At 35.4% G+C, this 72,089-nt stretch overlaps 4 protein-coding genes across 6 annotated transcripts; 2 read left to right on the top strand and 2 right to left on the bottom strand.

The window, feature by feature from the left end:
- The first annotated feature begins 22,227 nt into the window (after positions 1–22,227).
- On the top strand, positions 22,228–30,781 carry LOC121738804 (uncharacterized protein DDB_G0272720). Its single transcript, XM_042131053.1, has 4 exons — positions 22,228–22,290; positions 22,405–22,466; positions 29,810–30,113; positions 30,716–30,781. The coding sequence occupies exons 1-3, from the start codon at positions 22,273–22,275 to the stop codon at positions 30,084–30,086; spliced, it is 357 nt and encodes a 118-aa protein (XP_041986987.1). The 5' UTR covers positions 22,228–22,272; the 3' UTR covers positions 30,087–30,113; positions 30,716–30,781.
- A 952-nt stretch (positions 30,782–31,733) lies between these two features.
- Positions 31,734–45,193, bottom strand: LOC121738805 (mitochondrial thiamine pyrophosphate carrier-like). The gene is made up of 5 exons (XM_042131054.1): positions 44,964–45,193; positions 39,347–39,438; positions 36,626–36,821; positions 35,034–35,258; positions 31,734–32,084 (listed from the first exon to the last, which is right to left on the bottom strand). Exons 1-5 carry the CDS (start codon positions 45,189–45,191, stop codon positions 31,857–31,859), a joined length of 969 nt encoding a protein of 322 aa, XP_041986988.1. The 5' UTR covers positions 45,192–45,193; the 3' UTR covers positions 31,734–31,856.
- On the top strand, positions 41,789–61,801 carry LOC121738801 (probable 3',5'-cyclic phosphodiesterase pde-5). Of its 3 annotated transcripts, XM_042131049.1 has the most exons (15): positions 46,768–46,805; positions 49,059–49,134; positions 54,811–54,895; positions 55,252–55,380; positions 55,912–56,054; positions 56,399–56,464; positions 56,775–56,936; positions 57,191–57,355; positions 57,775–57,995; positions 58,155–58,439; positions 58,750–59,311; positions 60,102–60,260; positions 60,602–60,783; positions 60,932–61,124; positions 61,206–61,801. In XM_042131049.1, exons 2-15 carry the CDS (start codon positions 49,060–49,062, stop codon positions 61,734–61,736), a joined length of 2,958 nt encoding a protein of 985 aa, XP_041986983.1. In that variant the 5' UTR covers positions 46,768–46,805; position 49,059; the 3' UTR covers positions 61,737–61,801. The 3 variants fall into 3 exon arrangements, with proteins under 3 accessions (XP_041986985.1, XP_041986983.1, XP_041986984.1); XM_042131050.1 differs by lacking the exon at positions 55,252–55,380; XM_042131051.1 differs by lacking the exons at positions 46,768–46,805; positions 49,059–49,134; positions 54,811–54,895 and adding an exon at positions 41,789–41,794 and having other exon boundaries at positions 55,257–55,380.
- On the bottom strand, positions 61,715–63,368 carry LOC121738803 (macrophage migration inhibitory factor-like). Its single transcript, XM_042131052.1, has 3 exons — positions 63,171–63,368; positions 62,575–62,750; positions 61,715–61,899 (listed from the first exon to the last, which is right to left on the bottom strand). The coding sequence occupies exons 1-3, from the start codon at positions 63,276–63,278 to the stop codon at positions 61,827–61,829; spliced, it is 357 nt and encodes a 118-aa protein (XP_041986986.1). The 5' UTR covers positions 63,279–63,368; the 3' UTR covers positions 61,715–61,826.
- Positions 63,369–72,089: the final 8,721 nt, after the last annotated feature.

The following is a 72,089-nucleotide window of genomic DNA, read 5'->3' as shown; positions in this document are numbered from 1 at the left end:
TAATCTATATATATAAAAATCAATTGCTGTTCGTTAGTCTCGCTAAAACTCGAGAACGGCTGAACGGATTTATCTTATCTTGGTCTTGAATTATTCGTGGAGGTCTAGGGAAGGTTTAAAAGGTGAGAAAAATTCGAATAATTGCCGGGAAAATCCTCAAAACAGCATTTTTCTATTTCCCATACAAACGTTTTCTAAATAAAATGGAGAGTCAATTTGTAATTTATTACCGCTGCATAAAGCTCAAATTCGCGTGCGCGTTGGAGGACCTAATATCGCGTTCTGAAACTCAACAAAAGTGAAAGTGAATCGCGAACGCGACAAAATTGCATAGTCTTCGCGATTATCGTTAAGGTTAAGCAAGTAAATAATAATAAAAAAATATTTAATCATTTGCCTGCTTTGTATAATAATTGATCTTATAAATAAAATTCTCATGTCACAATGTTCTTTTTTTTATCAAATAAGGGGGCAAACGAGCAAACGGGTCACCTGATGGAAAGCAACTTCCGTCGCCCATGGACACTCGCAGCATCAGAAGAGCTGCAGGTGCGTTGCCGGCCTTTTAAGAGGGAATAGGGTAATAGGGGAGAGTAGGGAAGGGAATAGGGTAGGGGATTGGGCCTCCGGTAAACTCACTCGCTCGGCGAAATACAGCGTAAGCGCTGTTTCACGCCGGTTTTCTGTGCGAACGTGGTATTTCTCCGGTCGAGCCGGCCCATTCGTGCCGAAGCATGGCTCTCGAACGTATAAACGTTCGTTTTCGTACTCCTCCGAAACGGCTTGACCGATTCTCATGAAATTTTGTGAGCATATTGAGTAGGTCTGAGAATCGGCCAACATCTATTTTTTATACCCCTAAGTAATAAGGGTTGTTCACCCTTAAATTTTTTTTTTTAATTTTTGGACGAAATTTTTTGTTTTTATTTTTTTATAATGAGGCATTAAAAATACATACAACCCTAAATTTTGACTTTTTATCACCAACCCCTATAATTATTAATACTCGAGACAGACGGCGAACATTGTTTGTGCGACGGGATAGCCACGATGGTCGTTGCCATGGTGACATATTTAGTCACTTCAATAAAATAATAATATGGGCGAAATACTTTATAAAGCAAAACAACGTTTGCCGGGACAACTAGTAATATAATAAAAGGCTATGAAAAGTACCAATAATGGGGTCAAAATGGTTTATGGTAGTGATGATGATGATTATCTATTATGATATAATTTGCATACACTCCTTACTTATGGTACCCTTCATCAGGTCACCACTTTTATAAATATGGTACCAAATTCGGATGATAACCTAAAAACCAAAAGAAAAAATTTGAAAATCGGTTCACAAACATTCTACTTAGTTTTAGTTTAACTAATAACAATAGTCTGCCATTTTCGTAATCTCATTAATTGTACATGCAGCCTTATAACACTTTTACGTTACTTTTACGTTACGGTAACGTAAAAGTATTAACGTTACCATTCTGTTACTTTTATGTTACTAGTGATAACATTTTGGCTTTACCCTGATACAAAAATGGATTATAACAAATTTTAGAGGTCCCCATAGGTACAATCAGAGAAGTTGATTCCTAGGCAGATGGAGGACCTACGTAGTTTAGTCGCGTTACGGCAAACCCAGGCGACAGATCACAATTAATATTGAATTGACATGATCCGACCAAATGACGTTGGTCTGTCAACTGCCTAGGAATCAATTTCCTCGATGGACTCCAGGGTGGTCGTTCTTATTACCAAGTACCTACTGTTTAATAAACTTTTAACAGAGTTGCGGGTACGATAGAATACTATCGTACCCGCAACTCTTGTGGAAGAGCCATGCTTCAGCACGAATGGGCCGGCTTGACGGGAGAAATACCATGGGCTCACAGAAAACTGGCGTGAAACAGCGCTTGCGCTGTTTCGCTGAGTGAGTGAGTGTACGGGAGGCCCAATCTCCTACCCTATTACCCTGTTCCCTCTTAAAAGGCCAGCAACGCACCTGCAAGCTGGCAGCTCTCCTTATGTTGCTATAGTGTCCATGGGCGATGGAAGTTGCTTTCCATCAGAAGTAACCCTTTGCTCGTTTGCCCCCTTATTTAAAAAAAAATGTATCACCATGGGGTTTTAGTGGGTAGACTGACGCCAAATCACCAATCCGGTGCCAATCCGCGGGTTTTTTTTAACGGGCAAAAGGCCCACCACATATTCTCACCACTGCGACATACTGCGACTCCTGTGTCGCCACTCGCCAGGATCAACAGTGGTAACCAACCACGAAACCCTTTGATATTATGATCTACAATCCCCGAGATCCGTGAAACATAAAAGTATCCCCATGTTATAAAAACCGGCCAAATGCTAGTTGGACTTGCCCATGAAGGATTCCGCATCAGCAATAAGGTTTATTTTTATAAAATTAAAAGGTTTTTGATTTATTTTTATATTTCAGTTGATACTCTCCCAGATACATACTGCCTTCGGTCGTACATATTTTACCATTTCTACCTATGTGCTCGACCGATGCTAGTAACTTAGATCCGTAAAGTTTGACTTTAAAATTTCCATGGCTGGTAACGAATTGAGATACGCAGTGGTCAATATCCATCCAGGGTTTGGATAAGCGTTTACGAATATTAGGAAAAGTTTTAAAGATCGACCTTTGCTAGAATTGGTAATCACTTTGGTTGTCGTTGTAAATTTCGAGGAGTTTCTTCAATTCCATTACTTATCAAGTCACCGTTTTTAGGGTTCTGTACCCAAAGGGTAAAAATGGGACCCTATTACTATAAGACTTCGTTGTCTGTCCTTCTGTCTATCTCCAAGCTGTATCTCAAGAACCGTTATAGCTAGAGTTCTGAATTTTTTACAGATTGTGTATATCTGTTGCCGCTATAATAACAAATACTTAAAACAAAATAAAATCAAATATTTAAGGGGGGCTCCCATACAACAAACCTGATTTTTTTGGCCTTTTTTGCTCGATACCAATAATTACAACAGGCAGGCAGTTGAAAATTTCACAGAATCCTTAAATATATGTGTTATTTAATAATTATAATAAAATTGGAATATAATTAAAATTTAAGGGGGGCTCCCATACAAAAACACAACTTTTGGCCTATTTTTTCTCTATAACGGTACGGAACCCTTCGTACGTGAGTCCGACTCGCACTTGGCCGATTTTATTGTAAACATGGTATCAAAATCGGGCAATCTATACAACAAAAAAATAATTTTTAAAATCTGACCACAAACAGCAAAGTAAACATTAACTCCTCCTTTTTTGAAAGTCGGTTAAAAAAAGTATCTAAGATGTTGATCAGGGATGTAAGGTATCATCATCCCAAATTTCATTGAAATCGGTGCAGCGGATTCAGAGTTTAGCCTGTACAAACAGACAAACAGACAGAGAAACAAAAATTTCAAAAACAGTTAAAATGTATTCTACTACTCTTCTAATATGCCCCTGAGTCGTTTTTTCAAGTTTATTTTCAATGTACAAACATTTTACCTCTACGATTTTATTATAAGTATAATAGATAATAGATAATCGATAATAGATGATTGTATATTTTATGCACTCATACTAAAATACATTTATGATAATTTGATTATGAACACTAAAATTTAATTTTTAATAAGATATAGTGACCTGTGCAGATTGACGTCGTAACCATATTCTGACTAACCAGAAACATAGGAAATCTCACCAAATTGCAAGAAATAATTAAAAAATTAGTAAAAATTACATAATATTTAACCAGTGTTGAGCATTTAATTAATCAATAAATAAACTATTTTGTAGTTTTCACAATGAAAACTTGGCGCCATCATTGCCGGTTGTCTAATTTCCTCGCCAGGCTTTTGATGTTAATTTTGAAATGGAAAATTGTGATCTAAGTTGGCTACTGTAACTAAATAAGCGGTCAAGAGTAATACAAGTGACAAATATTAACCAGTTTTTTAAACCCTAGTCTAGGAGTCACACTTGTATGAAAATGAGCTAATCCGGTGATTTCTGAAGTTTAGGGTCGTTTATTCTTAGAAAAAAAAAAACAAAATATAAAAATAATTGACTTTATAAATAGAGGAAATAACTTTTAAGTATTTTATGTAGTATTTTTTAAGAATCCAACACGATTTAGCCCCACCAATAAAAAGTATGGGGCAATGTCAACATTGTCAACGCTGCATGTTAGCCCAAATTTGATCGCCAAGAAAGTGGTGATAGATTTGTCATTTCTGGTTTATTCTGACCTGTAAGTAGTTGAATCTCGAATACCATAAGACGAACAACAGTCTAACTTATTTTAGTTTCACGTAAGGAATTGTGAATAAAACACATGTTTGATTTCATCAATACGATTTTTGTCACATTTTCATAGAAATTTAATTTTTTTTAGATTTTTCAGTAATTTAATAGTTAATTAAATAGTTTTTGATTATAAAAGAAAGTTTAATAATTTATTTTTTATTTTATTTGTCATTTTAATAAAATAATTATTATTATAAAAACAATTAAGACTTTTAGATGGCCTACCATGGTAGGCCACGCGAGTACTCGTGTAAAAAAAGGGGCGCGTGTACTGCAGTGTTAATGTAAGTTAAGAGGATACACCAGGGGCTAGAGAAATGAAAAAAAAGTACGTGTAATATCTATAGCTGTCTCCCTTGCCTCAAGCCTATACCGCAGAAAACGATAGAGACAACTGCAGAAAACGATTCGTTGTCCCCTGATTCCTTCTCCAAAACTTAACCGATGTAAGTACTTTTTTCACTAAAGATTAAAGAAAGGCTTGAGCTGTGTTCCTATGTTTTGCTTTTTGTATAATCTAGCCAAATCTGTTTTCTGGACGTTTGAACACAGCGGAAAATCTGGCCATTTTTTTGGGTTTTTGAACGTTCATATCTTATATTTTAATAATTAAATTATGAAAAAAAAAGAAAACATAGGGACATTGTATTAGTGGCCGTAGATATTCAGGAAAAAAATTATAACTTTACTAGCATTATCCAGGGAGGAAACAGGGGACAGCGTTTGTTTCGAAAAAAGGGCGGTGTGGACTCCTCTTAAACCGCAACTTTATTTTATACGCACAGGTACCACTTGGTAAGTACAACCACTTCAAAACAAATCTCTTTTTCAATCTCAAAACAAGGTCTCAATTATGTAACCATATCTCATTTCGAGCAACCGAGTCGACATGATACACATAATATTATATTTCTTGTAATGGTGGTACATACGCGAACGGTTGCGACTTGCGCAAAATATTTCACTGCAACTCAGTCGAGTGCGACCGGAGGGCGGAGATACGGCTCAAATATTATGATAGTAACGAGATCGTATACGGTGTCGCCATACTGTCACACTCACACACATTGCTCATTAGGGTAGGCATTCACGAGCGATCCAGATGGCTCCCGCGCCGTTGGCTCGATACTCGATGTCGCGCCGAGCCAAATTCATGCCATTCACGAACACGCCAGCGATCCGTTCCATTATCCATATTTTGATCATTTTGAGTGTAGGCGTTGACAGCACCGGACGTGTTCTAAACGCAACCATTCACAAGCGCGCCGCGCCGATTGGCTCGGCGCAGTTGGAATTCCATCGCGTCGAGCCGATAGATTTGGACCGACAGTGTTTTCACATTCATGGACGAATTTTGGATCGACAACGTGCCAAGTAGATCGATGGACCGCTCGCGAATGCCGGTCTAAAATACTGTCATGATAACACGCTGAACCACCGTCGTAGTAGAGTTGAGGAGGTGCAGTTGAGGGGTATCTTTGATAAAGGGCCTATTTTGTTTTTTTTTTTCAGAAATTGTACCGATTTGAAGGCTGGCATCGCATCTGAAACTCTTCTGATGTTCCAAATGTCCTTGACCGACGGTAGTATAATTGCTTTCCATCAGGTGACCCGCTTAGTCGTTTACGCCCCTAAAAAAATAATATAATCCGTAAATAGGCAGATTTTGTGCATTTTCTTTTTTTTCATTAAATTATTATTACGTTTTCCTTAAATTATTAAAATCGAATTTGAAGATGAAACAAATATTAAGGAATAAGGGCAGATAAGGGCACATAAACCCCCAAAATCTTTTTTATTAGGTTATTCATTGTTTTGTAACTTTTTCATATATTTTTTTTGACATAATAATATTATGCCCCTTAATACTTTTTTTACGTCCGTGCCCCTTAAAGCTGGTTTCAGACTACGCTATAATATAATAGCATAGATGTGGTAGTATATAGCTCATATCGCGCACCATACTTTGTTATAAGTTATAACTTATAATATAGAACAGTACAGTGTGAAAGTGTCTATAAGGTGTCCATATTGTCCATAACAATGCATGGTGCTATATAGCTATATTATACCATAATAGACATAACTACCAGTAGTTTGACTGCAAAGAAACGGACAGGTTTCAATATCTGTCAAATTCGTCGGGTTTCACTAGGATTATGAATGGATTGTGCCTCGCGCTGGCTGATATAATTTATTTTTAAATATTTAAAATAAAGATTTCAAAATTGGATTCTGACAATTTTAATCGCATGTGCCAAAACACAAACAACAAAACGACCAAAGAGGAACACGTCCATCGAATATGTCATATTTTTAAATTCGTAGGTAACAAGCTAACAACCCTAGCGACGATTTTCGTCATAATACGTCAAATTTAAAAATTTCAACATCAGTTCTAAGTCGACATACTCTATATTTCTGTCTACTCTGATTATACTATATGTCATTATATTATAGCGTAGTCTGAAACCAGCTTTATAGATATTAATACTCTCCCTTAAGCCCGGCCGCACATTGTCCGAAATTTCTGATCAGAAACAGTTGAACGTCCGCGCTGTCTCTTACATTTTGTACTGAGCCGAGTGAGCTCGAACTCGCCGGAAGGATATTTCGGATAGTGTGCGGGGTGGCGGTCCGGCGAAATTCAACTGTTTCTGATCAGAATTCGGAAACGTGCGGCCGGGGCCCGGGCTAACCCGTCACCCTCCAAGTTCCTACGTTCTTACTACGTTAAAATTAATGAATAAGTATATTAAAATGTATGGGAGCTCTAGCTATATCATATTGTTAAGAGTTACTTAATATCTTACTCGTAGGTCTTTACCTACTGGCCTACTGCAGCACCTTTACCTTTTTACGAAACTAAATAATATCAAAATATACCAAAAGAATATTACAGAGTCCCGTAATCTTTGCATGATGAATGGAAAAATTTGGACTATAGTTGCTGAATAAAGACCTTGATAATGTTATCCATACTTACTAATATTATAAAGCGGAAGAGTTTGTTAGTTTGTTTGTTTGTTTGAACGCGCTAATCTCAGGAACCACTGGTTCGATTTAAAAAATTCTTTCAGTGTTAGATAGCCCATTTATCGAGGAAGGCTATATGTTATATTTTATTATGCTAAGACCAACAGGAGCGAAGAAATAGACAAAAATGTGGAAACAACGGGGGAAATAATAATTTCCCCCGTTGTTTCCACATTTTCCTGGAAGGGCTTATCTCACGAACTTCTGCAGCAATTTTTCTGTTATTTGGCACAGGTAAGAAATAGACCACGTAAAGGATCATAGGCTATTTTTTGGGGACTAATTTGTCTGTGAAATATCGAATTTACGCGGGCGAAGCCGCGCGGAACGTTAGTTACTTAATATTTTAAAATATCTAACACTCTATGGATTATTATTATGGTATTAAATAATATTTTGAAATTTTAACTATGCCGTTTTAAAAACACGTTGCTAAATAATATGATTGGCATGTGCAAAGCAGTTATAACTTAGGAAATATAATATTTATGTTTACACAACATAATATTAACCTTTTAATAAACAGTAGACCATTTTCAAACTAGACCGTCCGAATCGGGGCCACGTAAACATTAGTGTCAACTGTCAAGTGTGATTTAGAGGGGTAATTTGAAATAGGTTTAAGAAATAAATGAAAAAAATCTGAAAGTTTCCAAGAGTGAGCGTGCTGATGGTAGTGAATTATGGCTAGAAGTCGATCATGCAGCTTCCAAACAAAGAAAATTAGACCAAAATCGGTGCACCCGTTTAGATGTTACGATATCACGGACATATGCACAGACAGACAGATAGATATATTAACAGACAGGCAGACAGAATGACAGATATGTGAAACTAATAACACCCCTGTGGTTAATGCAGTACCACCTAGGACCTGGATCCAGCCTGGGGGGGAGGTCATGACCTCCATGACCCCCCCGCTGGATCCGCCCTTGCACGTAGCAGATAAACTCGGCAGAGGCAGTGTTAAGACTTGAGCGAGCTTGATTTCAAGGACACGGCTGTTGTTCTACTGTAGTATGTATGATATTATATAATGTTATGTATACTGTGATGTTTATGTGTTGAACCAGATACACCTTCACTTGTTTTGCCTAATATTTTTTTCGTAATAACAACATTGAGGAAAAAAATAGCAATTAATTTATGTAACGCCGTTGTAGCTTTAAAAATTAGTATATTAATTGGTGATATTATTGCATGCAATTACTATTTATTACTAGATGTCATAATTAAACCAAAATACTTTTACTTTTATAAAAATATTTACCATTTTTAGGCTTCCGTAGCCAAATGGCAAAAAACGGAACCCTTATAGATTCGTCATGTCTGCCTGTCTGTCCGTTCGTGTGTCACAGCCACTTTCTCCAAAACTATAAGAGCTATACTGTTGAAACTTGCTAAATAGATGTAATCTGTGAACCGCATTGATAAATGTAAAAAAAAAATATAATATGATGTATAATACTATAAAAACTACCAACAAAAATTGGTTTGAACGAGATCTAGCAAGGTTTTTTATACGTCATAAACTACCAGGTCATAAATAGTAAAACTTAAAAATAAATCAAAAACCTTTTAATTCCAAAAAAGATGAACCTTTTATTATTACTGCTGCGGAACCCTCCATGGACGAGTCCAACTCGCACTTGACCGGTTTTATTTTTAATGTTACGTAAACTGTTTACCTGTCTAATCCTAAGTTAAGTAATTAACGCTTCAAAACATAAGCTATAATATCGGATCAATACTCAAAATATTATGCACTTATCTACTTCATACAGTGTGTAAAAAAATAAGTGATAATACTTTAGGGTGTGTACGTGTTCCTTGTAGAGAGTTCACTGTGAAAGTAGCAGCGCTGAAAGACAAAAATTTTTATTCACTTTTGTATGGGGAAACTCGTGACGCTCGGGTTTGCCCATACAAAAGTGAAAAAAAAATTTGGTCTTTCAGCGCTGCTACTTTCACAGTGAACTCTCTACAATGAACACGTACACACCCTAAAATATTATCACTTATTTTTGTTACACCCTGTAAAATATTTAAACGTTATAACAAAAGGACACCATTTTTTTGGAGCTATCATGAGATCGAAACTAATATGGTAGGGTAGCGGTACTCAAACTTCTTCTACTACTTAATTGACACCCAAAAATATTTTTTGTCTTTAAAATTTAAATTAATTGTCTCCATGCTGGTGTCTGATGAAGTGATGACATTTCTAAAAAATAATTGCGAAGCCCCAGGGCTTTGAGTATAGCTGCTGTAGAGTGTTGACCGAGAGCAAAAATTATTATTAGAAGATTAAGGGCCACTGTCATTACCAGTTCCTGATAAATGCCGGATAAGTTATCCACAACTTAACTTGACAGATAGAGTCACAGAAGCTGCAGGTTTGATCCTGGCTGGAGGCGTGTACCAAATTGCAATGAGACATTTCCAGATCCCAAGTTTATTTGGACGCTCGTACGCAGGGCCCCCGCTACCATATTATGTGTAATGTGTGCAATTCACACGGGCGCCATCCTCTAGGGGCGCCAAATCGCCATCTTTAAGGGCGCCAAAACCAAGGACCCAAAAAAATTTGCCTAAAGGGGCGCCAAAATCTCTTTTTTGCACACAGGCCCTGCCCGTACGGTGTCAAATGTCAATATGGTCGTGCGAGAATTCCGTATATTATGTGCTTAGGCAACCATACAGACATTTAAAATCTTGTCCCAGACACTACAATATTTTTGCAGAGTGAATACTTCGCTCTGAAAATCCATACTATAATATATTATAAATGTGTGACTGTCTCTCTGTTCTCACCGCTCACGTCCTCTGCTCGCCCAAACCGCTGAACTTTGAGTCTTGGGAAAGGACATAGGATACTTTTCACTCCGGAAAGATGTACGGTTCCTGCGCAAAAAAACAAATGTTGCCACAACGCAGTCGCGGGCGTCAACTAGTAGACCTACAGCTGTAGAAATCATCCACAAGTCACAACGAATGCAAAGGCAACCTGATTGTGTGACAAGACATGAATGTTATGAAATAATCTAATACGCGTCTGATATAAAAATACGGTCCTACCTGCCTACTAGGTGAGATATTTCGATGTTTGATGGTTCTCTTCATCTCTATTGACCCTAGCATGACAAACATTTTTTCTCGCGTAGATCTATAATCGAAATAATACATTTTATAGAGTTATGTCGAGATTTTGACATTATGAGACGAGTAAGTAGTTTTTAATCATCTCGAGAGTGAGATATCTCGTTGGTGTATGCTAGGCAGGCTGGGCACAGACATACACTTGCGTGCAAAATAATCGACCCACCTCTCTCCTTATGATTCAAACGGTAATAACTCAAGAAATATAATTAGTATAAAATAAATGTTGGTATCGTTTTAAAGGTAGTACAATAAGGATTTAATTAATGCTATAGTTATTGTAACTGTAAATCGTTTACTAATTCTACAGCCTTAAAACAAAAACCGGTCAGTTTGGCATAACATTTCAGTAGGCGATTAATGACATCTTTCTTGTAAAAAACACTAACAAATTGATTTCAATAGCTCGTAGTGCCACCCATTACCCTAATTTAGGTTTCTATCCGGGTTTTCCTTGACCTTATCAAAGTTATGATGAACTCCTGAGTGATACTATGCCGATCTTCTTGTACAGCCACCCGGAGGTCCTAAAGGGTATCTGCGGCAAGAGTCCGGGCCCTGACCCTCCTTTTGAGTTCTCCCCATGGCTGCTCAATAGGATTAAGGTTAGGACTCCTTACTGGCCAGTCCAAACCCGAAATTTCGACGTCGGAGAGAATATATTGACGAACTTTCGCAGCAACGTGCGGTCGAGCATTGTTCTACATCAATATGAAACCTTCATCAACAAAACCAGCACATGGCACCGCATGTTGTCCCAGTACGCCCTGAATGTAGCGATAGGTACTCAAAGTGCCAAGGCGCGGTCCGGTTACGAACTCAAGATTGGTTTATGCATCAAAAGAAATCTCGCCCCATACAGTCGCCGAACACCTACCAAATGGAAGCCTTTTGTCAATGCACGCCTGCGCAAATCATTCTCCTTATCTACGGTATGCTTTTCTGCGACCATCGTTATCATAAAGACTGATTTAGCTTTCATCAGAAAAGAGCACGACCCGCCGTTGCTCCAATGAAAAATCAACATGAGAACGTGCGAAACTAAGCTGGGCTTGACTGTGTGCTGGGGCTAATTTTGGACCGTTAGCGAGTTTTTGTGAAGTCAAACAGCTGCCTGCAAGTCTTCGTCGTACAGTCTACTCAATTACTGTAACTCATCGGACTTCTCTTGGCCGTCGTTACACTTGAACTGAAATGAGATGTCGATTCCGCAAGGACGTTGACACCTTAAAACGGTCATCACGTTCAAATGTAGCCCAATGTCTTCCTGAACATGGTCGCAGTCTCTAGAATACTTCGGTATACTCTTGTAAACGAAGTTCGACTTAAATTAAGACTTCTAGCTACAACTCGTTGTCTAAATTCAGCTCTTAGCAAAGCTCCTGCTTGAGAGGCTTTATTCGGAGTAATATCCATTTTGCCACAAAGAAATTACGTTTAAAATGAAGTTAAATGAACAATTTATTGTTCATTAATAAAAATCGAAACAAAACAAAAACAATAAGATTTGACCGATTTTTCATACAGAACAAAACCGTTCAATTAACGATTAAAAAACTGAGTGATGGGGGTGCTTAGTGATTTGTGTCGTTTGTAGTCAAGCATGTTGGTTTTAGAAAATGTAGAGTAAACGTACGTATGTTTCGCCAAACAGCTTACCCGTCCCACTGGGTAACGCAAGCAAAGGAAGATTTTTGACACAAAAAAGACTCATGGCTTTATTGCAATTAAACCGCGATCAGCAAAACTTCCAAACTTGTATAGGAGCTATAATTATTATTTCTACCAGAGTAGCATGACTTAGACTATGAGTTGAATTAATTTTTTAACCGATTTAAGCCACCGCCTCCTGGCTAGCCTGCGACTAGCATTAACCTACTAGAAAACAGGAAAACATTCCGATAAAGAAAAAATGCACCTATTACACACAGCTGCACCCAATACAAACGAATAACGATAGGAGACAACACCCTTTCACTTTTACTATTACCCTATGGCGTTTTATACAGACTAATCAGTTGCGCCTTGAGAGAACCTAATCCCTTCTTGAGAATCGCCAATCAAAATGTATGAAGATGACGTCATAAGCGTTTGATAAAAATATGAAGTCGACATTCGACTTATGATAATTAGCTTTGTCCACACTGTGCCTTTTTCTGTTCGTCAAAGGCATGCGTTATAACTTATAGCGCAGTCAACATCGAATGTGAGGCATGCCCGCGACGCATGCTCTCTGACTGTATCCAAAACTTTCGCTTTGTTATTAAAAATGACAGTTGGCGTTGCGTTGATGCATTCAATTATTGAATGTACCAAAACGAAAGTTGAATGAAAGAAGATGACGAAAATTGAAGACGAAAGCGCATAGTGTGGACATATCTATATGTCAATCCGTAGATCAATCATCAATCCCATAAATTTAGATCGGAAAACGTCTTACGGCGGTTCCCAATATTTGATCTATCTCTGGTTTTGCCCTACTAGAGATAGGAATAGCTCACAATTGACATAAAATATATGTCTCTAATGTCTAATGTGAGTTATTCCTATCTCTAGTAGGGCAAAACCAGAGATAGATCAAATATTGGGAACGGGCGTTAGCCGGCCCCTAGACGACCAATGTTACTGTCAATATCACGATTCAATTTTATTGAACAGTTTATTTGACAATTAGATTGAAGGCACGCGATGTTCAATATCAACCCTAGATGGTAAATAATATTAAGCAAATCGTGATATTGACATTAAAATTGCCCGTCTAGGGGTCGGCAGCTAGGACGTGCTCACTGCTAATAGGCTATCTATCTGAAAGTATAAGGACTATATTATCACTATCTCGTTCAAAGCTGGATTTTCCGCGAACGGGACCAACCTATAAAAAATCCAAGGGTACCAAACCCAAGGGTACCACCCTTAGTACCACACTTTATCCATACACAATCGTTGAGTTTCTTTAGTATACTGGCCTTACACAAATTGCTGAACCTGAGCGCCAGTCCACAACAATGCGTTGCGGCGCATCCTAAAAATCTACGACGTCGGAGAACGCAACGTGGAAATTTGCAATGCGTCAGCGACATTTCCGATGAAATTTTTGCGTTGTAACAATGCATCGCATTTCTGTGCGATGTTGTTTTTGCGATACGACGCCGCAGCCCCAACTCAGTCATGTTGTGGCCTGGCCCTAAGCTACGTACCACCAACATACCAAAGAAAACCAAAGATTTGAAAATAACAACTTGTAATAATCAACTTGCGATGGAATGCTCAAAGTCGAATCTATAATGTTACATTACACGCGAATAATAATAATTAATATATAATAATAATAATATCTATGGACGCTTCACACCACGTCAGTGTGGCCCCGTGGTAAGTACCAAGGCCTTGTGTTTTGGGTAGGTACCAGACAACGGAAATATATTTTAATACTTTTATACTACACATAAGGTTTTTATTATATGATACACATATTTAATAATTAATACACATCCATGACCCAGGATCTTTTTTTTTCCGTCGGAGGGAATCGACCCGCGACCTCCGGCTTGAGCTACCAACAGCCCACCAACTGAGCCACAGAGGTCGTCATCCGAATCAGTCCGAATGCACTCCCGGTAAATGTCAAACTCTTCAACGTTCCGTTACGAATATTATTATTAAAAGTCTCTGAGTGCCATTGTAGGAGTTTATTGATGCCGATATTCGCAATGCCAGAAGCTTCGCGATTGCGTTGAAAGAAATAAACCCATTTGTTGAAGGCCGCCAAATTGTATCATCGTCTAGCCCACATAACATAGCTGACTATTTCGTAAACTACACTCCAAAGCCTCCATGGTCCGGTGGCTTGGCTATCTTAGCCATTGGTTCGATTCCGCGTTAAAAAAATGTTAGAGTTCGGCTCATAAAGTTAATATACCTAGCGGAATAGAGAAACAAAGGCCTGAGCAAGAGAGATGTCACTATCAGTAACACTGCGTGGTAAAAAGAGACGTGTGATACATGACAGCAGCACTCTGTTTTTGACGTCCAGTCGGCACGTGCCGCACGTTGACAATTTAATCTCATAGAATTCATGTTCGATCATGCTTGTGTAAGTGTATACGTATACATATTGATGAAAACCAATTTTGGTTTCGTTTGACAGCTCGAGATTGTTGCTCTATTCCGCTAGGTCTGTATATTAACTTTATGGTTCGGCTACTTGTCTGACAAGTGGACGTAGTTAAGCTGAAAGGACTCAACCCACACAAAGTCACTTTTGAGATATTGGCGTTTGAAGTTTCAGCTTGAATTTCTTTATCAAAAAGTTACATTAACAAAAAAAGTAATTGCTTAATTTAAAGAATGGTTCACACTTTATTGGTCTGTCAATTATTTTTTGTATATTTTGCAATAAATTTCAAGATATTAAGTGAAATGTGGGTTGAGTCCTTACTAATATTCTCAACTTTGTAGGGACAGGTATTTTTTATTTATTTCTCAGAAAGGACTCATAAGTACCCTTCGACTGAAAAATAAGTGATAAAAGAAAATAAAAAAAGTTAAATTAATAAAAAGTTATGTATTTATCAACCTTGATAATTAAACTTTTAAACACACACAAAAGAAACCTTATTAAAATTAAAAACATTAAAAACCACGCAAGAATTCAAGGCGTGAGTGAAAGAATAAGGTAACATGAAAAAACTTCCCGTTTTTTTGCTTAAATGAAGGCATTAGGGCCGGAAAAATTATTTGAAATAGAAAAACTATGAAGATATGTGTAGCCAGATATATTAGCTAGGATATGAAGTAGATAAGTTACAAGTTTTATTAAAATAATTAGGGAAAAAATGAGGTATTGTCCGTATGTTACGAAATGTTACTTGTTCGATTTTTCCACTCACGTCTTCAATTTATTGCACGCAAATTAATTATTTGCGTCATCGTCTAAGTCAAAATCGAGGGTGGGTCCATAACCATCAACATCCTCTTTGATATTGGTGTGTCCCTTGAGATTACTATAGAATGCATGGCTATCTTCAGGTATTAAACTGAACATTGATTGGAGGTCGTCAAGTTTTGCCTGAGGAATTAGTTTACCATGGGGCCAAAGAATTTCAAAATCTTCTTCGGCAAAGTGCATTATAGCACCCTTGTTTTTTTTCGTCAAATCTAGCTTTTGACTATCTCCAGTTTCTGATATCATTGTTATTAAAAATAGGTCTTCTTTTTTTAATAAAATATTTTTAGTTTTAAGCCAATTCACTTTATCTTTGTTTGTACATATTTTGCGGTTCACTATTTTTTTTTCTATTTTCTTTGTACTCAAAAAATCTTGAGTCGTCATTCTCGTAACGTGAAACGGTTTTTCTTTTTAGCGATTTTCATGAGTTTAATATACTTTTCTACATTCGCTCGTGATGCTTACGTACACATTTAATTTTACTAAAATCAGTGTCATTTGGCAAAAAAGAATGACCGGACTCTAAATATTTGAAAGTAATTGTTTTGAGATTTGGGTGGCTGTTAAGTATTGAACCTGTTTGAGTCGTTTTAGTTATTTGATAGAATGACATTTCCAATCGAATCTAAATATTTAGAAATGATCCAAACGGTTTGAGTCCATTCTGATTAATCAACTTTAAGGCAATACTCCTAGAAATACCATTACACAGAAACAACTCAAGTGGACTGAGTTCGTTCAGCTAATTTATTTAGAGTTCTCTTCATACTGTGGGTTGAGTCGGGGGGGTAAAAAAAGTAGTTTCCGTGTATATTTTAAAAATGGGGTTTTCACTACATGATAGATTCGACCCTCAGCAGTACGATGGCATACTTAACTCAATTTTGCCCATTTTGTGGGTTGAGTCCTTTCTGCTTAACTACGTCCAAGTTTAGTATGATGTATACTAAACTTGGACGTAGTTAATATACCTAGCGGAATAGAGAAACAAAGGCCTGAGCAAGAGAGATGTCACTATCAGTAACACTGCGTGGTAAAAAGAGACGTGTGATACATGACAGCAGCACTCTGTTTTTGACGTCCAGTCGGCACGTGCCGCACGTTGACAATTTAATCTCATAGAATTCATGTTCGATCATGCTTGTGTAAGTGTATACGTATACATATTGATGAAAACCAATTTTGGTTTCGTTTGACAGCTCGAGATTGTTGCTCTATTCCGCTAGGTCTGTATATTAACTTTATGGTTCGGCTACTTGTCTGACAAGACAGTTTAGTATGATGTTTTAGATTAGATTCAATAAGATCCGTCGAAATCAAAAATATTGTTGAGTTCTTTTTACAATGACATTGAAATCAACAATATTCTTTTAGCTAAGCGTGACATAATATTGTGATTCGGGTGTCGTTTTTAAAAGCTTTTATTTAACTTGCTCTGTATGTATGTAAGTATGTATGTTCGGGTGAAATCTTGGAATTCAATTTTGAAGTAAATATATTTAACCGATCGAGCTGAAATTTTGCAGGCACGTTTAGTTTGGATGACAATACATGATATTGTATGTGACATCACTCTAAATCCAATATGGCCGACCATCCAAGATGGCGAAATAGTTATTTTCTATGCAGTTCTACAATATGGATATTAAATGAAAGGGCTTTCTGAGAGTTACTCGAAAACGAATGTAATGTCATACTACATCCAATATGGCGTCTCATTCAAGGTAGGGGGATATAGTTATTTTTAATGCACTTCTGCAACATGGGTATCAAATGAAAGGGCTCATTGAGAATAACTCGGAAACGAATGTAATATCATTCTACATCCAATATGGCGGCTCATCTAAGATAGGGGAATATAGTTATTTTTAAAGCACTTCTGCAATATGGGTATCAAACAAAAAGGCTCATTGAGAGTAAATTGAAAAGTCATATCGTGTCCTGCCGTGCCGTGTCGTGTCGTATCGTGTCGTATCGTAACATGATACGTCATGTTTTGATATTACACGACACTACATGACACGACGTGTCGTGTCATGTAGTGTCGTGTCGTGTCGTGTCGTGTCGTGTCGTGTCGTGTCGTGTCGTGTCGTGTCGTGTCGTGTCGTGTCGTGTCGTGTCGTGTCGTGTCGTGTCGTGTCGTGTCGTGTCGTGACGTGTCGTGACGTGTCGTGACGTGTCGTGACGTGTCGTGACGTGTCGTGTCGTGTCGTGTCGTGACGTGTCGTGACGTGTCGTGTCGTGTCGTGTCGTGTCGTGTCGTGTCGTGTCGTGTCAAGTCAAATCCGGTCATTTTTGTTAAGTGATATTTAATTTTTTAGTCGTAACATTAAGTACGATTTCTTAAAGACTTAAATTATTAAATTATATCAATCAGATTTTAACAAATTCTTGAAACACAACAAACTGCAATCAAGCAGACCTAAGAAATTTAGTCAGAGATTTAACTAAAAAACAAAAAATAAATTATAAGCAAAAAACTTTTTGAAAAAAAGCTTTTATTTAAATACTTACTTTAAAAAGAAGAAAATAAAATATTTCCCCTTAAAAATTCTAACTATTAAGTTATAACCTCAATATATCATACAATTTGCATTATTATAAAAGCTTGTCGCTTTGTTAATAATAAACTAGTAAGTGCCAACTTAACTGAGTAAACTGATATTAAGTATTTTTATTTTATTAAAGTAATTAAATGTTGACAGATTGTTAAGTCTCATCATCATCATCATCATCACTACCATAATATTATACCATACATCGTCCCATGGTTATGACTTATGAGCCTAAAATGACCCTGTTATTGGTACTTTTCATAGTCTTTTAGATCGAGACTCGAGTTTCTCAAGCGATAATTGAAAAAAAAAATATACTTAATATTATAAACCTGAAGAGTATGTTTGCTCGAACGCGCTAATCTCAGGAACTACTGGTCCGATTTAAAAACTTATTTCAGTGTTAGATAGCTAATTTATCGAGTAAGACTATAGGCTATATATTATCACGCTAAGACTTATACGACCGAAGAAACTCAGGAAAATGTGGGAAAAACGGGGGAAATATTAGAACATTTTTTTGGCAATATTTGGCACAGATATAGAGTAAACCAAGTGAAGGGAGCAGGGACATAAGAGCTATATTTTATAGGAAAATGTACGGTTACCGTAAAATTCCTAATTTACACGGGCGAAGCCGTATGTGACATCACTCTAAATCCAATATGGCCGACCATCCAAGATGGCGAAAAAGTTATTTTCTACCACAGAATATATTAATATTATACTAAGTAGTAGAAAATACCAATTTCTACGCAGTTCCACAATATAGATATTAAATGAAAGAGCTTTTTGAGAGTAACTTGAAGGTGAATGTAATGTCATTCTACATCCAATATGGCGGCTCATCCAAGATAGGGTAATAGTTATTTTTGTTGCGCTTCTGCAATTTGGGTATCAATATGAAAGGGCTCATTGAGAGTAACTCAAAAAAGAATGTAATGTCATTCTACATCCAATATGGCGGATCATCCAGGATTTATACGTGGGAGAGCCATGCTTCGGCACGAATGGGCCGGCTCGACAGGAGAAATACCACGTTCTCACAGAAAACCGGCGTGAAACAGCGCTTACGCCGAGTGAGTGAGTTTACCGGAGGCCCAATTCCCTTCTCTATCCTTCCCTATTCCCTTCCCTTCCCATCCCTGCCCTCCCCTATTACCCTATTTCCTCTTAAAAAGCCGGCAACGCACCTGCAGCTCTTCTGATGCTGCGAGTGTCCATGGGCGACGGAAGTTGCTTTCCATCAGGTGACCCGTTTGCTCTTTTGTCCCCTTATTGCATAAAAAAAATACGGGAATAGTTATTTTTAGAGCACTTCTGCAATGTGGATATCAAATAAAAGGGCTCATTAACCCTAGAAAGATAACCTACGTCGCAGAGGCGCCCGCGCGGAAAACAAAGTGCTGTCTTTTTTTAATTAGCGGGTGAATCTGTGTGTGCGTTCCGGCCAACTAAGTCGCCAGTCTATCCTTTCGCGGGACGGCTGTTTCATAAAGGTAAGTACCGTGGTCTATTAGTAATTATAAGTTAGACGTGCGCTCGCGAGGCGTATGGTTATCTTTTGAGTAACTTTTGACGATTTATTTTCTTCCTCTATTTTTGATGTATAAAGCGTATTATTGTTTTGTTTTAGGTAAAATATAAAGGGAACATCATGACTATAAACGACGAAATAATATGTCGAATATTGGACCGAGAAGAGGAAAATGAAGACGAATACTGCTACTAATGCTGAGAAAGTGATAGCGAGGCGGAGGATCACCTGTCGGAAGATGTGGTACAGAAAAGAGGGCTTTATCGAAGAACCTCCATCTAAAAAAGGCGTTTCTGCAACTTCTGCACGTATAAAAAAAAATGATGTCCAAAATATCTTGCGCGAAATGCAAAAGTGAAATTTCTGGCGAACACAAAGTTTACTTTTGCTACAAATGTATTTTAATTTTGTTAATTATTTTTTATTGTGCTTTTTAAGACTGATTATACTATTACCTACTTAATTGTAAAAAAAAAAACATGTATTTTTGTGATAATTTGTAAGATTTGTTCCTTTAAACAGAAGACCGTTAGTTTTCTGAGATCTTAATTGAGAATTTTATGATTTCAGTTTAATAATATTAAAAATATTCATAAGTATAAAAACAATGCATTTTATTTATACACATATCATATACTTTTTAAATATCTAAATCAATTATAGATATTTTTACTGTAAAGTATTCAAAATTGCATTGTAAATTTCTGCTCTTCTTAGGCGTATGGTTATCTTTTATGTAAGGTAAAATATGGTTATCTTTCTAGGGTTAAGAGTAACTCGAAAACGAATGTAATGTCATTCTACATCCAATATGGCGGCTCATCCAGAATAGGGGAATAGTTATTTTTAAAGCACACAAGTGCTTTAAAAATAACTTGTTTGTAATAAAATAATATGCTTACCTATACGGGCTATATATAATGCAAAAATAATATGCTTCTGCAATATACAGAATGCAATTAAACCTTCCTGCCAAATTTTTTCCAGGGCTTAGGTATCATTAGGAGAGTCCATTTAACCAACAAAAATTGGGTGTTATTTTTTTATGACGTAATATTTTATCCCATTTAAAATCGTTGCAAAACCGTCACTAGCGGCGCGGGGGAATGATCGGGAGTGACGCGGGGGAATACGCGCGCGCGGGGGCACGTCACGCGCGGCCGACGCATCGTGTCCATTAATTAATGTGTTTTTTAGAATAACTTTCGGCAGCTATTTCTTAACATTTTAGTACGCAGTGATTATAAAAGAAAAAATACATGCATTTTAATTTTTAACTAGGATCAATATATCAAAATTTTGCAGGAAGGTTTAATTGCACCCTGTATAAAATTATATATATATATATATATTGCAGAAGCAAAATATATACTTTTTAAATAATTTTAATTTTTTGATACCCATATCTAACTCGTATCAATCACTACAATAAACGATCATGCGTGCATTACAGCACGTAATGCATGTAATGCTGAATTACCATCTAGGGAGTGCTTAAGTCTCGCGACGAGCTTTTATTATCACGCAAATTGTATAATTATATTATTATATCGAGGTTATAATATAACTTGATAGTTTTTATAAAGGGGACAAATTTTCTCTTTTTCGAGTAAGTATTTATTAAAAGTTTTTGCTTAAGTATAAGTACTTAATTTATTACAATTTCTTTTTTTTTTTATAAAATTTTATACAATTTCTTATTTTTGACTTCGATCATGATGTATTCGAAAACAGAGAGCACAAAGAAATAGAGTCGATAAATTCACGGTACTATCAGAGAAATTGATTCATAGGCAGATGGCGGACCTACGCGAATTGGTCGCATTATGTCAAACTCACCGGACAGATCACGATTAATATTGAGTTTTAAAAATAAGTACATGAAAACAACGACCAAATAACGTAGGTACTACCATCTGCCTATGAAATCACTTCGATGGTACATAATGCCTAGCCAAAAAAAAACAAATCACAGCAAAATTAAATCCAAAATTTTGCACAAACTGGCGCACAGCTATCATAATCGCACAGCTCTTGATGATGAGAAAATTATCTAGGAATTAAACGCCTCAATATAGAAACATAGACAATTTATTGGTTAGTAGTTATGTAATTGCTAACCTACTTACTCATGTGAGCCTTAATAATGATGGTAAAGATTAAAACCGTCGCGTATACGCAATACTAAACTTCATTTTGTAAACCATTTTGAAATTAATTGTAAAACATTTCTAAACGGTCAAGTTAGTTAAAAATTAACATAAAACAGCAAAGCGAATATAAGACCACAAGATACCAATTATAAAAATTACGAAATTATGAAGATGATACCAAAATAACAATTACAAAATAAGAACTTAATACCAGATACGGATTACAAAAATTGCGAAATTTTTGTAAAAATCACATCGCAATCCCATCCGTGTTGGGCACTTGAATTGTTGTAAGTTTAAGCTTATCGTTTCTAGAACCGTTCACCCCACTCGTGGCTACCCCACCGAGTTCAGAATACGCCTCTCTCCTTGGTTTCTAGTGGCTGGTGCGACCATCGCAACTCGGTCGGCCTGCACCGCAAGTAGGGATGAACCAAGGGGCAAGTTATGCAAGTGTTGGGCCCGCAACGCCGTATATAAGCTAGAGGAAGGATCGACTTAAGCAGAAAGCAACCAAGTCTTCAAGTGTAACTATATCAGTCCAGCAAAACTCTTAAAAAATGTACACGAAACTCGCTGTAAGTTTCATAGTAATTTGGTGATTTTGTGAATTAAAGGATTACGTAGATTATGAGGATTCTAAGTAGGAAACACTGAGTGAAGGATTTTAAGGCAAAATATTTTTTTTTCAGGTTGTGTCCCTGATGGTTGCCGCAGTTCTTGCAGTGCCTACTCCAGGAGGCGGCGGCGGACAGTAAGTTTTTCTTGTTGTACGTTTATTCGATCTTGGGCCCCATGCCAAATTTCATCAAAATCCATTCAGTAAGTAATGTTGCTTGAAACAGTAACAAACATCTAAACGTATTTAGTAGACGAACTTAATATGAAAAAATAATATTATAGTATTTAATATTTGGAACAGGAATATAATAATAATAACTATTTCCATCATAATATTACAAACATTTTAATACATAAGTGACAGATGATCGGTGATAATGATAACAAATAATGTTTCATCATCATTCATAAATTAATTATTAAAACATTTAATTAAAGCATCAAACACCTCTTATTGAAGCTAGCATAAACATTTAAACTTTAACTTTTATCTCCTTATGATTGCTATTTCCATCAACTCCTCAGGAAGTAAGAACCGTACCAATTTTCCGGGACCAAATCAATGAAGCCTGACATATAATAGATTCCGCAAAAACTTTTTAAGGAAGAATCTATAATATTAAAAAATTATATAACGCTCATTAAAAAAATTAAGTGATTTCGATATAGACTATAAAATTGTAAATTAACCATCACCTCTCATACGTCCTTGTGATCGTGTTGTTCCGAAATCGGTTACATAAACGCGTCCAAACAAACATCAAAACAGGTGATCTGGTTCGACCAACTTAATGTTTGCAGAAGACTACACATACAGTAGTCCATACTGCCGTAAGGACAGGCCCATCGTGCCCTCTGTAGATAGCAACATAATTAAAACTACACGGCTGTTCTGTCTTCTTTTATTAGTAAGGGACCTAATCTTTATTATTTTTTCTAGACGTACTAACTATAACAGTATTATTAATACAAAAATAATATCTTTGTTAAAGCCACATAGTTATACCATGTTTTACATTATACTTAAGCCTCTGAACAGAAATATAGTCATTATTTAATATGTATTTACTTACATTGTTTTTTTTTATGATTCAACTATATCTATGCAGTTTTAATTTTGCAAGACTGACTGCTGCACTCATTACTTAAATGTACTTAATTAAGTAATTCAAAATTTTGTCATAAGCCCTATACACACCCTAATAATGTCAGTTTACTTTTATGTTAGAAGAGGTTTTTATGTTCTTAGGGACTCATCCTTAACTCTCGGAGTCGTTACAAGTAGGCCAAGAAATTGTGGGTGATTGCTCTTAAATGACACATTACGTTACGGAGGCATATGTCGGAGCGGCAATTTTCAATCACCTTTCTCTCAGTGGTTGAGTAACAACTTTGTTGATACATCGTTCCTAAATAATTAAAGTGTTTACGGTTTGATTTAACGATGAGTGTGTGTGTGTGTTCAATCCGTTGTCATATTTGTTTATTTAGATCGAATAAGCCTGAAAATATTATGTAACACATTTTAATGATATTATCTTACAATTTTATCACAGTCATAGTCCTCAGACAGGGATAAAATTGTAAGATTCATAGTCCTAGTCATAGTCCTGAAGTTATCTATATTGTAGACAACTTTCTGTCTGATTTCATTGTACGTCTGATTAATTTTTTATTATCACATCAACATAATAATATGAGCCTGGCCATAAAACATTTCTATGATATCGAACAGTAGTTGATATTGCGGATTTGAAATCAAGAAACCCGCCAAGTGCGTGTCGGGCCGCGCGCAATGTAGGGAATAGGGTTCCGTAGTACCGCTAGTTTTTGATAATTTTTGTATATCTACTCAATAAATATACATTTATAGCGTGTTTTACACTACTAACAACATTATCTCAGTTATGTTCAAAGGAATTTGACAAAAAGTTCCTCTAAACTTCGCCGAATACATTTTTTTAGTTGATCGACTATCACTCAATAATTTATGAAGTCTTCTTAGCCATGATAATTTTCCTTTTAAATTCTGCATAATATTTGCTACTCCCGTGTTTTTTTTTTACATTTACAGAAACAACTGTAGAAGGGGTCCCCCACCCTTCTACCAGTTGTTTCTGGAAATGGATTCATAGGACTCTAACGATTTTTCCACTTTAAAACTTCGTATTTCATAAATGGATCCCTGAATCGGAAAATTATCTAAGATTACTCGTAATATGTATATTTTAAAAACCTATATACAATGGGGTGGATGATACTCCACACAATGATGGTGGCGATGGATACTCCACACAATGGGGTTGACGCGAAAATTAAAAGCATCCCCGTTTCATGTGTAGGGTAGGTACCATATTTTTTTTAAAGATTTTATGTACCATTTTGTTGGCATTTTCATGCCGATTTGTAAATCGCTGTAGCTGTAGCTTAGTAGGTCTTATTCTCTATATCTATTAGTGAGCAAAACCGCGGACAGATAGACGGACAGACAGACAGACGGACGGACAGACGGACGGACAGACCGACACTATAAGGGTTCCTTTTTCACTACGGAAAATAAAATTGTGATTTCACATTTGGTATAAAAGAATTTCCAAATCTAGATTGCATAAAATTGGCAATTTTTATATAAATACTTACCATTTACCAAAACATAACTATTATCGGTAAATTGTACATGGTTTCGCAACATACAAGCTATTATAATGGCTTATGGATATAATGGTCTTATTTTTTTAAATAATAATTTGAGTAACAATCACGGAGGTATATATTAAAGACTTGATTTTTATATAAAACTTCATTTCTAATTATTGTAATAATAATAATTATTGGAGTAACATTAATTATACAAAATTAAAAACAATATAACTAGCTAATTCTGTTACAACGAGCATTTTGATCCGATGAAAAGCAACTGAAAACATACTGATTTTTTTTAAATCGGTCCAGTATTCGAAAACTATTCGATGCAAAATTATAATAGCCTGAGATGTATTCAAATATGTAAAGCGGAGACTAGTACTGATTAGTTATTACCTAAGGTTCCCTGATAATGTGATAAATAGGGCAAAGATGTTAATTATTGTTAACGTTTAGTGAAAGGCGCTTTCAAAGGCTAAGTTATTAATGCTATTCAACTCCTTGTAATATTACGTAAGGCAGAGTAAACGCTAGCCGTATTGCATACTGATGCATTGCACGTTTATAAGGATTTTTTATTGCCTTCATGTGTTAATCTAGATCAAATAAAGCTTAAGTACTAGAGTTCGCCCAATGGTCGAAATTTGACCTTAGTTTTAACGACATTAGGACTACTATATTTTGTAAAAAATATTAACTTTTATCTTTAAAATATTGAATTATTGATTTTTTTCAACTCTTGTCTCTGGGACTCAGCTATTCTCAGACTGGCCGTGTTACATGCATTGTCTAATAGTAGCTAAGATTCATTAAAAAAACTATAATTCATTTTCAATTTGTCACCTTGTTGTCAACAGACTTCAACCTTAAATAAAAGAGTATAATTCGTACGTATAGGCTAGTCACTCAAAAATCTGTCATTTTTCCTAGTGTGTGTGTTGTAGTGTGTGTAATGTTTTATTTGTTAAAAATATATGAGTAAAGGCTTAATTTCAAAATAATATTAGCTCGATGCACTCCTTCACCATGTAAACTACTCGTATAACTGTGCAACATTTCATTCACCTACGTTTCCCCTTTTTTCGTCAAAAGGGATACAATGTTTTTGGCTCACGTATTAATATATAGATACTAAGTTATGTAGTTTACGGATAATGCATAGGTCCACAGTAGACATGCTAGAGAATATAGAAACTTTTGGGAAGAAAATACGTTTTCTATGCATTCTGTCCTACACAGGTGTATTCTTCTGTAGAAAGAATATTTTTCTATACTCTAGATCAGTGGCTCTTAAACTTTTAGTCATGTTACCAGATGGTTTACCTAAACTGAGGTTGTTTGATAAAGAAAACAAGCGCCACTTTTATAATTATCACTCATTTTTTTTATTTGGCAAACATCTAAAAGTCTACAGATTTTAATTTAATGTGATTTTTGTGACTGCATACTCTTTACTCACTTCTAAATTCTCACATAAATTATTATTAGAATAGCTTCGCGGACCACTTGGAATGCCTTCAGGGACCTCCAGTGGTCCGCGGACCACCAGTTAAGTATCATGACTGCTCTAGATATTATAATTTTCTTTTACTTCTTGCATGCTAAGACCGTTAAACCAGTTGTGGTATTTAATGTAGAGATCCTTTGAGTCCCGAAAAAGGACATAGGACATTTTCTAGGATAGTTTCTATCCCAGAAAATGTACGGTTCCCCGTAATATGCGAATTTCGGTGCACCGTATTAACGGGCAACTAATGACTTAATATTGATATTCGTTTCTGGGTCAGCTTCTTAAAATACCTATTGTACGCTTGTACGATAACAATGGAAGGCTTTCTCTGCATAGGAAAACCCATGATTTCCTCTATCTTATGGCAGTTGTCATGTTTTAATGACGATGTGAGCTTCATTTCTAAAATTTCTGTTTCATTACATAATGCACAATTTACAACAAAAACATTTTTGTCATATTCAAATTAACTGAAACCATTTTTAAGACACCTGATGATGATTTATTTAGAAACCGGTCGTGGTTTTAGTTAAATTAATGAATATTATGGAAAAAGTGCAGGTAATAATTGTGTTTTATTTGTGTTTAAAATGAATTTCCACCATAAAGTTAATATACCTAGAATATACCTAGCGGAATAGAGAAACAATGTCACCATCAGTAACACTGCGTGGTAAAGGTAAAAGAGACGTGTGATACATGACAGCAGCACTCTTTTTTTGACGTCCAGTCGGCACGTGCCGCACGTTGACAATTTAATCTCATAAAAATCATGTTCAATCATGCTTGTGTAAGTGTATACGTTTATTACGTACACATATTTTTACACACAAATGAAACCAATTTCGGTTTCGTTTGACAGCTCGAGATTGTTGCTCAATAGAGCAACAATCTCGAGCTGTAAAGTAAATATACCTAGCGGAATACCGCTAGGTATATTTACTTTATGATTTCCACCAAGAACTGACAGTAAAATCAATTACTTACATCAAAACAAGTTTATAGATATTTGTTTAACTACTAGCTGTTGTCCGCGACTTCGTCCGCGTTAGTATAGTAGATCACGTCCCAAGTATTATTTATTGTACAAAAATATTCAATGTATGTACAGCATTGGCTTTCCTACGATTTTATTATATTATATAGATGTTCCGCGCGGCTTCGCTTGCGTAATTTAGGAATTTCACGCGACCGTACATTTTTCCGCAAAAAATAGCCTACGTCCCTTAACGTGGTCTATTCTTCATGTTTGCCAAATAACATAAAAATTGCTCCAGTAGTTCTTAAGAATCTTAAGATAATAAGCAATTTCATATAATTTCCCCAGTTTTTTCCACATTTACCTCTATTTCTTCGCTCCTATTAGTTGTAGGATAATAAAATATTACCTATGGCCTTTCTCAATAAATAGGCTATCTAACACTGAAAGAATTTTTCAAAATGGACCTGTAGTTCCTGAGATTAGCGCGTTCAAATAAGCCCTTTCAAATAATTTCCCCCCGTTTTTCCCACACTTCCCTCTATTTCTTCGCTCTTATTAGTCTGAGCGTGATAAAATATAGCCTATAGCCTTCCTCGATAAATGGGCTATCTAACACTGAAAAATTTTTTCAAATCGGACCAGTAGTTCCTGAGATTAGCGCGTTCAAACAAACAAACAAACTAACTAACTAACAAACATATATTCGTAGGTAATGGTAAATAGAATAATAAGGTAATGGTAAGACTATATGGCGACTGAAATAATTCTATGCCACTCGGCATAGAATTATTTCAGTCGCCATATAGTCTTACTTAAAATTTAAAATTGAAATGAACAGTTAATTATCTATTAAATAATCCGATCAATACAAATCGTAACAATATTTGGTAACTAATAATCTTTTATGAGCATGTAACCAATTAAATTTAATCCATCGTTATTTAGACAGTAAAAATAATTCGATATAATGCTATGATTTCGTGCTGACCGAGATACAAAAACTAGTTATTAAGTTCTTCCGTAGACATAATAATTATTATTGTAACACTAATGTTCTCTTACATAAAATTCATAAAACATACATGATACAGTAATGTCTTCCAAGAATAAGCAGTCCTACAAGGCTCTGGACGAAAGTATTTAAAAGTATAACTAACGCCATCTTGTAAAGTGTCACATTCAGGGCTGAACGAGGCAGCTTTTTTATATTATCCTTGGCGTAAGCGCCAATTTGCAATGTGGCCGAATTATTAATTACTAGATACGTGGGAAGCCATGCTTCGGCACGAATGGGCCGGCTCGACCGGAGAAATACCACGTTCTCACAGAAAACCGGCCTGAAACAGCGCTTGCGCTGTGTTTCGCCGAGTGAGTGAGTATACCGGAGGCCCAATCCCCTACCCTATTCCCTACCCTATTCCCTTCCCTACTCTCCCCTATTCCCTTCCCTTCCCATCCCTACCCTCCCCTATTACCCTATTCCCCCTTAAAAGGCCGGCAACGCACCTGCAGCTCTGCTGTTGCTGCGAGTGTCCATGGGCGACGGAAGTTGCTTTCCATCAGGTGACCCGTTTGCTCGTTTGCCCCCTTATTTCATAAAAAAAAAAAAAAAGATGACACCCGCAAATCCGTTCTGCCAAAATTCGTTCATCGTGCGGGAACCGTACATTTTTCCGGGACAAAAAGGTCCCGCGGGATTCGAAGATAGATTGTAATATCTACCGGAGGTAAAATAAAATTTTAATGCACAATCACTATACGTTGTTTTCCTTATAATCATCTCATTTTTAATAAAAATACACATTAAACTTGTTTTAGTATTACTTGTAGATGTTAAATAAAATTACTTAAACGAAACAGTGAAAGGATTCGAAAGTTTATTATTATAAGGTACGCACAGTCGCTGATCGAACCTGACGCAAATAATGCCCTCGATGGATTTAAAATCAATCGCATAATGATTTACCTTTGAGTATAAATATTATGCCATCGCGAAATATCCAGTTATGATGAAACTTATATTGGTTGTAGATGAGAATCTATGGCACAAAAGGCGATACACGAAAATTCATAAGAAAATATGTCAACATTTGTAATTTTCATCATCAACCATAATACATTTCCAGCACTAAAAATGTCATGCCCGTACTCTACGAATAATAAATAGTTTTTGTTATTCGTAGCCCGTACTCCATAATCTATAATATTCTATAATTGATCTACAATTTCAAGAAATCTGTCCAGTTATTACAGAGTTAAGCTTTTTCAAACTTTATCTAATAATAACTTAGTATAGACGAACTCATCACTCACTCATAACCTCCTTTCTTTTTTTTTCCAGCAAACACGTGACCATCCACGTTCCGTACAAGGTACACACCATCCATCACCACCACGTGAGCAAGGTACCATACCCCGTGCACCATACCGTCGTGAAGGAGGTACCAATCTACAAGGAGGTACCAGTTATCAAGCACGTCCCCGTGCCCGTGGTCCAGCACGTACCTTACCCCGTCATCAAGAAGGTGGAAGTGGAGAAGCAGGTCTTCGTACCAGTCCACCATCATGAGGAGCACCATGGATGGGAAAGCGAGTCGTTGTCACATGGCTGGAACTGATTTTAGTCAAGTTGTAAATATTTTAAGGTCAGTATCTTCAAAAGCAATGTAATGATTGTGTTTGATATTCTATTTGCCACCAGGTGCCGCTATGGAGCCTTACGGTCTATCGTGTCAAATAGGCATATTATCCTGACAGAATATGATAGCTATATCGTGACATATGACAGTAGTTTGACACGATAGAAGACCCTAACCTAAGGCTACATAGCACCTGGTGGCAAATAGAATAGCAAACATCGTCATTGTACTGACGTACACAATCTCACCTTAGTTCGACTCTGCAGTCGTTGCTGTCAAATATTAAAACTTTATCGATATTTTAAAAGTCTACTACTATAAATATATTCGTTATTCGAATGCTACATGATACTTTATGGAGTAGATAGAGAACCTGCTTAAATCGACAAAAAAATCAGATGAATAATATTATATTCATAAAAGTGATTGGAATAATAATTTAAATGCATAGCAGTACACAATTTAAAAATGAAACTACTCTCGATTATTATAATTCAACGTAATGATATAACAAAGGAATGTTAAAAACGAAAGCAGAGCAGGTTAATGACAATACAAAAAATATTGTATAATATACTCGAAAATAATACAAACATTTTTCTTTACAGGTTTAATGTTACCAGTAGCAGATTATCATCACAGGAACCATGTCTCTGATTTGACAACTTTATTACATACCTTGATGTACAAATAGACTTAGAAGGGTACCTAAAGGTGGGTGCAGATAGATGACTGTGTCCGGACACCGAACCCTGTGATAGTTTGTGTGTGACATGATATTAATTGTGACTGACACACAATTCTAAAATTGTGTCACAGTCACGGTCCTGACAAATCTGCATCACCTTTAGTCAGTTAAAATCTACTACAACAGATCGATCTGTTGTAAATACTCCCAGCTCTTGATATGACGAAAAGCTATATTTCTTTGAACTTAAGGGTTGGTCACACCAGAACTAGACGAAACGTGATAAATGACAAAACGACGTCACGCTCATTGTAAAACGTTGAATTGTAAAATTGTATCATCTTATTGTGTAGCAAATACAGTCCAATTATGAACAATTAAAGCATTTGTCTCATGTCGGTGTGAGCTGACTCTTAGTAACTACCTGACGTCAAACTTTTATCCCCACGTCATACACAAACTACGTCAGAATCACAATATACGTCATACTTCTATCATTTTCGATCTGTGGTTATGTGATAACATTCATCTTTAATAATATTATAATAAAGTTGTCAAATCATACGGCGTAATTGTACAGTTACAGTGTGTTGCGTATCCCTTTTGTATTATTTTTAAGTTACCAAAGAGATTAAAGAGGCTTTTTTTGAGTATTTGCTTGTTTCCTTAAAACACTTATGCCTAAAATTTAACATTTATTATAAAACACACTATGTGTGTTTATTGAATATAAATGAAGGGATCATACCTAATTTAATATTCATTATAATATATTATCTAAGTTGTTTGTGATAAATCTATAGTGTTCCCAGTAAAATGATAACAGCAATAATATTATCTATAAATTCTGATACAATATTATATTGTATCTACAATCTAATACGAAATATTTAAACATGTTTACATTGATGAATTTTAAAAACTACTTTACTGACTTTGATAAAAGTTACAAAAATAGTAGGAGGATAGACAGCAGCAAAATGTAGAGTTCTCGTAGTTCGGGAACCTATACTCAATGTTTTTAGAATTTCAAAAGTTACACCTGAATTTAAGTACCTATGTCACGCATTTTTCCCAAAGTCTGTCATAAGGTAACATACCAGTTCATACGTGGTAAAAGTAAACACCGTGGTCACTTGGGCTTTTAAGAGAGTGACGCTTAGACCTTGGTACAGTCCCTTAATACCATTTGACCTGTAGCATTCGACGATACATCCTAGCAGCTTCTTACATTGGACGACACGTTTTGATGAGGTTGGAGTGAAGTATTGGTCGTTGGCTTTGTGAGTCTGAAAAATAAAATTGGTATTAAAATATATTTGATAGAGATTTGATGACGCTCGTAAGACCGTTGCATTAAAATTCATGCTAAAACCATGTTTTTTTCTGCAACAAAAACTATCATGTTTCCTTTTACATCTCTTAAATTATCTCCATACCAAATTTTAAACGGTTCAGCCATTGCGTGACGGGGTCATAGACAGAAAGACAGATAAACAGACGTTCAGACTGCAGACACTTTCTCATTAATGAAATCATTAGGATAAGGATTTGGTAACTGATCCTACTGGGCACTGTAATGGTCGATTTACACGGGTGACTAACGGGTCGATTTTAGTCACCCGGCAAGTCACCAGTCGACAGTAGTATTCGCAGCAAGCGACCGCTTGCGACTGAGCGTTTGCACGGTCGATTTTAGTTACCAGCCGCATGCGGCCATTGGCCGCACTACTTTGGGACTTGCGACTTTAGCCGCATGCGGCGTAGTCGAATGGCCATTTTTCGCCGTGCGGCGTAAATCGTGCGGCTTTAGTCACCCGTGTAAATCGGCCATAACTATACGGCTATACGTTACAAATTACGATACGCAACGCGATGCATATTAGTTTTAAAATTGCAATGTCAAACGTTCAAATTACGTCTCACTTTTATGCACCGTCACGTTGGGTTTCGTACGTGGGTGTGAACAGACCCTTAGTATTATGTAGAACACGGACTGCTTTGTAAATTGCAATATGATCATTATGATGGTATGTAATTATCCGTTGAGCAACATTTTTTGATTTTGCGGCAGTACAAATAGAGCATAAAGTATGACAAGGCTTTAAATCAGCCTTTCCAAAAGTGGACGATAACGCCCCCTTGTGGGCGCTGAATGTATGAAGGGGGGCCCAGAAAAAAAATGGGGGCGTTGTGTAGAGGCTTGGGGGGGTGATTTATTTCATCAAGATGCATTTTAAATTGAAACAATGGGGGCGCTAAAATGTAATTTGTTCTTAAAGTGGGCGGTAAACAAAATAAGTTTGGGAATCTCTGCTTTATATGAACGAGGGCGGGGGCGCTGCTGGTAAAGGAGAACTGTCAAAAATGACGTTTTTGTATGATAGTAACGTTAGTTCCTTTTTTCGCCACGTTCATTTAAAGCCATGTCGAGCTCCAAGTGTAAACTCTAAACTCAAGAACAGTTTTGCGGCAGGAGTGATACAATCTTTGATTTCCCAACCTTCCCGGACGGGTTGTTCTAAAAGATTTATATCAGTTGCGAAACCCCCACATTCTTGCTACGGTTGCGTTCGGTAGCAAAATGTCAAGAAAACAGAACGCTTCCTAGTTACGTAAGCTAATGGTAATTTACAAATAACAACATGTTCTTGTAAACAATACGACCCACGCTTGTGAACTCCATAATATAATGGCTTCCATTACCTTATTGTTCGAAGCTATGTATGCCTTAATATGATAATATGTAATGTACTAACAAATGTAGCAATTTCGACGGTAAAACGACGCAACTTGAAAATAATATGCAATATTGAATATTGTCAGCAACTTTCACAGTAAAATACTTTTATTTCGAAGAGACCAAACATTTTGACGCAATAAAACCATCCTATGGGCCAGGGCCCAGGCCACAACACTGCGTTACGGCGTCGCATCGCAAAAACAACCTTAGAAAAGCAATGTAGTTTTTTACAATGCGACGTCACAAATCACAACGCAGTGTTGTGGCGTGACCTTAAGCCCCTACTGGGTATTCAAAGTATTTTATACCAAGTCTTATTAAAATAATTTGTTCTGTGATTTAAAATAGGCTAACATTTAATTAGGTAAAGTTCTTTATAGTTCTAAATTTAAATATTATAGTGTTCGTACCCCCCGAGAAATACTCCAAGTATTATTATCAGATTAAGATTACAAATCGTATTTTTAGATTAAGTACAATAGTTATAGTGATTGTGATAAATCATAATAATTTTATTTCAAAAGGGCTTAAAGGTCACAATTCTATGCTCTGTAGCCTGTAGTCTGTTCTAAGTACTGTTTAATAAGACTGGTGCTTTGTGGCCTTTTCGATAAAATCAAATTTCTTTAACTGAGAAAATAATAATATAGTATTTACTTGTTAAATAGTATTCACCATATATTTTATCACACTAACGTCAACGTCTATACGTTACATTATTACATATCCTGTCATACCACAAAATGGTTTTTCCAAAACCATTTTGTGGTATGACAGGAATATACCTAGTGGCATAAAATTTAAAATAGTAAAGTCGGGGTCGGGGGTGCAGACTACAGAGAAAAGGATCACTGGCATAATAAGTGTTTTTTTTTTCAGTTGAACAAAAAAGATTATTACTTGAAGATAAAATCTAAATTACTTTGTAATTACAAAGAAGTAATCATTATCAACTGGAATGTAGGTACGGTCTAGGAAATTATTAGTAATTAAACTATTACCTCCTGTGACTTAGAAAGTTTAAAATTGACTAAGATTGACTTTAATCAGTATAATACGTAAGTAATACACTTCCTCTATCTATAGCTAGGTTTAAGTACATGCATCACACCACATCCTAAATGTGTGATGTAGAGTCATCAATAAATATCAATAATTCGAATATCTTCCTACTACCGTAAGGTAATTGTCGTTTCTAAGCCGAATAAAAAAATAGTAGGCGGTTATAATTTTTTTGACCAGTTCAATTTTTTTTCATAAACCTCTCATTCTTTTATAATTCTCTTATCTTTAACTATACAAAAATTTTAAATTGCTATCGAGAGCCAGAGATTAGTAGGATCCTGATGGTGAAACTGTACGACAGTAAGTTATACAGTTTATATTATATTAAAATAACAAAATGGATACTGGATAAATTAAAATATCTATTGTAACAAATCATTCACAAAGCTGGACCCACTACAATATCAGTCGATACTAATTATCACTTTACCGCGATTTGCAGCCTTCTCCTCGCCAGGTCCAAAGGATACGTGACGATTTTGGACACCAGACCCGCCGCGCCTGCTGCAACGAACGTAGCAACGACCAGGTGTTGACCATTATGGGCTTCTGACTCGTGCCGACAGGCGCCAGACTTCCACCTGCAGAAGTTCCTCAACAGGATAGGCTGTACGTGGCTGAACAGCGCAAACGTTATGCCCATTTGAGGGCCTGTCTGAAAAAAAAGTCAATTATTATTTTTAAAATGAGAACGTCGATTTTGAAAAGCCCAAACATTATAGTACTCGAGTTAAAATTTAACTTTTTTGTAGTTTAAGAAATATCAATATTATTACGAATCATATTTTAAATGTCAGCCTTTGTCTAAATAGCTTTACATACTTATAATATAAATTCGAAAGTATGTTTGTCTGTCTGTCCCTCTGTCTGTCTGTGTATTACCTCTTCCACCCAAACTGGTATGGAGATACTTTGATCCCGGCAAAGTATATAGGAACAGGGCTGTAGCTAAAGTCAGATTTGAAGTAGGGCAGCATTGGTTACAGGTAGGGCGGAAGTAAAAAAAATCATAATTGATTGATTTTCTTGGGTTTTTTGGTATTTTTAAGGTAGGGCATTATGATTTTAAGGTAGGGCATTGCCCCACGATGCCCCCCCCTAGCTACGGCCGTGTATAGGAATTTTATCCCGGAAATTCATTCGGTTCTTGCGTGATAAATTAATTTTGGCGCAACCCACTTGCGGGCGTCGTCTAGTCTTATGATAATTATGTATCGTTTACAGTTGAATTAATTCTCCACGACGCGACGTTATCAACATGATAGTACGTCACGGAGGGAACAATCAAATGGCTGCCGCTCAAACATGGCAGGCGCATCTGATTTCTCCATTTCGGTCACAATGGCTGGTTATCTGTACTTATCAATGCGTACACGCACGTCACACAATCAGTGTTAAAGTGAACAATGATATTAACTATGCAATAAACTTAGTTTGTACATACATAATAATTAGCGTCTGTCTGTTAGTGAGGCGCCAAACTTATAGAGTTGTTACTTGCTAACCAAGGTTGTAATATAATAACATTATTACATAGTAGGTACTTACATACATAATATTACACTAGCTATTTGACCGAGCTTTGCTCGGTATTCAATAAAAAACGAATAAAATGATATTTTATAAAAATGATTTATAGCTAGATCGATTTATCGCCCCGAAACCCCGGGCTATATACTTAATTTCATGAAAATCATTGGAGCCGATTCCGAGATTCCAATTATATTTATACAAGAATTGCTCGTTTAAAGATATAAGATTTAAAGATATAAGATAACCAGCTATATTAGGTATTTGTTGAAATTGTTGAATGTCCCTAAAATCGTCAAATTCTTTATGTATCCGGTAAATAATCCCAGATTGCTTTAAATGTTGTCGAGTTTACCACTACAGTCTATTGCAAAATAATAAATATGTTCTTGCTCAGAAATCTCAAAAAATGTTCAGGATTTACATTGTTCCTAGTCTATGACTTTTCAACACAATCTACATACCTTAACAGGCGATAGAATGATGACTTGCCATTAAAATTCCAGTAAACCAGCCTTCGTAGAAAGCCAGCAAGCCTCCCGATCTGTAGACCGCTTTGGCGCCATTGTAGAACCCCCTGTACTGCTCTTTGATAAGGATCTGACGGACGCGGATAACGTCCAACGGTGTCACGAAAGTGGCGACACAGCACCCAGACCAAATCCCACATAGGAACTCGCCGAGAAATCTGTAATTTTAGCTGAGGTACAGGCTACAGCTTATGGATGGGGCGCACAAAACTTTAAGATTGATGGGAAAAATGGAAGAATAAGGCTGGCCGCATACACATGTTTTCCGTGTTCAGAAATCCAAATCCATGTAATCAGTAGAAAATACAAAAAAAAAATGCACAGCCGAACAATAAACCTACTCGTTTTTTGGAAGTCGGTTAAAAAACTGGCGCAACGTTCACTTTTTTCCGAACGGAAAGAAATCCAGACGTACATTCCAAGTGCAAATTCGCGCGTGAAATAATAATCTAACGTTTGCGCTAGTCACACGGAATTCCAAATCATAATTCCACATTAGGAAATCGAATACGGAATACGTCTGTACGCGACCAGCATAATGCGCAGCGTTGTGATTTATTATTAAAATGATTTGGGATCCTTACTAAAACTTACCTAACGTAATGCAAGGTGCAAACTACGGAACCCTAAAAAGTGCCCTCTAACGTCTTGCGTCGTATGCGCTGCGAAAACTATTGATGATAGAGCAAAAGTATTTATTCAGTATGTTAAACAATATTATTAAAAGTATTTTTTTTAAATAAACTATTAAAATAATATTATCCTAATTTAAAAAAAAATATTTTCACCCGAGCAATACCGGGACAGAGGGGGAGGGGCGCTATTATTAAATAATATAAAATAATGGGCTATGGCAAAATAGTATGCACATATTTTTATGAGAATTATTATTTGTTATATAACTTCTCCTCTTCAAAAATAAATTAATGTAATAATAAATTATTACGTTAATTTATTTTTGAAGAGGAGAAGTTAGTCCTCTTCAAAAATAAATTAACGTAATAATAAATTATTACGTTAATTTATTTTTGAAGAGGAGAAGTTATATCCTCAAAAGTCAAACAGGTACCTACACCAATATAATTAATTATTTTTTATTGTTAAGTATAATATCAGCTGTTCTCAAAAATTATTGAAATGTTACTTTGAACATTTTACGACTTTTTTATTTCTTGCAATAACACAAAAACATTAATTATCCGTGCTCGGGGTACCTAAAAAGGTAAATTTAAAAAATCTGCCAAGTGCGAGTCGGACTCATGCACGTAGGGTGCCGTACTGTTATAGAGCAAAAATAGGCAAAAAATTGTGTTTTTGTATGGGAGGCCCCCTCAAATAATTATTTTATTCTAATTTTATAAATAATTTTATTAAAGTACGCATATTATTATAATTGAGAATCTTGTGAAAATTTCAGGTGTCTATTAGTTACCATTATTGATATCAAGCAAAAAGGCCAAAAAATCACGTTTGTTGTATGCTTAAATCTTAATTTTATTTTTAGTATTATTTTGTTATTAAAGCGGCAATAGAAATACACAATCTTTGAAAATTTCAGATGTCTAGCTATTACTGTTCTTGAGTTACAGCCTGGTGACAGACAGACGGACAGACGGACAGACAACGAAGTCTCAGTAATAGGGTCCCGTTTTACGCTTTGGATACGGAACCCTGCACAGAGCAATACGACGGATGTGGAAAATGGAAAATTGTTGAGACCATGGCCTCAGGGAGGTATTTTTGTAATGTAATGCTCAAAAACGAATATATAATATTACATTACATGTGAATGCTCGCCGCGAAGGAGCACCTTCAAATATACAAATTAAACAATGTTTAATCATACCACTTGATATGTTGGTATTATGTCATAATACCAACATATCAAGTGGTATGATTAATGAAAATTGGCGTATAAACCTTGTTTCCATGTTTTTGTAATTATATTATGACATATTTTGTTGATTGGCCAAAACACGTGAAACATCGAACATAATTTATGATAAGTGAGGAATTTAAGTACAACAGTTTTATGTAGGCAGTTACATTAATTAAAAATTTATTGGTTCATAACATTATTTTTGATCTTAACATTTATAAGGAAATATTCAATGCATTTTTAAGGAGCAGACTAAAATGTTCACAATTAGGGCCTGTTTCACCACTCCCTGATAAGTGCTGGATACTCTATCCACAACTTAGCTTGACAGATAGAGTATGGAGAATATGTCTGTCTATATCTGTCAGATAAGTTGTGAATAGCCTATCCGGCTCTTATCAGGAAGTGGTGAAACAGATCTTTATACATATATGATAGGTATAATGTTAAGTTTTATTATGATAATAGAAACATATCAAACGTCGTTATCATCTCTATTCATCAACATTGTACCTAGTTCTTTAAAAATAAAAAATAAGTAAGTATACCAAAACAAATAATTTCATTGCGAACCCGCACCAGCCACCACTTTTAATATAGTTACCATTTATAGAAGATATTTTTGTATCAGCTCAGACAAGGGAGATATTATAAAATCAAAAACATAGACGGAACCCTACCTTTTTAATCGAATTAAGTATGAATATTTCGGATAATTTACGATTATTAACCCAAACACAATTGGGACACGGTCAATGTGGAACCGAGAATCGCACGCATAAACTTTACTTGGCCTTTACTTACTTATTATATTTGTAATCGAAGAATTTGAAGGCATATCTCGTAGACACTTCGTACACGTAAAACTGACTGGATGTCGATATGATAGAGTATACCTAAAAAAAAATACCAAAAACATAGTAAGTATGTAGGTATAGTTCTTGCAATCTACGAGCGCGCGTAGCCTTTATATTTTGTAGTTGGAAATAAGAATAGACATTTTCGTTAGTGTGCGTACCTAACGGAGCAGTCAGTAGCGAGCGAGCCATGTACGCGTGTATAGATATGGTCACCAACACAACTAAGGGCGCCGCGTACTCATAGATTGCAAGAACTATACTAATACTGATATAAGAATTGTCTGTCTATCTGTCACCTCTTCATGCTCAAACCGTTTAACTGATATTGTTGAAATTTGGTATGGAGATACTTTGAGTCCTGTAAAGGACACATGATACTTTTTATTCCGGAAAAATGGACGGTTCCCGCGCCATAAACGAATTTTCGCGCAACGGAGTTGCGGGCGTCATCTATTACCTAGTCCTACTATTAAATAAATATAATAATATTGGACAGTATGTGTGTCGGACTACCTGTTATTGTTCGTTGAATCTGAACTGTTTTGGATGTCCGTTAGAATATTGACTGCGAGTGACGGTAAAAGAATGACGTGAGAGGGAAACTCATGAATTTCCTCTTTAACAAAGACTATCAATGTTATGCCAAACGGTGCGGTGCGGTATATTTTTATATGCAGGACGCCGCCGCCGCACCGCATCCGTGTGGCTTCTCCCTAAGATTTGGCTGAATCCCTTCCCTTCCCTCTAAGACACAACACATTTATTATAAGCAATTTAGGATAAACTGTTATGCTTCTGCACAAGTTTATGGAAAACTATTTTTCAGAATTCCAGAAAAAAAGTATCAAATAATAATAATCGAAGTCGTGAGTAAATGACCTAACTGGCCACACTGCAAACATCTAAACAGAATGGGTATTTGTAGCATAACGATTTGCAGATTCTGTAAGGAGGAGGATGAAACACCTATTCACCTTCTCCTCGACTGTCCTGCTCTACTACAGAGCAGGAACAGGCACCTTGGTCGCCACGAATACTCGTCCACAGAGGAAATTCGTGGCACCAACCCCAACCATATCGTTCAATTTATGAGCAGTATTGGGTTAGGGATAATATTCTAACGTTAACGTTTTAACTCCAATTGAAAGTGTGTTGGTTCGACTGCAATGTTCGTAGGTGAGCTAATGCTTTTTACCCGAATACTAAGTAAATACTCAAAGTAGATAGTAGAAACATACTTTGTAGATATATGCAGGAATTTATCGTGAGGAAACCTGTACATCTGCATGTTTGAGTGGACTTAAATAGTTAAGGCACGTCAAATTTTTAATCCGTAGTGGCGTAATCATAGCGTAATCCCCGTCGCTTATGTCCATAAAGTTAATATACCTAGCGGAATAGAGAAACAAAATCCTGAGCGAGCGAGATGTCACTATCAGTAACACTGCGAGGTAAAAAGAGACGTGTGATACATGACAGCAGCACTCTTTTTTGACGTCCAGTCGGCACGTGCCGCACGTTGTCAATTTAATCTCATAGAAATCATGTTAAATCATGCTTGTGTAAGTGTATACGTACACATATTTTTTACACAGATGAAAACCAATTTTGGTTTCCTTTGACAGCTCGAGATTGTTGCTCTATTCCGCTAGGTATATTAAATTTATGCTTATGTCAGAGCTAGAGATGAAAAATCATACTTTTATGGAGGAAAGGCTAGAAGAAAGTCTAATTTCCTAAATAGTATTACTCTCAGACTCCTACTCATCCAAGTAATCGGGTCAAAGGAGTGGGGGAGAAATACTCCGTACCTAAGAAATAACTTTGCTAAGTGCTCAAAGCTCATAGTATTTTCATTTTAACTTTTGAATCCCGCTGACATGGACAGGGCAAACTTATTTTTTAATGTTCCAGAGTCATCGATTTGTATTAGGCTCAACTTACACCGCCGCGGAATGGAACGGAATGAATGCGTCAATTTCGCCTAACCAACTAATATAATATATTCTGTGGCCTAACCTTCAAGGTTATGCAAACCAGAAAGAGGATTCCACACCGCCCTTTTTTCCATACAAACGTTGTCCCCTGTTTCCTCCCTGGATAATGCTAGTAGAGTTATAATTTTTTTTCCTGAATATCTACGGCCACTAATACAATGTCCCTATGTTTTCTTTTTTTTCATAATTTAATTATTAAATAAGATATGAACGTTCAAAAACCCAAAAAAATGGCCAGATTTTCCACTGTGTTCAAACGTCCAGAAAACAGATTTGGCTAGATTATACAAAAAAAGCAAAACATAGGAACACAGCTCAAGCCTTTTTTTAATCTTTTATGAAAAAAGTACTTAAATCGGTTAAGTTTTGGAGAAGGAATCAGGGGACAACGAATCGTTGATTTTCTGGATTTTCTGCAGTTGTCTCTATCGCGTTCTGCGGTATAGGCTTGAGGTAAGGGAGACAGCTATAGATATTACACGTACTTTTTTTTCATTTCTCTAGCCCCTGTTGTATCCTCTTAAGTGTCTAAATATTTTTAAACTATGTTTAGTACAAAAGAAGACACATTGAATTGATATACCTACATACTTGCCGCTTGCGGTGTTGAACTGCTTATTCCATTTGAATGGCTCATGTAAAAATGCATCGCATCGTCTCATCACGTTGCTATGCTAAATTGCCCTTAGTACAAAGGCATTATCCTCATCTAATGCGTAAGCGCAACATTTTTTTGGGGAAATATTAACAAGAAAAAATCGACCAAATGCGAGTCGAAAAAATTAGGCAAAAAAATGGTATTTTGAGTATTTGATATTTAATAATATGGGATATTTTTATATTTAATAACTTAATTATTTTATTTTTATTATTAAAGTACAAAGTACTATTAAATATTTTATAAATATTTCAAGTTGGGCACTTGTAGCCATCATTGTACTACATCTAAAAGTGAGAACAATAAATATTTTTTCATTTTTCATTCATTTCATCATTAAAATATATAAAGCAAAAAACTCCAAACATATCTATTAAGTTATGTTGTTGACATTAGATAGATATTTTAAGTTGACATTAGATAGATATTTTCTATCATTTTACTTTACACGACTTATAGCAAGTACTATTAAATATAGATAACAAAAATATAACTTCCGACAATGATGTTGCGACTGCTTTTGAGAAATTTTTCGCTGACATTCCAGTTTCAATTACAAGTAACCTAAAGGACTTTCCTGATGATGCTATATTGTTACTTAAAGAAAATGTAAATAAATGTGATATCGACTTCAGATTTAAAGAAGTAGGTCCTGAAAACATAATAAAAACTTTCAATTTACTAAATATTAAGAACACTACTGACTTGTGGGGCCTATCAATGAAAGTTATTAAATCTATAATCGATGTTATCGCGCCCTACTTAGCGACTATATTTAATGATTGTATAAAAAGTGGCGTATTTCCTGATCTAATGAAACACAGTAAAGTTTTACCTCTTTTTAAATCTGGTAGTAAGTTGGACCCGTCTTATTTCCGACCTATATCTATTTTACCGACATTGAGTAAAATTTATGAAAAGATAATACTGAATCAATTACTAACGCACTTTAATATAAATAATATTTTACATAACAAACAATTTGGATTTACAAAGGGACGGTCTACTACAGACGCAGGCGTTGAATTGATCAGTAGTATTTTTAATGCCTGGGAGACGTCGCAGGATGCTCTAGGAGTTTTTTGCGATCTCTCAAAGGCCTTTGATTGTATGCAACACAAAACATTGGTCAGGAAACTCTGTCACTATGGCATAAAAGGCACAGCACCCGCCCTCCTAAAATCGTACTTGTCAAATAGAACTCAGAGGGTTGAGATAAATGGTAAAAAATCTGCTGGTGCAAAAATTGAAATGGGGGTCCCACAGGGGTCTATATTAGGACCCTTCCTGTTTCTTATTTATATAAATGGCTTGCCATTCTTAATTATTGATAAACATGGGATAGTATTATTTGCTGATGATACATCTCTTATATTCAATATCAAACGGCTTAATGCATGTTATAACGAAGTAAATAATGCTCTCTCAATGATTGTACATTGGTTTAGCGTTAATAATCTTTTACTTAATAGTAAAAAAACGAAATGTATTAAATTCAAATTGCCCAATGTAAGGCAAACGGAAACCAATGTGCTTTTAAGTGGTGATGTTATGGAGCTAGTGGATACAGCTGTATTTTTAGGTATTACACTAGACTCCAAGCTTCAGTGGGGCCCTCATATTGCTTTTTTTTTTTCGTTGGCCGACAGACTCAGTTCAGCAGCATATGCAGTAAGTAAGATTAGACAATTTTCGGATGAAACAACAGCACGTCTAGTGTATTTTAGTTACTTTCATAGTATTATGTCCTACGGCATTTCGCTGTGGGGCAATGCTGCAGATATAAATACAATTTTTGTGCTGCAGAAGCGAGCTGTGCGGGCAATCTACAAGTTGGCCCGTAATACTTCACTTAGAGAAAAATTAAAGGAAACTGGAATCTTAACTGTTGCTTCTCAATATGTCCTATCAAATGTATTATATGTTAAAAAGAATATATATCAATTCACGAAAATTTGTGATACCCATGGGATTTCTCCCATGGGTATACTCGTAATAAACATAAGCTTGAAATTCCGGTGACTAGACTTACTAAAGTCAAAAATTCTTTTAAAGGTCAATGTATACGCCTTTATAATAAGATCCCAGAAATCGTTCAAAATCTCTCAATTAATAGATTTAAAAAAGTTGTAAAAGAACGTTTGTGTACCAAAGCGTACTATAAAGTTACTGATTTCATGAATGATAGTATGGGAATAAGGTCGCCCCCTGCAGAGCTATTTCTATATAATATTATGTATAATAATTGTACACTCGTTGTATTTTATTTAGTCACACTGTTATTTTATAATATATTTTTTGTAACTTTCCATGTTTTAAGAAAAAGATGGCCCCGTGCGAGTTTCTTACGCCGGTTCTTCTAGCCGGGTTAGTTCCCGAACCGGTGGTAGGCATCTGTGTAGCCCCGACGTTCAGAGAATATTTGAAAAAAATTATTTTGAATAAAAAATTTTGAGTTTGAGTTTATCACGTTTGTTGTATCGCAGCCCTTAAATATTTGATTTATTTTGATTTTTGTATATTTAGTTGTTATAGCGGCGGCATCTGTGAAAATGTGAACGCTCCAGCTCTCACAGTTCTTGAGTTACAGCCTGAAGACAGCAAACGGACAGACAGACATCGAAGTCTTAGTAATAGGGTCCCGTTTTTACCCTTTAGGTACGGAACCCTAAAAACTACCCTAAGTTATTTACTTAGCAAAATCAAAAATCAAAATCTTTTATTTGTGAATAAATTTAAAAGTAAAATTATTTTCGCCCTATATGATGCCTACCACCGGTTCGGGAACTAACCCGGCGAGAAGAACCGGCGTAAGAAACTCACACGGGACCCACTTTTTTACCAAAAAAAGTGAGAAAAAAGCACTTTGTCAACCCATTAAAACAAACTCTTTACTCGTTAGTTACCTGCCCAACATTATGACCGTGCCAGAAGGCGGTGATGCCCTCTTCTAAATAAATCGACTTGGAAATTCCAAATAGCGTAAGTGACTTGTTCCTCTTGTTCTGCAGCTGCGATTTTATCTTCAGAACGTCCAGAGGCTGGGTAACGAAGCGTGTCACGACACCAGATAGTGCACCAGCTATCAGTTTCTGGTTGGCTGGAGTCTGTTCATCCGGCTTGTAACCAACCATTATATTCCAAATAGCTCTTTTCCATAATATCCCTACAGCAAAATAACTTTCTCGTAGATTGATTTGAATTGGAACATCATTGTCAAACGTGACAGATTTTTTTTATTATTATAAGGATAAAGAATGTATATAGTAGTCTGCGTACTCGTCATATCTCTACTTCTAATTTTTCACAACGATATAATGTAAATAAACAAAATATTTTCTGGATTTTCTTTATCAATAATTTTCCCACCAGAAACAAAATGCAGACATATTAATTAAAAACAAATTTATAACATATCAGACAGGGACAAAATATTAGCTAGAGCTTGGGTCTTTTAACTCACGTTCGAAGATAATAATACAGAATTATTAATACTCGGAATCGCACAGTTAAATATAATTAATACCTAGTTATCTCGTGTTTGCCTAGACATGTAAACGCTAATTAGGTCTAAATGATATTGTTAGGTAAATATCTGTTATTATGTTTTTGTTATTGCAGTTATAATCCGTCAAGAAGAAATTAAAAACAGCATCGTAGCTTCATCCCTTTTTTCTTAGATTGATTTGAAAGGTACTACGATGTTGCCACTTTTTAATTTCTTCACTTTCTTGACAGACTATAAATTGCAACATTCAATGAAGTAAACTTGAATGCGTGTAACATGACACTAATATCATGTTTTGTAAAAAATATAAGTACTTTGAACTTTCTTACTACATAGACTACGATAAGTATTGTACAAAATTGATAAAATACTAAAATCCAAATGAAAATCATTACTTGATGACTCAAAGAATCCAAATAAAAATTATTACTAGATGACTCAAAAAAGCATTATTACTTGATAATTTATAATAAAATAAAAATCGGCCAAGTGCGAGTCTGACTCGTGCATGGTTCCGTACGGTTATATAATAGAGGAAAAATAGGCAAAAAATTGTGTTTTGGTGTGGGAGACCCCTAAAGTATTTATTTTATTTTAATTTTATTATTAGACTACTGATAAAATTAAAGATGTTGTGAAAATTTCAATTGCCTAGCTGTTGCAATTTGATTTTATTGATGAGTGATGACGAGCCAAAAAGGTAAAAAAAATAGGTTTGTATTATATACAGGGAACCCCCCTTAATTATTTATTTTATTTCTAGTATTTTTTGTTAAAGCAGCAAGATAAATACATAATCTGTAAAAATTTCAGATGGCTAAAAAAAAACATCGAAGTCTCAGTAATAGGATCTCGTTTTTACCCTTTGGGTACGGAACCTCGCTAATACTTTCCACAGCCCTTAGCGCCGGCAGATTTTTTCCTTTCTACTCAAAAAAGAGATTCTTTACTTCTAAAATCTGTGGTTGTAGAGAAGCACCCTGTTGGATACTGCAATACTAAACAGTAATCTATAATGTTAATCTATTCCATTCGTACAGTTTGTTATTCTATTCTAAATACACTTGTTATCATAAAAGTGACGAGGTCAAACGGATATAGCCTACGAAAGTGATATGAGTTAAATTGAAAATAATAGATGGTTAGATATTATAGATTAACGGCGGAGTGATAATTTTGATACGCGTTGTTATGTCTGTGACGCCAGGCGGAGTGGACGAGTGTGTGGATTAATTATAAAGTGAGTGCTACTTATATTTAAGTAGAGATTAAGTAAACTTATAATATTTCTCTCTGTTATAAATTTTGGTATTTAAATGATTTTTTTGTTTAGTAAGTAAGTATAATAATTGATTTCAAATTATAAAAAAAAATATGAATTTATTTCTTAGAATCAATTATGAATTAGGTGATAATTTTATGGCCGTAATTATATTATTCTAGTATATACTTAATCAATAATTAGTTTTCTTTAATTCTATTATGAATAGTTTTTAACTTTTTGATTATTATTACTTAATTAATAATTTTAATGAAGTGCTAACATTGGCGTAGATGAATGTACTATTATTATGGAGAATAATAAAAGTAATTCAAGGACTTTTTACCCGTTTGTATAATATAATTGCAGAATTATTAAAAATACGCTATTATGAGGCATTTTAATTTTAAAACAGTGTTGCTCGGTCAAAGTTTAGTTTGGAAATTTTAAATATTTTAGACAAAAAGATCCTAGATGTTGCCCACAACTTCATTCGCTCATAATAATATATTCGTCTCTCGTGCAGAAACCCAAATTTTTTTGTGATAAAATCTATTTTTTATCCTTTCCTCGAGACTCGTAGCACTAGTATTTCCATACCAAACCAGTCTTGGTCTTGGTCTTTCTGGTACAGTCTTGGTCTTGGTTTTCCTAGTTTTAGGATAGTCCTGGTTGGTCTTGGTTTTCCTAGTTTTAGGATAGTCCTGGCTGATCTTGGTTTTCCTAGTTTTAGGATAGTCCTGGTTGGTCATGGTTTTTCTAGTTTTAGATTGGTCCTGGTTGGTCATGGTTTTTCTAGTATTAGGATAGTCCTGGTTGGTCTTGGTTTTTCAAGTTTTAGGATAGTAAAAAAAGCAAGAGGAGACCAAGTCTCCGTCTTGCTTTTTTGCAAGACCAAAACTAAGACTGCAAGACCAATTTTGCTCATCACTACAAATTTTATCAAAATTTGTTCAGTTGAAAGTAAAGAGGTAATAGACGACACTGTTTCAAATTAATAAAATTAGTATGGAGATACAATTTTTAACCGACTTCTAAAAAGGAGGAGGTTGTATTGAGGTTCGACTGCGGATATTTTAAACAAACAAGCTTAGGGTTCACGTGATAAGAAATGAACCTTGCAAACCCACATAATTATTACGCAGTGGACTGAACAATGATACCACAGTTTAAAATCGATATAAAAGGTACCTAAACAAACATTTTGAACGCAATTTATTGCAGCAATTCAGCGCTGAATTGGATTACTGAATTGGAATAATGTAAGGCCACTCCGAGGAAGTTAGGCATGTCGTTTTAAAGGCTCTTACATTCGGAATAGCACAGAGTCCGGTCAAGTCGTCTTGCGATCGGTCCAACCTGAATCCTGATCGATCGTCCTCCCCGTACATGGGCCTTAAAGAGGACGATAATTACTGTATTTTACTTCAAATTCACCATTTGCTAGATAAGTAATTCCTTAAAAACGTGGCATTTAAAAAAAATATCCACAGCCGAACATATATCCTCCTTTTTGGAAGTCGGTTAAAAAGTAGAGAATTAGAACCAAAAAGGCAAAAGCTTGAGGGTCGTAACTCGTAACACAAATGTCGAATCATAGTTGAATGAAAGGGATCTGTGATTGCTTGTGCATAATAATATAATAATAATAATATCTATGGACGCTTCACACCACGTCAGTCTGGCCCCGTGCTAAGTATCTGAAGGACTTGTGTTACAGGTAGATACCAGACAACGGAAATATATTTAATACTTTTATTATACCTACTATACATATATTTAAGATTTTTATTATATCATATACACATATTTAATACACATCCAGACCCGGGAACATTGAAAACTTTTTGTTCCGTCGGCGGGATTCGAACCCGCGACCCCCGGCTTGAGCTGCCACACAGCTGAATCATCAGAATTCAGAAGTCGTCGACATTTTTGACATCATCCTGTTATTTTCTTTAAGCTATTGCTAAGCTTTTATCGCGGGCTTTGAGCGCAGCGACATAATCAAGAAATTCCGTAACGAAAAAACCTAACATCCCCCACTCGACCACAACAACTGGTGCGTTGCCACTTGCCAGATTTCGGAACGAACTTGTGTGCGTGCGACTAGACGTATAAAAAATACTATGCAATAGTTTTACCGCGGCAATCCTCTAATGCCACACGTATTTTTTATCATCTTTATTTTCCAACATTTTACGGTTTAAATGAATTTTAATCGAATTTCAGAATGTCCGAAACCGGAAGTTGTGAAGACTCGGCCATGGATGATCGTACTATTGGCAAGGCGGCTCGTGATACTCTGGTAAGGAATTTTTTACTTAAAAAGCAAAAGCGCATAGCTTGGTAGGTCTCTGCTGATCGAAAAGTCCGAATTTTGGACTCCAAAATGTCCACATTCAATTCCCGAATAATATTATGTTATTTTAAATGAAGCTAGCTAGCGTGTTGCACGAAGCATTTTCAATTTTTATTTACAATAATATTAGTGATACAGGCTGTAACAAAAATAAGAGTTAATACTTTAGGGTGTGTACGTGTTTCTTGTAGAGAGATCACTGTGAAAGCAGCAGCGCTGAAAGACCAACATTTTTTTTCACTTTTGTATGGGGAAACTCCTGGCGCTGGGGCTCTTGCCCTGGATACAAAAGTGAAAAAAAAATTTGGTCTTTCAGCGCTGCTGCTTTCACAGTGAACTCTATAAGGAACACGTACACACCCTACAGTATTATTACTTATTTTTGTTACACACTCTATAAAATTGCAAACTACCAGAAAAACTGATTCACAGGCAGATAGCTCACCTATGTTATATGGAGAGGACAAACATACGAATATTTAATATTCGTATGTTTGTGATCTGCAGTTCGCTGAGCTTGACGTAACTCTACTAAATAGGTACCATCAGGGAATAAGCATAATATATAAGTAACTTATAATACTAAAATTGTTGTTTGTCTTATCAAAATGTATATGTGTATATTTGCGAGTTTCTTACGCCGGTTCTTCTCGCCGGGGTAGTTCCCGAACCGGTGGTAGGCATCAGGTAGACATTCTGAAAAAATTTGATTCAAATTTACTCAGAAATAAAACATTTTTTATTTTTATTTTATTTTGTAGCTATACTTACAAAAAATTAGGTTGATAGATATAAAAAAAAAAATTGTTCTACGGAATCCGGACTATTCAGTATACAGTGTCTTAATGTAAACATCCTTATCCTTGAAACCATCAAATGTGCCCGTCAAAATGAACAACTTTTTCTATGAGAACAATGCTAGGAACTCAAGAAAAATGCCGTCTTTATACCCATAATATGGATGCCCGGATCGGCAATTTGTATGGGTATGAAGACGGATTTCTTTGAGTGCCCAGCATTGTTCTCATATAAATAGTTGTTCATTTTGACGGGCACATTTGATGGTTTCAAGGATAACGGTGTTTACACTCATTTTTGTAACAACTTTATATAACAATTTACTTAGTGAAATAACTTTTGCATGCGAATGTTACCGTCGTCTGCTCCTCCATTTTAAAATTAGTCAGATCGAAATGTTTATCTAACATTGACGTGATTGGCAGCCAGCCCAAATTGCAAATTTATACGCTTTCATTGATTACAATTTCGGATTAGCTTTCTCAAAGACTAAAGACATCAAGATAAACTGTGTTTGGGAGAGCTAAAGCACAATGATTAATTAATCGATTACCTTGCATGGAGAAAATGGGTTCCAAAAATGTATCTGGGTCAACATCATCCATCCGAACGGATGGTCCTATGACCTACTTTAACCCTAGGTATTACAACATCTATACCAGCTTTTCCCAAAGTGGGCGATAACGCCCCTTGTGTGCGCTGGAGGCCTAAAGGCGGGCGGTGTGGGAAACAAAAACTCACTCACGTCACGTTAGTAAAAGTGTCACTAATTGCCTGCGGTCTCTCTATCGCATGAAATATTTCTTGCCATCCAGTATAAAAATTTTACTAGTACAAACTCTTATACTCCCAGTACTGGATTATTGTGATACCTGCTACTTCGACCTTAATTCGGAGCTCCTCAACAAACTCGACCGGCTTCTCAATAATTCTATTAGATTTATTTTTGGCCTCCGTAAGTACGACCACATCTCCCCTTTCCGTGCCAAGTTGCAGTGGCTGCCGATACGTGAACGACGATCGCTACGGGCATTGTGTACCCTCTTTTCCCTGCTCCACTCTCCCTCTGCACCTGACTATCTGGCTGCTCATTTTAAATTTAGATGTAGCAATCACGACAAAAATCTCCGATCCACAAATAACATGCTCCTTCTTTGTCCACCCCATAAAACATCACTCGTCCATTCCTCCTTTCATATCCAAGTTATCCTCCTCTGGAACGCACTGCCAGTGGAAGTGAGATTGGCTAAGTCAAAAAAGGTATTCAAGCGCAGAGTTCGTGAATTATTTTTGATTAAGTCTCAGGCAGATTAAGAACAGAATAAATTAAGTTGCTTTTAATTAATATATTATTAGTATATATATTATATAAAATATGATATTTATTGTGTATATAAAATATATATATTATTATTTATTTATTAGTTTATTTGAACTATAGTATCCGTATAGTATGTAATAGTAATTATTATAGTATGTATTTATTAATGTTGATAAAATTATAGATGTACTTTGCATCTACCACATCTCGTCTCTATCGTCTTCACCCAAAGGTTGGCTGGAAGAAAATGCCTAAAGGCATTAAGCCCGCCTCTGTACCTTGATGTGTGCAAAAAGTATAATAAAAAAAAAAAAAAAAAAAAAAAAAATGGGGGCGTTATATTATATAGAGACTTGGGGGGTGATTTTATAGTATCTGAATGCATTTTAAATTAGATACATCTATACCCTCACATTAGTTTTAATTTTTGGCTGGCAAGTTTTAGAAGCAACTTTATATACAAGTACTTAATATTTTGTTAAACAAAAATCCCGGAATTCCGAAATTGGAGAAAATTCGGGAATCCAAAATTCTGTCCGTAGTAATGGTAAAAATATGGTTTGTAAACGACTAATTTAGCATTTTGTTTTTATTTTTATAGCGACGAAGATAAGAAAGTTGTAAAACAATGGGGGGCGCTAGAAAATAATTTATTGCCAAAGTGGGCAGTAGACAAAATAAGTTTGGGAACCCCTGATCTATACGCTAACCAATTTTGAGACTTTGTTTTCGGAATTTTTATTAGGTACTTATATGTTGAAGTATCCAGTAATATATAATATTATTGTAGACTATGTTTGCTTTGCCTCGGAATCTTTATTATTATAATTCCTCCTATCTTTTGCGCGAATGTTAATATTTATTTGTTTTACTGACTCGGTTCATCCGGTTGCGATAAACTGTTTCATGAAAGAAGGTTACACAAACAAACAAAATATATAGTTTTATGATATAAAACTGTCATTTCTTACTCCACGATACACAGACTGGATCGAACAAGAAACTTTCCGATCCTCGAGGCAAGCGACCGAAAAAAAATAAAATAAAATGCCACCTGATAAGAAATACGACCTGTAAACTATAGGTTTCATTTTGCTTTAGCCTCTACGCCACTACAAAGCGAGGCGGCAAGGGTCGTTTATAGTTAGACTAGTGTCGGTACAAAATGAAACCTAGCCTAGGTTGTAAAGTGGTATTTTTTGTCGGTCGCGGTCGCTTGCGACAAAGATTGGCCTTTACATTGAAAAGTAGAATTATTATCTTATATCTTTAAACGAGCAATTCTTGTATCTTATATCTTTAAACGAGCAATTCTTGTACATGTACAAGAATTGCTCGATCCGAGCCGAGATTTCAATTATATAAATATGTATATTTATATAATTGAAATCTCGGAATCGGCTCCAACGATTTTCATGAAATTTAGTTTAAAGGGGGTTTCGGAGGCGATAAAACGATCTAGCTAGGAATCATTTTTAGAAAATGTCATTTTATTCGTGTCTTATCGAATACCGAGCGAAGCTCGGTCAAATAGCTAGTTATTTATTATAAACTATCAAAGAAAATGATTCATTAATAAGCAGATGGCGGCCCTACGTCATTTAGTTAGGCTATATCAATTCTATGTTTAAGTAGCCCGGATAGGGATCTGTTGGCAGAGTTTAACATAACGCTACCAAATTAAGTAGATCCGTCATCTGCCTATGAATAAATCTTTTTGATGGTATATCTTTCAAGGGTTATTTATTACAGGTAAATATTTGATCTACCTTCAATATCTACTAAGAAATTACAGCTATTAAGCTATTGTGTTATGAGCAATCAACTGAAAGCCTTTGATCGTTTAATGATCACTATTACTTAATTGACTTTTGATATCTATAGGCTTTTGCGAAATTATATTGATCAGTGTTATAATATACTTGCTAAGGAATTATTAGTTTGTTCTCATAAGATTCTGCGACTTGCTTCATAGTTTAGACTTTAGATAGACTTTAGAACGAGCGCGATTTCAACTTTATTAATATCATCTTAATCACATCATCATTTCTGATAAAAATTCTCAGTCCGAATTCAAGCATAAAAAAATGTATTCATGGAAAATCATTATATTATACTCGTAAGTTCTTTGTAAACTATACGCCAGCCTCGGCAACAAGTAGGTATTGATTGTCTATTTTAATTGTTCTGAGGGTCCAGAGCCTACGCAGTTGAATATTTAGGCTAAGCCTTCAGCCGTGTAGTTAAGGGTAGGGATTGAAGGCTAAAAATAGTCGCGAACAGGCTTACGTCGTATAGGTACACGACGTTACGTGGGATGATTAGTTTCTGAAACAAATGTGTAAAGCTACGTATTAAATTAAACTAGATTCAGCCTAATCCTATTAATTAGGGCAGTGTAACAGGATTTAGGGAGTCCGAGTCCTGAAGAAGAATAGTAGCAAAATTATCAGAGAATTAATAGACAAAAATGACGGTCTAAGTAAAATATCAATGTAGGACTAGGACTCTAAAGGTGCCGGTTGGCAGCGGGCGACATGAAGCCGCGGCAGACAACGTGTCGTCGCGACACTACTGGTTTCTATGTATTTCTATGAAGTGTCGCTAGCTTCGTGTCTACTCTCGCTACCATTGCAGGATATTACATGAGCAGAATATTTTATAGAAATACATAGAAACCAGTAGTGTCGCGAGTCACGACGACACAACATGTCGCCAACTTATACCTTATGAGTCTGGGTGCCATCGCAGTTCTCATACAAACGTATACCAAGATAATTTCCCATACGAGAATATTTACCATATTTGAGTTATTATTCAGCTTTAAGTAGGTTCCTGTACAAAGATTCACTGAAAAATATTAACATACTTACCAAAAATATGAACGATTACAATATTTACAAACTAAATTAATATTTTTTTGTATGTAAATATTTTGCAGTGAATCTTTGTACAGGAACCTAGGTAATTACTATCTTAAGCTGAATAATAACTCAAATATGGTAAATATTCTCGTACGGGAAACGATCATGGTATTACGTTTGTATTAGGATTGCGATGGCACCCGGACTCTTAAAAGATCCCATATATTTTTGTTTTCGAACTATGTCATCATTACAGGCAAAGGTTTACATTTGCATACAGACAGATAACCCCCAGACCAAGAACCATATTTATTAGCTAATGAAATGAAAATCCTATTTTACATAGAAACGAGAATTTCAATTATTTAGCTCGACTTTCCTTACTTTTAATATAATTTATATGATGTATCTAAGCAGAAGCCAAAATTTGAAGAATTTAGATAAAGTTGCTAATATAATAATTAAGTATAATTTATTTCTTACGATACATTTTTTAATTCAGGTATAATTATTATACCATTATTTGAATGTAAAGTTGTTGAATTGTTTACAGTTTTTCTCATTAAAAGCGAATTTTTGTTAAATGAATAATTATGTTGTGTATGAAGTGTTGAGATATTTTATTGTTCATTTTTTCAGGTCCCGTGTGAATGTGGTGCAAGGGAGGGCGCTCACGACTCGCGTTCACCAAGGCTGCTACCGCCAATATTCTCAGATTCTGCAGGTATATTTTCGGTTTGTTGTCTCGTCGCTCTACTGCAATGCAGTTACACCTAGTGTGGTCTCACCTTTACTCTCATAATCACCTATACTGGAACCGACACGACCTACCTAGGCCTCTAGCTAGGTAGGTCGTATCGGTTATGACCTACGATCATGAGAGATTCTCAACCTATTGCCTTTTAAGGAACACTAAGTCTTTCCTACCTTTTTCTTTCTGCATCTTTTACTATATTTTAATGAAGCAAGTGTTCCCGGTGTATTTTAATTCTTGTAGTGAATTGTAACTATAACATACATTAAACATTGACCTATCAGAAGCAAAATTAATTATGTATTTTTTGTCTCTGCTAATTTTAGGACAGCTGTCGCTGTTTTTAACAAAGTCGCCCTCATCTACTTGGTCCGATTATCACAAAGAGTGTCTCAAGAAATTATACGCAAAAGATTTGAATTTAGGAATATGTGACATAAAATATCCAAGAATAGGTACTTACCATTTTAAAAAAATGTACCAACTAGTAGTAGTTGTAGTAGTAGAATTAGTAGTAGTAGTAATAGTAGTAGAAGTTTTTTTGAACATAGATGTTGTTTATTTTCCTGCTTCGTAGGTAAATTAATATGTACAGCTACAATTATACGGTATTTACGTATATTTCTTGTTGTATCTAGTACAATGTAAGAAAGTAATAAATATGTTAAGAGAATATTCACACCGCACAAAGTGGTAAATTTTCACGTTACACACAAACAAAAATTTATTAAATACAATTATTATCAGTATATTGTTCAAAACAAATGAGACTCTACACTTTCCTACACTGTATTTAATAGTAAATCTTATATATATAATTGGAATCTCGGAATTGGCTCCAACGATTTTCATGAAATTTAGTATATAGGGGGTTTCGGGGGCGATAAATCGATCTAGCTAGACCATCGAATACCGAGCGAAGCTCGGTGAAATAGCTACTATCAGCATAAAATGATGAACATCAAATTAAAGTAAAATTATTTTAGGAAGTCAAAGTAAAATGCAGGACGAAGATAAAATGACGACGTATTTGAATCATCACAAGGAGTTTTTGCAATCTTATGTCCTGGAAAACATACCTGTTAGCGAGTTACAGAAATGGTTGGTGATGAAAATGTCAAGAGAACCGGTAAGTTTAGACTTTAATTGGATATTTAGTAACTTGTGACTGCAGCAGACAGTAAAAAGTTTATTTATTTATTTAAAGCCACACGATTTTGTACAGAAAAACAGATACATATAGGATGCACAAACGTTACTAGGCAATTTGCACATCAGGCACGTTCGTGATATAAAATGGCATATTTTATTACATAATCAAATTTTCAAGTATGCCTACATAGGCATACTTGAAAATTTGATGTTTTTATTTTCAGTGCTAAAGTAAATACTGTTTAATTTTGACACAAAAATTAAAGTCATAATAATAAAATGAGTACTATAAGAATTGTAATAGAAAATGTTGTATTACAGGTTTTAAGTGAAGAAAAACATAATCATCAACGAACTAATAGAAATCATCCCAAATATGAGATTAAGGTAAATCTTAAATTATCATAACACTAGGCAAAATACATTTGTCATAATAGTTGAAAGCCATTTATTTATTATTATAATTATTATACATCTTATATATAAAATTCTCATTTCACAATGTTAGGCCGCGTACTCCTCCGAAACGGCTTTACTGATTTTTACTAAATTTTATATGCATAATATTTATAGGTCTGAGAATCGGACGTTTGCCGGGACAGCTAGTATAATATTACCTATAATAACATTTTTAGCAAACGCTGGCTTTATCTTTTAACTAAGAACCTTACGTAAATTTGCTATTTTAATGTTGCAGGATTTGATTGAAAAATTAGGCGAAAATACCTGCGAGCTAGCTATATCTTGGGAAATAGCAAAGAATATTAGTTCATCGATTGGCTATGACGCTTATAGAGTATTCAAAATATTTCCTGATCATCCAAATTATGTACAGTACTTTGTGACGGAAACAAAAGAAGTAAGTGTTGTTATGCCTGATATAGTTGGCACTCGATGTTGTCATCATGGGCTTATGTGATAAGCCCTTTATCATCCATTAGCTATCCACAACAAATGTAACAAAAATCTTGTATGCTGTATAAATTCTGTTCATTATTTTGTTGATCTAAAATAAAACAAAGTTGAATTCACATTGAATCTACAAAAAAATTAAAGAAAGTTAATTCATTTGACGTTTATGAAGCACTTATATTTTGATGTTTCAATTTACAGGATTTAGAATTGCCTCCTCGGATGGAAAGAGCAAATCCAGATGATGTAACATTAGTGCTAGAAGTAGCAGAAGCCGCGTCGACCATGAGATTAAGAAGAGATAATTCTTCTTGTTTTCCTGACTTACCTCACTCTTTACTCAAAATATTTGGTAAGGACGATTCGGTAAGTAAGATAGCATTTCTGTGCAAGATTCTTATAAAATTATGCATTTCACCGCCGTACTCAGAGACATTTAATTATAATTAACCTTCAATTTCATGAAGAGTTTGACAGCTACCCCCTTATTAATAAACGTTGTATAAGCTTTGAATAGTTACACGATGTTTTGTCTTCTACAATCCAATTAAAAATGTCACTTGTGTGACAGGAACAAAACACTGCATAACTATTCTAAGCTTATACAATGTTTATTAATAAGGGGGTTAGAGTATGGGGCTTATGTCAAATTTTGAATTAATTACATTTAAAAATAATTATAGTTCAGCTCTGAGTGCGGCAGTTAAACTGACAAAACCAAAACTCGCTCCCATTTTTTCTTTAATGAAATCCCTAATTTTAACATAAATCTTTCTCAATTCCAGGCTCGAGTAAGTTATATTATGTATCATCCCATACTAACAGTTAATGGAAAAACTGCCTACGTTATAGAAATGTGGAGGGTGAATGAAGAATTTAGTGATGATAATGAAGAAACGAGTTGTAATTTAACTATCTGGAGCAGTTTAGTGCTCCATTACTGTAAGTTGTATCTAGACAAAACAAAAGAACGTAGCATGACGGACTTTCTGCTAGACGTCGTAAAGTAAGTTGAATAATAATATTTTTAAGGCGCAAACGCAACGTAATATTGTGTCGGCATTTGGCCTTGCCTTTAAGTAAAATATGAGTATTGCTATTTTATTTGATGTATTCATTATGACAATTCTTAACTTTAATTTAAATTATTTTCATATTTTTTCAGAGCAATATTTGAAGAAATGGTATCACTGGACCAACTTATTAAACGAATACTCGAATTTGCTCAGAAGCTCGTTAATGCAGATCGTTCGTCATTATTTTTAGTAGATTATAGGAATTTTGAGTTAGTTTCCACGGTTTTTGATCTCAAATTTGAGCCGGGGCATGGGCGAGACATGGAGAAGAAAGAAATAAGAATGCCTATAAATCGAGGGATTGCAGGCCATGTAGCACTTTCTGGCGAAACTATGAATATTCCTGATGCATATTCAGATTACAGGTTTAACAGGTAATTCATTAGTTTTTTTTTTTTATGTTAATTAAAGTCATTTCTTTTATAAAGTTATTGAAAAAAATTATTTGTTTAACATTTCATTTACAAATTTTCGCGTTGCATTATAATTAAAACTTTTTAATCGGGACTTCACGCGACTTATTCAAGTAGTAATGCTACTACAAGTACATACTTTTTCTCGACGTTTCGGCCGTGTTGCAACTGAATAAGTCGCGTTAAGTCCCGATTAAAAAGTTTAAAAAAATTATTTGTGTCTTTTTTGCACCGAAATTCTCATAATTAATACGTACTTTTTTATTTTCAGAGAAGTAGACGAGGCTACGGGCTATAAAACTATAAGTATTCTATGTATGCCTGTAAAAGTACAAGGAAAAGTTATTGGTGTGGTGCAAATGGTGAACAAGCGCAATAATGACAATTTTGATCATGAAGATGAAGTAGCATTTGAAATATTCTCAACATTTTTTGGCCTGGCCCTTCATCACGCTAGGCTGTACGATAAAATAATGCGAAAGGAGCAAAAATACAGAGTCGCTTTAGAAGTGCTAAGCTACCATAACACCTGTCGGGAACACGAAGTAGAAGAGATCTTAAAAGATAACAAATACATAGGTCACATCAACGATTTCTATTTAGATCCATATAAGTTGGATGATTTTCAAAAATGCAAAGCTGTCATAACAATGTTTGATGACCTCTTTGATTTGTCACGATTCAACGTTTTGTTGCTGACAAGATTCGTACTTACAGTTAGGAAGAACTATAGAGTGGTGCCATATCATAATTTTGACCACGGATGGAGTGTAGCTCAGGCTATGTATGCTATAATTAAACACGATACAAAGAAAAGATTTGACTATAAAATGGTAGGTTATTTTTTTAGTTTTATACAGACTTTGGATAACATAAAATTTTGACCATAGGAAATACTTTAATATATTGTGTCAAAATAATGTCTCATTTCAAAATGTAGTACAATTTATCACATAAAAGATTGAGCCCTAATTTCACCAACGACTGTTAAAGTTAACGCTCGAATTGGTATCACGTTATCTCTTTCGTTTTTCTTATGAATGAAAGAGAAGACATGACATTTAACGAGCTGTTAACACTAACAGACGTTGGTGAAATTGGGGCTGAAGGTATCAAAATATGATTGATGGTCAATAATTAATATTTACGTGTTATAATCAAAATTCGACGTAATCGGAGATTAAGTGTCTAAACACACTAGGCCGAAAAAACGCGGCTGAAGTTCGTCATGATTACGCATGCAATGTAAGTATTTTAAATAACTGATGACACACCGTGCCGAAATTACGTTGCGTTACATTGTATGCGTATGTCATTGCTGACGTAATCATGCTGAACTTCGGCCTAGTGTGTTTAGACACTTTAATTTGTAGGGGTGTTGAATTTTTTAGTATTATAATCGATTGACTTGTAAGATTACTTTAGCATCAGCTATTGTAACTATGGGTCAAGATTTTTAGTAACAAGTAACAGTCACTGTTTGTTTGGCTAATAATATAATAAAAAAGTATTTGGAGTCATCTCTTATATTAACTTACGAAAGTAAGTGGTATGGTAATAATAATATTATAGGTATTGCTAGCCTTAATCTTAACTTCTTAATCATTATATTTACGTTTTCAGCGGTTAGCATTGTTTGTGGCATGTTTATGTCATGATCTTGACCATAGAGGCTACACGAATAAATATTTGAACGAGATCGCCTCGCCACTAGCTGCTATGTACACAACATCACCACTGGAGCATCATCATTTTAATATTACTGTAACTATACTCCAACAGGTATGTTTTAAGCGTACTTTACTTTTTCATAAAGTAGTTTAATCTGCATGTCCTATGAAAGTAATTGATTCATAGGCAGATGGCGGACCTACATAAATTAGTCGCGTTAAGTCAAACCCATTCGACAGATCACAGCTTAACCACATAAGTATTACTTACCCCGCGTTCTATTTAGCATTAAAAGCGATCAAAACGCACAAAATGCCTCCTATTTTGAGCGCTTTGATTACGCTTAACATTGAATTGACATTATCCAACTAATTTACGTAGGTAGGGTAGGAATCAATTCAAGTAGATATTATCATATTTTAAAATTAACGATGCTTAATGGATAATTTCAGGATGGTCACAATATTTTTTCACATCTATCGAGCGAGGATTACAAGGACATTTTAAGCTACATTCGACATTGTATACTGGCAACTGATTTAGCTGCATTCTTCCCTAATCTAGTGAAATTAAAAGACATGTTTAAAAATGATAATCGGCGTAATAAGTTTAATTGGTTGAATCCCAATCACAGGTAGTTTTTCAAACTATTCATTCATAATTATTATGTCATATCACAACTTTCAACCTTTTTGTTGGTAACATCAACATTTTAGCACTATAAATTTATACTTGTGTTTATATTTTATGAGATTAATTTAAAAGTTGGTTTTTGTATACAGAGATTTGGCCATGGCTATATCGATGACTTCAGCTGACTTGTCTGCCGCTGCTAAGCCTTGGGATATCCAAATAAAAACAGTGAAAGTTATTTTTGAGGAATTCTACGACCAAGGCGATAAAGAAAGAGCTGTTGGGAAAACTCCGATTCCAATGATGGACAGAAGTAAACCTGAAGAACAACCTGCAAGCCAGGTATGACAATATCGTTGTTTGAGCATATCAATTTGTTTTGCTATATGATAAAATTACAATTAATCAACACTTTCTTTATAGGTTGGATTTTTAAGTCAAATTTGTATACCATGTTATAAAATGTTATGCAAGATAATTCCTAAAACCAAACCTATGTACGAAATGGTATTAAAAAATCTTAATATCTGGAAATCCAAAGCAATATTGCCCCTGGAAAATGAGGAAATGGAATCTGTAAGTGATAATATTTCTGATGTTGCAACGGAATCTGATGAAGAGGATTCGGCGGGTGAATCATCGCCAAAATATAAAACAGATGTAGCAAATAATAATGAAAGAGCATTTACTCAAGTTAATGTTTGTGACAAGGATGATGAAGCCCTTTCAAAAATAACCAGTGAGATGGAATCGAATTGGAAATGCATTAAGTCAGATTCTGTATCCTGGGAAGACGATCAAGGCTTTGACTACAATACGGTTAGAAAAACTAACAACGTTTGGAGAGATATAGGTAATACTTGGGTAGACGACGAAGGTGTCGTTTTGAGATCCAACAAAGCTTTAAAAATAATGAGTGCAGATGCAGAAACTAGTGACACGTCCAAAATTTAATGTATAAATGAGAATTACATAAAAATGATCTTCAAATATACTTAATAAAGTGGTAACAGAGTAAATTGGAAATTTTTATTTGCTTTCGTTTTACCAAGTGTCCGCAGTAGTACCAGATTTCCCAACTTCGTAAGCTTTGAGGTCGTAGAAGGTTAGAAGAAATCTGAAACAATCAGAAATAGATTCAACACAATCTATATCTATATTTATATCTATATATTATATAAAACTCAAAGGTAGCTGACTGACTGATTGACATAGTAATCTATCAACGCACAGCCCAAACCACTGGACGGATCGGGCTGAAATTTGGCATGCAGGTAGATGTTACAACATAAACATCCGCTAAGAAAGTATTTTGATAAATTCCAACTCCGAGGGGTTCAAATAGGGGATGAAAGTTTGTATATAATAATACTTCTTAACGCGAGCGAAGCCGCGGGCAAAAGCTCGTAATATATAAAACTCAAAGGTGACTGACTGACATGGTGATCTATCAACGCACAGCCCAAATCACTAGAACGGTTGGGCTGAAATTTGGGATGCAGGTAGATATTATGACGTAGGCATCCGCTAAGAAAGGATTTTGATCAATTCCAACTCCAAGGGGTTAAAATAGAGGATGAAAGTTTGTATATCTTAACGCGAGCGAGGCCGCGGGCAAAAGCTCGTATAATATAAAAAAATTAAACTAAAGAGTAGGTAATTGTGTTTTTAGTTTTTTTGTTTACTAAGTAATAAATTGAAATATTAAATCAAATTTTATTATTGGGACTTGTGACATTGCCACAGGATAGATAATTAAGTTACGAGATAAAAGACAATTATTATCATTTACCTGTCTGATTTAACTTTAAGCTCCTTCTCAATGAATTCTGATAAGCCTTTTATGATTCTCTTGTTGTCGTCAGGACCTAAATTTCCAATAGATTCCAAGGTGCTGACGATGGCTGGCTCGTCTGTATTCCCACCCATAGACAGGCTGCACTCAGTTGATATAATGCACGTGATCCTCTGTAAAAAAAAATTGAGGAACGTAACTATTTTGTTGTTGTTTGTGTCAGTATATAGGTTGTCTGGAAGAAACCGCTTGAAGCGGTAAAACCGCCTACTATATTATACTAACAAAACTAAGTGGTAATAGTACTTAAGGGTGTGGATGCATTCCGTATATAGAGTTTACTCTAAAAAAACAGCGCTAAAAAAACAAAAAAAAAATGTGGTTGGTATGGGTTTTTCATAAAAAGATGAAAAAAAAGTTACTCTTTCAGCACTGCCTCTTTCACAGCAAACTCTATATAAAAGCTAACAAAACTGAGTGAGTTTAGGGTGTGTATGGGACACACCCTAAACTCACTCAGTTTTGTTACAACTTATAATAATAATATATTATAATAATAATAATTGTATGTACTTAATAGTTAATACACTTACAGCTGCGTCTTTTTTCACGAGCTCAGCTAATAACGTGATAAGTTTAGGAAGCATTCCATTGGGAATCTTGTCCTTTGTTAGATTCGTTAAAATTTTTAGGACAGGCATTTTTCAGTAAGTCGGGAGTCGAGACGTCAGGTTAGTTCGAATTTTGAATGTTAAATAACCGAATAACGTCACAATCGGCGAGTCGTTGTGATAAAAGACGTGATAAGTACGATACTAATAACATTAAATAATATAAATAAACGATAAGGTACGCGGTTACACAGGCGTGATAATGAAAATTTAAATTATATTTTTTAACCTTAAACATTTTCGCGGTCATGTTATTTAAAAATATTTAAGGGACATACATTATTTAACTTCCTAACTGCCGCACTCAGAGTGGAACAAAGAATTCTATAATAGAAGTCTTTGGAGTGGGACCGAATTTTTGACATATTAATAGCCCATACCTGATACATTATCTGTCAAACTTAATTAATGTCTCTGAGTACGGCGCGGCAGAGTGTCTAGAATAATCTATTGAATTATTTAAAAGTATAGCAATATAGAATAATACTATGAACTATCGAACTAGTCACAATCAATCAAAATATAGAAAAATCACAATATATTTTTTTATTGATCGACTATAACTAATGAAGTCTTCTTAGCCGTGATAATTTTCCTTTTAAATTCAGCATATTTCCTGTCCACAAATGGATACCTAAATCGTAAAATTATCTATTAATACTCATAATATTTTTAAAAATCTATCCAGCGACACCCCACAGTGCGGTGGACGCGAAAAAAATATATCATCCATAATATGTTTACCATTGCATACCATACCATACCAGGTACCATAAAAAATATATATTTTTTAACATAATACCATTTTGTCGGCATCATAAAATCTGCGTTCATGCCGAATTACAGTTTTGTAGGTCTTATAGTCTCTGAGTAAAACCGCAGACAGACAGACGGACAGACAGACCGAAACTATAAGGGTTCCATGTTGACTACGGAACCCTAAAAAGCAGGGTTTAACAAAACGGAAAAATTCATGGCGCAGGCTGGTTTGCCCATACAAATCATAAAAATTTGCTCTACTTTATATGCTCTACATTTGACAGTCAACTGTGCATCCTTATACAGAGTTACAAGGGGCTCTTGCCCTTCCACACGACGTTATTTTACGCTTATTTGTATCGATAAGGAAACGTGGGAGAGCCATGCTTCGGCACGAATGGGCCGGCTCGACCGGAGAAATACCACGTTCTCACAGAAAGCCGGCGTAAAACAGCGCTTGCGCTGTGTTTCGCCGAGTGAGTGAGTTTACCGGAGGCCCAATCGAGGGGATTGGGCCTCCGGTAAACTATTCCCTTCCCTTCCCATCCCTACCCTTCCCCAATTAGCCTTTCCCTCTTAAAAGGCCGGCGCACCTGTAGCTCTTCTGATGCTGCGAGTGTCCATGGGCGATGGAAGTTGCTTTTCATCAGGTGACCCGTTTGCTCGTTTACTCCCTTATTTCTTAAAAAAAAATACAAACGCAAGCTGGATAAACGCTCAGCAAATGAAAGGAAGCCGACACGTTTTAAACTTTACTAGAGATCGCCCAGTGGTCGAAATTCGACCTTAGTTTCAACGACATTGGGACTGCTACCATACCTTTATTTTGTAAAAAAGTATTGATTTTATCATATTTTTTTCAACTCTTCAGAGACAACTCTGGGACTCAGCTGATCTCAGACTGGCCGTGTAAGCAATGTCTAATAGTAACTAAGATTCAATAAAAAAAACTATAATCCATTTTCAATTTGTCACCTTGTTGTCAACAGACTTCAACCATAAATAAAAGAGTATAATTCGTATGTATAGGCTTGTCACTCAAAAATCTGTCATTTCTCATGTGTGTGTGTTGTAGTGTGTGTAATGTTTTATTTGTTAAAAAAATGTATGATATAAGCATATTTTCAAAATAATATTAGCTCGATGCACTCCTTCACCAAGTAAACTATAACTGTGCAAAATTTCATTCACCAACGTTTTCCCGTTTTTCGTCAAAAGGGATACAAAGTTTTTGGCTCACGTATTAATATATAGATATCCGCCAAAACGCACAGAAGACGAGCGCATCAGAAACGCGCGTCGTCACTCGTCAGTGCGCAAAAATACGTCGTGTAGAAAGGCCCTAAGGACACATACATACCTTAAAGTATTATCACTATGTTTTGTTACATTCTGTATATTATATATATTATCGATTATTGTTAGAAACACGCTGTATGTGCAGGTGCCCAGCCTATTATGCCGGACGCAATTTTACTCGGAAATCTATTCGCATTTCTCGTAGCTCGTTATGAATGGTTATGTAGACGCACAATTGGCTCGGGGCATATGAAATCGTAGATAATACGGTGCACCATTAGATTACGTTATGATTGATCGTTAAATTTTTGAGAAAGTGGATCATATTAAGTGTCAAGTTCCAATATCGGTTGTACTGAACGCGGATGTACGGCAATATATTTACTTAATACTTTTATACTATACATAATATATTTAAGATTTTTATTATATGATACACATATTTAATACACACCCAAGACCCAGGAACTTTTAAAAAACTTTTTTGTTCCGTCGGCGGGATTCGAACCCGCGACCCCCGGCTTGAGCTACCAACAGCCCACCAACTGAGCCACAGAGGTCGTATTGGTTTTCACCATAGACCATAAACGTTTGTAAACAAACAGTATTGTAACCTTATTTTCCTGTTCTGAGATTGTTAATATAAAATAAAAAATAACATTCTACAATAATATGACTTTGATTCACGTCTAATATTGCAATTTGCACGCTCACGAAGTTTGCTTACGAGAGGTTGCATGTTGGTTGTAAAATTGTTCATGGCATCCTTGTAAACAAAAGATGAATGAGTTGCTAGCATTAATAAATTTTAAAACCTCACAGAGGTTTTCGCTTCAGTGGTTAGCGCTTACAAGCCGATGGTTGCTAGTGCAAATCCCGCATAGGCTACAAAAAGTTTTGTTCCCGGCCCCCGGGTTACGAAAGTTAGTAAAATTTAAGTCACTTTTAAGAATGAAGCTAAGATGGTCGCTTTTGAATCATAATATGATTCATTTTTTAAAATCGAAAAATGGTCACTTTGCTTGCATTTAATTCATGTGTAGTTCGAACTAATCTGACATTCGTCAGTTTGACAATTTTGACTATTCATTTTTTGAATTGATTTGAGAGGAATTGCAAAACGTGACCATTTTAGGTCCGCATATTATAGTGTAGAAAACTTTTAAATTTTCTCGTTCCCTAAATAAATACATCTGATATTATCTTTGGAAGTTAACGTCAGTTGATCACGTTGTTTATCGAAAAACTTGTCACATAACAAAAAAAAAAAAAAAAAAAAAAATATATATATATATATATATATATATATATATATATATATATATATATATATATATATATATATATATATATATATATATATATATATCCGGATAAAGTCGATACGCTGTCAGTTATCACTGAGCAATACTTAGAGTCTGTTTCACCACTTCCTGATAAGTGCTGGATAGGCTATCCACCACTTAACTTGACAGATGGATGGAGAATCCGTCAAAAAGGTTGTGGAAAGCCCATGTGGCACTTTATCAGGTAGTTGTTTACAGTTACATCAAAATCAATAGGGAATATTATGCAAAGGTCAGAGCAGAGGGCGTTACTACTCGTATAACATACAGTCAATACTTCGACCAAAATCCGACTTGCGCCACACACGTATCATAATATTGAACAATATTATAGGCCAAGTACGAGTTGGACTCGCGCACGAAGGGATCCGTACCATTATAGAGCAATATAGGTAAAAAATGTGTTTTTTGTACAAGACCCACCCTTAATTATTCATTTTATTAAATGTTTATTATTCATTATTAAATTACAAATATAACTAAGAATATTGTGAGTATTTCAAGTGCCTACCTGCTACCATTATTGATTACGAGCAAAAAAGGCAAAAAAAAACACGCGTATGGGAGCCCCACTTAATTATTTATATTTTTATTTCGTTTTTAGTTGTTGTTGTTATAGCGGCAACAGATATAGGTACACAATCTGTGAAATTTTCAGAAGTCTAGCTATAGCGGTTCTTGAGATACAGCCTGGAGACAGACAGACGGACAGACTGACATCAAAGTCTTAATAATATGGTCCCGTTTTACCCTTTGGGTGCGGAACCGTAAAAACGTTATCAAACGTCGAATTGTTTTGAATTTTGATTACTATCTATGCAGGTGCAGCTGCCACTAACATGAAACCTTAAATTTTTCGGAATAAAAAGTATCCTATGTCCTTTCCCGGACTCAAAGTATCTTCATACCCAGCAAAATCGGTTTAGCAGTTTGAGCGTGAAGGGTAAACAGACAGACCGACACACTTTAACATTTATATTTTTAGTATAGATTGAGAATAAACAGACAAAGTCACGATCACTTGCTAGTGTAGTAGTTGCATCATAGATCGCGAAGCTACGGGTCACCTTTCACCCCGTACATTTCCAAAAGGTCACAAGCATGGGTATAATGCATTGGATATAGTAATCGTACCAAAAACATGAAATGTAAAAAAGAGACAAGACTATCTTTATGCAATCTACCTATCGTAAAAAGTTTTCAATCACATTCAAGCCAAGCCTTCAACTTATTTTGTAAGTAATTTTAAAGCAACATTCAGTGACTGTATTAATAATTTTCTTTATTTTATAATTATTATAGTGACTTGCCAATGAGCATGTTCTTGTAATGTCGCAAGCATAAAATGTTTTCTATTATTTATTCAAGTAATACATATTATATTATTAAATTTCTAAGTTTTCAGATTTCCGTGCCCACAGGGTGAAAACGAGACCCTATTATTAAGACTTCACCGTCTGTCTATCCTTCGTCCATCTATCACCCGGCTGTATCTTGAGAACCGGAAAAGCTAGATAGTTAAAATTTTCACAAATAATCATTTAAGGGAGGCTCCAATTGTAGTGTGTATGTTCCTTAGAACTGTAAATGTGCATGCTCCTTTATAACGTCTTACTAAGCGTAAGACAAACTTATTGCGCAAGTACGTTGTTTTCAATATTGTTATAATTATGTATTTTTTGAATTAATACTAAATGGATCTTGACATAAACAGTCGTTTCCATGTACCTTCACCCATCTCAAAGTGGCTGACCATCACCACACTTCACCATACTTTACTTTATTAGAACCCTATGTACGCCATAGGAAGGAAGGACGCCAGTCCGACTCGCACTTGGCCGGTTTCATAATTTTTCCTTTAATTTTGATTTTTGGCTAACGACCTATCTTGGTGCCAAATTTCAATGTTCTTAGTCTGCTAGAAGTACCTTAGAATTGATGATCTGTCAGTCAGTGAGTGACAAAATTTAGTAACTTTGATCATCCATAACTTATAAACTGTTAATTATTGTCAAAAATATGTCATGTAATTTGGAGATTAAGATAGTTTCAATAATTGCTCCTGGTAACCGAAAACCTAAAATCACAATCTCTAGCTTAGTCCAGAATAGATAATAGTACATAACATCGAAGATAAAGGGGGTGTGAAATAGCCGCGAACCGCTTCGAGAAAAGTATGGTATTGCCTTTGCTCTAAGGCTTGTCTGGGGCACTGCCGTGCCCCCAGATTATATGGTTCTATAGGAAACTATAAATTGTTAGCAATTAAAATTCACTACGCCTTTAGGAATATTCCTATATTGCAATACCACTAACGGCCGCACTTAAAGGTTTAATAACTTAACTTTATTTTAATTAGGAGTTTAACGTAAGTTTAAGAGGCTCTTCGTTAAGTTTACACTTGACTAGCAGCCCGGTACGTGCTTCGCTGAGTAATAATAATTGTAACTTGCTTGTACTGTCAACACAGAAAAAATATGTTTTAATTTGACGGCACAGGCACATTTTGTTATTATAGAAGTAGATAAATAGTTTTTAAATAAAAGTTAACGAGAGTAAATTACAAATCAACCAACAAATAACAAATATTACTAGTAACTATTATTATTATTCATAGACAGCCTACGAATAATAAAAACTAAGGAAAAGTAACTCCGTCAAAAAACATGCTCCACAATACTTGTCAAAATAGTGTACCTTAGGTACACATTTCAATACGTCATTTGCAATATTTAGGTGGCCTTGAGCGGTATAAAGGCACATTACATGACAGTTCGAAAGGAACCAAAATTAAAACCTTAATAGCACAATAGACATAACGACCAGTAGTTCGACTGCAAAGAAACGGACAGGTTTCAATATCTGTCAAATTCGTCGGGTTTCACTAGGATTATGAACGGAATGTGCCTCGCGCTGGCTGATATAATTTTTTCCTATTTGAGCCTTTAAATTCAATCACACATCTAGCCGCCGGTGCGGCGGCACGAACCTGGCCGATTAGTGCTATAACTTCACCTGGAGACCGGTAGACGCGGACGGCAGTTTTCAGTGTGGTGCAGTAGGTGAAGCACAGTTATATCTCTTGGATACCTTGCTAGAATGTAATTTGTCGCAATTTAATTTCTGTAACAATGTCAATGGGAGAGTCTTAGACTTAGTTCTTTCAAATATTACCTGTTCAGTTACGCCGAGCGACTTTCCTTTAGTTCCAGAAGACGCCCACCATAAATCACTACTAATTAATCCTGAGGTCGAAATTTTTAGATCACTTGAGTCTTGTTTACGTATAAAATATTTATACACATCTGCAGATTTTGACAAAATTAACACTGAACTTAATGAAAAAAACTGGAGTGAATGTCTTAATGAAATTCCATTTGAGGAGGCAGTAACTGTCTTTTACAACTATTTACACAGCATGATGGCTAAATATATTCCCACAAAAACAGTACATGGCAAAAATAATTTCCCAGTTTGGTACAACTCGGCCCTTAGAAAAGTTATTAAAGAAAAATTTAAATATCTGCGTAAGTATAGAACCTATGGCAATATATCAGACTACCATACCTTCTCACTTCTTCGCAAAAGGGCCATATCTCTGGAGGAAATTTGCTAGAGGTCTTACATTGAGAAGTGTGAAAACTCTATAGGTACCAACCCCAAATTTTTCTGGTCCTTCATTAAAAATAGTAAAAATGTTCATTCATTGCCTTCCTCGCTAACATGTGAAGGCCGCACTTCTACATCGGGAGCTGAAGCTTGTTCCATGTTCGCTTCTTATTTTAATAGTATTTTTCTCTCGCCGACCAGTGACACTAATGATAATAATATATCGGATAGCTTATACAAAATCAAAAAATTTCCAGTTAATGATGTTGAGGTCCTGCCGGAGCGTGTTAATTATCTTTTAAAATCCGTTGATCTCACTAAAGGTGCGGGTCCAGACAATATTTCTCCTATATTTATATCACGATGCTCAAGTTCTCTAACAATAAGCCTGTCACTATTCTTTTACAACGCTCTATTAAGGAAGGCATTGTACCGAAAGTTTGGAAGTCTGCCTACATATCTCTATGATTGTCACCTGCTGCAGGAGGACCTTCGAAGACTTGAGGCATACTGTAATATCTACAAACTCGACCTAAACGTAGCAAAATGTTGTTCAATGACTTTCAGCCGATCTTCTAAAGCCATTGATAATCCATACTTATTAAAGAACCAATACTTAAAAAAGGTTAATGAGGTACGGGATTTGGGCATAATTCATGACTCAATGCTAACATATAACAAACACTTTCACCACATAATCACCAGAGCTAATAGATCCCTTGGCTTTATTATGAGAATGAGCTCCCAATTCCAAAGTATAAAAACAACAAAAATTCTCTACTGTTCGTTCGTTCGCAGTGTTCTAGAGTATGTTTCTGAAATTTGGAATTCCCAATATAGCATCCACATTAATCGGTTGGAATCAATCCAAAGACGGTTCACGAGATTTCTGCAATTTAAATGCAACACATTCGATCTTAATGATGAGTCCAGGTGCAGGCGATACCACCTCCTGCCTTTACACCTAAGACGTCAAATAAAGGACATCTCGATACTGCTCAAAATCGCGCAACATAAAATAGACTCCCCTCTCTTACTTTCTAAAATTAACATCAAAGTTCCCAATCGATCTTCCAGAATGTCCTCTTATAACCCCCTTTACATCCCTTTTTCCCACACAAATTATAGAAAAAAATCCTTCTTTATAAGATGTTGTAATAGCTTTAACGATTTGCACAAACGTTTTGACTTAGACATATTTAACTCAACGGTTACCGGCACAAAAATACTTATTTCTAAGCATTGATTTGACGGTGTTCTCTGACTGTCGTTTAATATTAATTACTGATCTTTGATTAGTTAAATATTTCAAAATTAATAATAATTATAAATGTCTGTACTTACCCTTTTATGAGCTATAATTTTTCTAAAGTGAGTTTATGTAAATTTTTGTAAGCTTTCGTAATTAATTAGTTTCTAAATGAAAAACGTATAAATGGTGTCTAGATGTTATACAGCCTTCTATAAATAATAAAACACTTGTTTCCAAATAAATAAAATAAAAATAAAATAAAATAAATATAAAATATAAATACTTAAGAGGAGATACTAGGGCCGTTTTTCCATACAAATGTTGTCCCCTGTTTCCTCCCTGGATAATGTCGGTAGAGTTATAATTTTTTTCCTGAATATCTATGGCCACTATTAGCATGTCCCTATGTCTTGTTTCTTTTCATAATTTAATTATTAAAAAAGATATGAACGTTCATAAACCCGGAAAATGGCCAGAATTTTCGCTGTGTACAAACATCCAGAAAAAAAAAACATAGTAACAGAACAGAAGTCTTGTTTTAATTTTTAATGAAAAAAGTACTTAAATCGGTTAAGT

Source organism: Aricia agestis, chromosome Z (genome assembly GCF_905147365.1).
Source record: "Aricia agestis chromosome Z, ilAriAges1.1, whole genome shotgun sequence".
NCBI lineage: Eukaryota > Metazoa > Arthropoda > Insecta > Lepidoptera > Lycaenidae > Aricia > Aricia agestis.
This window is presented reverse-complemented; position numbering and strand designations above follow the sequence as displayed.

What these genes read in the sequence shown, in the direction of transcription:
- LOC121738804 (XM_042131053.1), top strand. An exon ending in CCAGGAGGCGGCGGCGGACA is followed by an intron (nt 22,467 to 29,809) that starts GTAAGTTTTTCT and finishes TTTTTTTTCCAG; the next exon opens with CAAACACGTGACCATCCACG.
- LOC121738805 (XM_042131054.1), bottom strand. Translation starts at nt 45,191, where the DNA reads ATGGTTGGTTACAAGCCGGATGAACAGACTCCAGCCAACCAGAAACTG. An exon ending in ACGGTCATAATGTTGGGCAG is followed by an intron (nt 39,439 to 44,963) that starts GTAACTAACGAG and finishes ATTTTTTTTTAG; the next exon opens with GTATACTCTATCATATCGAC. An exon ending in TTCGATTACAAATATAATAA is followed by an intron (nt 36,822 to 39,346) that starts GTAAGTAAAGGC and finishes CTAAAATTACAG; the next exon opens with ATTTCTCGGCGAGTTCCTAT.
- LOC121738801 (XM_042131049.1), top strand. Translation starts at nt 49,060, where the DNA reads ATGTCCGAAACCGGAAGTTGTGAAGACTCGGCCATGGATGATCGTACT. An exon ending in AGGCGGCTCGTGATACTCTG is followed by an intron (nt 49,135 to 54,810) that starts GTAAGGAATTTT and finishes TCATTTTTTCAG; the next exon opens with GTCCCGTGTGAATGTGGTGC. An exon ending in TCAGATTACAGGTTTAACAG is followed by an intron (nt 58,440 to 58,749) that starts GTAATTCATTAG and finishes TTTTATTTTCAG; the next exon opens with AGAAGTAGACGAGGCTACGG.
- LOC121738803 (XM_042131052.1), bottom strand. Translation starts at nt 63,278, where the DNA reads ATGCCTGTCCTAAAAATTTTAACGAATCTAACAAAGGACAAGATTCCC. An exon ending in TCGTGAAAAAAGACGCAGCT is followed by an intron (nt 62,751 to 63,170) that starts GTAAGTGTATTA and finishes TTTTTTTTACAG; the next exon opens with AGGATCACGTGCATTATATC. An exon ending in CTTAAAGTTAAATCAGACAG is followed by an intron (nt 61,900 to 62,574) that starts GTAAATGATAAT and finishes TGATTGTTTCAG; the next exon opens with ATTTCTTCTAACCTTCTACG.